Here is a 72089-nt window from a genome sequence, read left to right on the forward strand (position 1 = left end):
TAAAAATACCAAATAAAAGGCAAAAGGGACAGATGTGTCAGAGACATGCACAAAGAGACAAAATGAAGGTGGATGTCAGTGTGGCAGCAAAATTGACATTAATGAGCAACTGTGGGAAAATGGAAGTATTTTTTAGAGAGCTATTTTAAGAAAAAGAAATGCTTAGAGCGGAGTGTCATCAATACGATTCTGAAAAGGAAAAGTCATGTGATTTAACTGCGGACATCACAGTTCATAAAGTGAACATAGTCCACTTGCTGACCTGAGGAGGAAACGCGTGAGAGCGTTGAATGACCTCAGAACTGCTTCCAGCAACACTTCTGAGCGCAGCCTGGGCGAAACTGGGTGATCTTTATTAGCCCGGGAAGAAAGGGAAGAGTGAGCGGTGCCGTGAAACAAGCCTTGCCAGCCCTGATGTGCTCAGAAGGAGAACGGGAGGAGGGCGGGCAGTGGGCGACACTGTCAATACCAGCCCCCACGCAAACTGCAGAAATCCTACTGTGTGGGCTGCAAGATGAGGGCGGAACACAGCCCACTGCACAGAGCCACAGAGACAGGAATTAGCTAAGAGATGGAGGAGATGGAGGGAGGGTTGCTTATGATTAGATCAAGAATAAAAGCTTTCAATGGACAACAATTCTTTCCACAAAAATATTCCAGATGAACTTTGAGGACATCATATACCAAGGTGACCAGGAGAGAGAGAAAGAAATTAAAGTGAATGGGTGATTTAATGTGTGCTGCTATCCGTCAGAGAAAGTTCCTCTCCACTTTAATCGGTTCCGTACACAGATGAAAGCAGGCACCGTGACATGGAAGGAGAGGCAGCTTGAGACAAAGGAGATCCTGGTGGAAACTGTCCATGGGGCAAGGTGAGCTTTTCTGAAGTCATCTGCTTTTATCGTTTTTCAAACTGAGCCTTCTGATTCACATTCTTTGCCTTTTCCACCTTCTTTCCCATTCTTCTTTGTATGGTTATAACCTTATCAATTTATTACTAATTGCTAAGAATTACTTCCCAGCCATGGTAAATTACTTTTTAATTGATTGATGTCCCTATGAAGTGCCTCATCAGCTATTACGACAGCATCTTTGGAGTTTCTAAGTTTAGCAAGGACAACCAAGCTGTGTGTGTATACACTTGGGGGGACCAGGACCTTGCAGAATTCTTATTGGTTGAATTTTTCTTCACCTAATTGTCCCAGATGCAACTCAGGGACTCTCAGTCACGAGAATATAGGCCACAGTGGAGGATTCTGCAGTGAAGTAATAACGATAGCTAACTTACTATGGGCCGGGCTCTGTGTAAGAGCCAGATATATCATCTGATTATCTCTTCCTGCGGTTCAATGACATATAGCATAGTACTATCATACCGATTTTCTAACGAAAAGGAAAAAAGAACTAAGGATCAAAAAATTTAAATAATCTGCTGAGGGTTGCTGCATCAGTCTGCTGGAGCTGCCATAACAAGATATCACAGATTGGGTAGTTTAAACAACAGAAATTTATTTTCTCACAGGTCTGGAGGCTAGAACGCGAAGCTCAAGGGGCTGGCCAGGTTGGTTTAGGGTGAGATCTCTTCCTGGCTTATAGACAGCTGCCTTCTTGCTCTGTCCTCACACGGCCTTTCCTCTGTGTGCAGAGAGAGAGAGCTCTCTGGTATCTCTTCCTCCTCTTACAAGGACACGGATCCTATTGGATTAGGGCCCACCCTTATGACCCAATTTTACCTTAATTACTTCCTGAAAGGCCGTATCTCCATATACAGTCACACTGGGGGCTGGGGTTTATACATAGGAATTTTGAGGGGGACACAATTCTGCCCGTTACAGTCACAGAACTAATAAAGGAAGGAGTGAGGATTTGAACCCACAACTCCAACTCCAGATCCTGTCCTGTTACACTCTCCTGCCTCCATATGCTACACATAGTATGCACTTGTTTTTATTAATTCTAAGTAAAACATCTGGCCATCCATTTTACTGTCAATCACAGTTGAAACATCTAAAATCTGTCTCTCATGGAAAAAAGGGCTAAATATATGTGAAAATTCATGTTTTACAGTTTGTAGAAGCTTAACTCACATGAATGAAGGGTAACATGATTGTCATGTGCACAATGGAGAGATCTGCATTATAAAGTAAGCCAAGTGGCATTCAGTGAGGTCTAATGTACAGTGCATGGGGTAGGAAAGGACCAAGTAGTTGCCCGAATTGACTGGAGATAAATATGAGCCTATGTAAGCCCAGCCCAGTTGAGGATGAGAACATTTATCCATTTACTTAGTGAGTATGCATTTACTTTTATTATGTGCTAGCCACTGCGCCATTAGGCAGGTTGTTAGGATAGAAAAGCAAGTGAGAACGATGCTTACTCTTTGCAAATGAAAGCATCACAGATGTAGGATGTCCGCGTAGTATGCAATGGGGCCACAAAAAAGGATGTGCCAATTCAGGTATAACATGGATGGGTACCTCCAGAGGAGTAAATGCATGCCAGGGAACTTAGATAAAAGGCAAGAAAATAAAAAGTTAACCCAGAAGGAGAAACCAAGGAAAATTCAATTGTACTGATAGTTTAAAAATAGAAGAAGAAGTGGTCAGATGTCTTCAGGATCCTTTGATGGAGAAGAAGATGAAATTAGGATAATGAGAAGGTAAACTCTCTAAATTGTATCAAATGCATCAAGCTGGTGGTGTTTGCTACCACTGCATATCTCAGTGTTTTCTCATATATCTCCACGATAAGTGTATGGATCAGTGTGAAGTCCCCCATGCACACAAACACAGTCAAAACTACAAAAGAAGACTTACCAGTAGACCGTGCTTAAGTGGATGGCAGTGTAGGGGACAGCAGCTCAGAAAGAAATGCATGAAAGAAGGATAGAGGAGAAAGATTTTCTTTTTTAAATTTTTTAAGAGGGCATTGGAAATAGAAGAATCAGGGCAAAGCAGAGTCATTGTGTGCCGCTTTACGTAACAAAGGGCCGGCTAACAGCAAGCTAAACTTTTGGTTCCCAAATGATGGCACCTGCAGCAGAGAACAGGAGAGAGCCAAGGAGACAGGGGAGGAGACAGGGTGATGGGAGGTCTGTGAACAGCCCATGAGAAGGTAAAGTTACCCACAGTATATTCCCTGGGGTTTCAGGGAAAGGCTCTGTGGAAGAGGATATGGCTGAGCACATCGGGCTCTATCATTTTCTGAGCTAATTACAGACAGAGAACTTCAATTTCACTGCATATGTATTTTGTACAAATTCTTCTGGCTGATGTCCAGTCAGAGAAAAGAGGTCTGACACTGTCCAGAGTGTTTCCCCAGCTTTCCATAACCTGCAATCTAGAGAGGGAGAGAAAAATCCACACCATATACAAGACAAGAAAACTATATATATAGGGCTTTATGATGTAAGTGCCAAGTACACAACAATTACTAAGTGGTGGGTGGAACTGCAGGGAATTCCTGAAGGAGGTAAGTACCCTTGGAAAGCATCAAATATGTAAGAAGCTAAGGAATTCCTGAAGCTTCTTTGAATTTCCACGTTTCATTTGAATAAAACTCTGGGGCAGTCCCGTAGGCTATGTGGTCATAGAAGCCAGGTTCATTATGAATCGATTGAAGTGGTTAAACTACTATCTAATTTTGGTTCCATTCAATTGCCACAATGCCTGGAAAACTTAAATAAACCAAGATGTCTTGGTGACAATTTATCATTAGAGATACATAGCATTTAATGAAATTAGGATAAATGATCAAAGTTAAAAATTGTCCCTAGCTTTCTCCATCATGTTTTCTAAAGATTTTCCCATCATTCCTTATCAAAAAACTACCTGGGTTGAACATAGGACTGGCTGTCCTCTAATCTTGACAGTTGAGCAAGATTACCTATAAGAGAGGATGTCTGTAGAATTCATTTTTACCTTAGGCTGGCCTAGTTGCCATGGTGGATCTATTTCTAGTTTCTTACCTAATTTTAAATGAACATACACAATGTGCAAGACATTTTAGAAGCAGAATTTGGCTGTTGCTTCAAGATTGAGAGTTTGGCGTCCTTCCAGATAATTCTCTCGTTTTTGACATTTAAGGTGCACTCCCTCTGTTGCCTGAGGTGCTTCCCTTGCAGTTTTGTATTTTCATACTTTGTAGTCAGAAGTCCCTATTCTTTTCCTTGTTCTTCTTCTCCCCTTCGTTATCCTTTCCTTCCTTTTATGTCTGGGCTGAGTTCTCAATTGCAGTCGGCTGAGTGTTCTCCATTCATTGGCTCTAAAAAAACACCTGTCCAGCATCATTGTCACTATCTCTCCCTTAGACTCCACACTACAGCCCTACTGAATGCATTCACACATCCTTAAATTTCCTCCTGCCCCCACTCCTCACTGCACAGGCTTCTTCTCTGCTTCGCCCCTCCCCCCACTGCTACATGTACCTCAAGACCAAGCCGAGCAGTCTTCCCTCTTCGTCCCATCTCCACCCCAAGCCTTGATTGGGCACCACCCTCTTTGTGCTCCCCTAGACCCCTGTGTGTCTTTCAGTCATGGCATTGACCATGACACTGTGCTTTTCTGTTAACTAATCCGAGCGTCCCTCTGCTACCGGCATCAGCGTGGCACCTGGCCCAGAGTAAAGGCTTAATAAATTGTGTTGGATGAATGAGGACGGAGAGGGCATGCAGATAACATTTACAGAAGACACAAGGCTGGATTTGAGAGCACTCACGCTGGATGATAAAAGCACTTTCTGAAAGAACATCAAACTACATCTGACAGGAAGGAATTTCATAAAGGAAAAATGTCAAGTTTTGCTCTTAGCTTCTAAACAATCAAAATCAACTGCAGGTGTGTAGGGCTGGGGACTATTAGTTTAGGTAAATATGACTTCAGGGTTTATTTGACTCTGGCTCAGCTTATAGAATCCAAAAGTTTAAAAGCACTTTACAGCTCCCCTTGTTTAACTCTCTCTGTGCATCACGAGTCCCGCAACAGTGTGACAGGTAAGGAACATTCTGTCTTCTGTGTGCACTTCCATGACTTGTCAGCCAGGTGCTAGCTGACAAGAAAAATTTTTAAATAAAATAAAGTAATCTTCACTTGTCTCAGTGAAAATAGACAGGGGGATCCTCGTGTGATTGTCCTATTATGACATTTGCCACATTGCATTTTTGACCAGCATTGTATCCTTATCTAACTTCTCTACTGCACTGTGAGTTCTTTGAGCAGAATCTCTGCCCTGTCAACCTTTGTATTCCTGGGATCTAGTGCAACATACTCAGTGAACAAATATTGAATGAGAGAACCAGTGACGGCACACGTCTAGGGCAAGTGAGGTTTTCATATTGGGTAGAGAGAACTTGTCAGGCTTGAGTTAGAACATCGGCCCCACCACATGCAAGCTGTGTGACCTCTGGCATCTCTTCTAACCTCTCTAAGCATGGGTTTCTTTGTCTGAGATAATAATAGATGTTTTGAGGATTAAATGATAAATGTAAATACTCAGCACTGTTATCCTTCTGGAAATCAGATGAACAAAAATACTGACAAACCAGAGTCAAGAATGGTGAAGAAACATAAACGCCTATCAGAAGGGAATAGTTAAGGAGGCTTGGCACGTTTGCCCTAAAGAAGGGAAGACTTAGAGGAAAACGTGATAGGTCAAGAACTATTAATGCAAATAATAATAGTCTATTTGCTTGGCATTTTATAGTTCAGAATGGGCTTCCGTATGCTATTTTATTTGATTTTCACAAGAGCTATATAACTTAGGAAGGAGAGCAGGCCATGCATCATCATTCTTAGTCGATAGATAAGGAAACTGAGGCACAGAGCTGCCGCTTGCCTAATGTCCCACGGCTGAAAGTGGTGAAGTTGGGGCTGACTCCACGTGTGCTCGTTTGTGGCCCATTTCTCCTCCCACCAGAGCACAACGCCTCTAGAGAGGCATGGAGCATGAATCTTGTTTGTGTGACATTAGAAGTCAAAGTTAAGATTAACGCATAAAAAATCACAAAGAGGTAGAGAATGTCTTAGTAGAGAGGACCTTTGGGAGTAATTACAGTTACCCCAAATCACAACTGAATGAACAGCCTTCTGAAGAAGGGAGTTCCCTGTCACTCTTAACATTTAAGCACAGAACGAATGCCCACCCATCGGAGAGGTTGAGGGGAATACTGGGCATGATAATGTCTAAGCTTCTTTCAAACACTGGCTCTGATGCTTAGTCACTTATCCATAAAGTATTGAATTCTGCACATTTAAAATTTCCCTACCTACTTCTCACAGGAATATTATTGAAACAACAATGGCGAGTCTTTTGAGTTCTTGAAAAGGAAATGTCATGTTAACTCAAAGCGGTTTTACAGTTATCAGCGAAAAAAGAAAAACATCTTCCACATCAATACATCTAAGAGGTCATTCTTTGCTAACAACCCAGGAAAATTTCTTAACTCTCACATTGTTTACTGATACTCTATTTCCTCTCTAAATAAGACTAGTTAGTAAACACTGTCTATGTAACAAAAGCTATTATAGCCGAAAATTTTTGAAATTATGGATATTACTTTAAATATGTGTTGCTCTATCCCAATTGAGATCATCTCAACAGTGTTTATAGGCAACATACAAATTAGGCATAATTAAAGATGATGCTTTCACATGTTTTAATTACTGCTCTCTTATGCAGTAGTTTGACTAAATGTGAAAATTATTTCAGGGCACAATTTTCTAAGACATGCACAGCAATAAAACAAGTTCTGCAATTTTAATTTGCTCCACTACTCAACTATTTGAATGTCATTTATTTCTTTCTTTCTGGATTATTTTAAATATGATTAATTGTATTTTTTTCCAAAATCCTTTTCATACAAAGTTATCAGAAGGAAAATTCATAAGGTAGATAGATAAATAGGTAGAATTAGATTCCTGGTAGCATGAAACGTTAACTTCCAATGAAAGTTTATTATTAAATCTTTCTAAGAAATTTTAAAAATCATCCATTAATCTTCTTTAAGTTTTTAAACTAAGAAAAAAGACACTAAGTAAGAAAATATTATATTAACTTTAACATAATAGCATAAGTACATAAAAGAGTAATAGATTTTCTAATATTTTATATATGTATTTGAACACAAAGATTGCAGAACTAATAAGAGATTCTCTAAATTACTTGCTAAAATCATTCCAAAAGTATTAAGAAAATCAATGTAAGTTCCACATCACTTAATTCTTAAAAAGATGTACGCCTAAATGTTTAGATGGAAAATCCTGGTTACTGGTGGAAATTGATCATTAAATATTTAAATGTTTAAATAGTCAAAGCTAAGTCATTTGTATTGAAGATAAGTTAATGTTCTCCAACTTTTATTTAACTTCTAATAAGCGAATGTTCTCGTAAAAGGGAATAGATGTCATTTTAAAGTACATTTCATTCAATTATGTGCTAAATGCAGAATGAAAAGCTGAAGTGATAAAACGTTCTGAGAAATGAAACAAAAAAGGCGGCAGTAATCCATGTCAGTTTTCACCGATTATCTGGCAAAACTCAATCACAGATTTTGTGCTTCCAAGATGGAACAGCTATTTAAAATGTAATTATTGTATTTATGGATTTCCATAACGATTTGAAAGCACAAAAGCAAATAATAAAGACTTTTCTCTTGAATTACATTAGCTCAGATATAAGACCAGGAGCTGATTTTTCTGATGTTTTATTGATTGTACAACTTAATGTATTCTCTAATTACCTTTTGTAAAGTTAAGATTTTTAAGCTCAGTGTTGGATAATCTGGAACATAATTTAGAGAACAAGTAATTTAACATGTTTTAAAAAATAATAATGACTTAAAAATTCTGCAATCAAATGAAATAAGGGATTTGTAGTGGTTATGGGAAATTTCAAGGGGGCAGGGAGGGAACATATTTAGCTAAGAAGAGCATCCTAGAGGCCAATAGGAGAAATCATTGTCCCGACAGCTGGGCGAAATGGACACATTTGGGGAAACAGTTTTGAGTTTTTAAAATCAGCTGAAGTATAGCCCTGAAAATCAGAATCTGTGCTACATTCAACCAGGCAGTATTGTGAGGCATTATCTCCAGGTGCTGGAAGCCGTTAAAAATTTTGTTCAGCTTGTGCCATAGTGACAGCTGTAGCATATCTAGCTCTACCCCACACCAACGTTTAGGGGGCCAGGCTTGCGAGGAGAGCTCCAGAGACCATGGGAGAGTGGCTGGTTAAGAAATGTGAAAATACTGAATTGACTTGGAATTTTCATTCTTTCCTGATGTTTAAAAGCAAAAACAAGTTTGGGAATACATTGAAGTCAACCTGGTGGGGAAGTCGTAGCACTTTGTAAAATCTCATTAGGAACACATTGTGCAGAGAAGCAATGTGAAAATTCAAGATAAAGGTTATCTGCGAGAGGGGCCAGAGGGCAGGGAACGGGGAGCAGCACGTTGGTGGATGCAAATTATCAGAACGTGCTGGGGCTTTCGTGTGTGTGATGTGTCTACAGGTATTCGTTTCATGATTGCACTTTCCAATTCATGTGTGTGTGTGTAGACACAAAAATTCTTTTGAATGTAACAATTATTACATTTCAAAAAGACAATAATGTGAAAAATGAATTGAAAAGAAAGAAACAAGTGCAGTTATTCCTTGGAAAGGATATCATACATGTTCCAGAAAGATCCAAGAACTTTACTTCTTTCTGGGGAAATAAAAGATCAAACTTTCTACACTTGTTAATATTTTTGATTGCTCCTGTTAATAACAAAGTTTTGTGTTTTGGTTCCTTTTTGCCTTTTTCATTTTTCATTCAATGCTTATTTGTCCTCCCTTCTTACTAGGCTTTGAACAGCTATCTGCATCTGGCCTGCTCTCTAACCGCTCCTCTCCCCTGCCCTCGAAGACATTTGCCCTCTTGTCCTTGCCTGCCGGACTGGATCTTCCCTGCTGCATAAGCACTGCTGAGTGACTGTCCTTCTTGGTAAACAGGAACAGAACTTACATCCTGTGCCTCTCCCTCCCACTCAGTGTACCTGTCTTGTGGTACTCTAAGTCCCGGCCTCTAACGTGCCTCCCCTTCACCTCTCCTTTCAAGTGGCTATTAGAGCACATTGTGACCCTGTTGATGTTTTTCTTCCGCACAGATAAGTTGATTTGCTGTCTGCCTTGGGCCTTAAGAGAACAAAAGCTTATGGCTTGTCTCCATACCGGGAGTCACCTACTTGCAACTTGTTATCATCTTTTCTTTCTTTTCTGTCTACATATTGTTGATGGTCAACGGTTTCTCTTCAATTTGTTGTATATTCTTTTTTGCCTCTGCAACCTGTCTTCCCCCAGGACCGTGTCTTAAATTGTGCAGAACTTCGTGTATGTCTTTCTGTTAAAAATCAATCTGTCCCCTCTCTCTCATGCACGTATATTTTTCAATAGTGGCCAAAAGATAGGGAAGTCTTTTTAGGTCTTCTTCATTACACTTGCTTGTCTCTCCTTTGAAGATTGTGTCTGTCTGGCAGTTGGAATGGTCAGATCACCCATGGAGGTTTCTGGGACGTGGTTTTATAGTCTACAAAGGTGGACTGTAGAGTTTTGTGTCTTCATAAGAAAATAGAATAGAATGTGTCTGTCTTAAATGCACACACAGATCTTTGTCTACTGCTTTTGAGTGAGCTAAACAATGAGGAGGTCTCAGAAGGTGACTTGCAACCACTTACTCTTAAACTAAAATTAATACTTAGCACCATGGCTTGGTGAAAAATGTCTTTATCACAGGCTGAAAAGCTCTTGATCTGAATGACCTGTGTATCATATCTGAGAGGGATTTCTGTTAAAATGAACCTCAGGAGATGATATTGTCCTGTCTTCTGTGTTTCTTGCCTGAATCAGTCAGCTATTGTCACAATAATGCTGTTATAAATCACTCTCAAAACACAGTGGCAGACAACAATAAGCAAATATAATCACACTTGCTGGTCTGCTGGTTGCTGGGGCACTTTGGCGTCACATTCTCTCGCTGCTCTGGGACCCATGGACTGTCTGTGCCTGTCCTTTTCACGGCAATGGCAGAAGTGCCAGAGGGGGGAACAGAACATCAAGCTGCTTCACAAGGCCTTGTCCAGGACAGGCACACTGGCACTCCCACCCACAGTGTACTGGTCACAGCAATCACGACTTCAATGAGATGGGAAGTATTCTCCACTCCCAGTGGGAGAACCTCAAAGTCATAGGGTAAAGGGTGAGATGTTGGGAAAGCATGAAGGATTGGGAACAAATATGCCATGTAGTTCACTGTCATTCTCTCCAATCCAAGGGTGGCTTGACACTAAGTATTTGAGACATGAAGCTCTACATCCTTTCTTAAATGTTTCCAGTGAAGATATTGATAGATCTTTTCCTTATTTTGAGAAATACTTAAGAAAGTTGCTTAAGTAAAGTTTGTTGTTTTCTTTTTGTATTTAGAGGAAACACAACGTTTAGCAGGAAACGTCAGTTAATCAAATGTTTAGTAGCTGCCTGTGGTGTCCAAGCCACTGGGTGAGGACCCGTGAGAAAAGCAGAGGGTACGATGAGGTCTCTGCCCTTATAAAACAGCCGACCTGTCACAAGACACACAGACAGGAGGAGACAAAGTTTCTCATGAATGGAATATGGGACCCCTCGTCATAACCAAAGCATCAGAGCAGGCCCCCAAATACCACAGAATGTACTTCTGTCAGAGAAAGAGGCTCCCATCAAAAGTCCTTAAAAGATTTGGAGGTCAGCTCTGAAAAATTAATCCTCTCCAGGAATTGAGAACTCTAGTCCTCTCATTTTATCTCACAATTGCCTTCACTAAGAATAAGAGGGCTGTCCCACAACCTGCAGGCAGTTATAATTGAGGTCCTAATGATCAGAATAAAGACTCCTGACCCACAGAGGAACTTCTCCCTTAGACCAGCCTGAGATGTAGGATGGTGATGTCTGTTTGTTGGCTTGTGTGAGAATTGGCTTCTGGAGCCCGACAGACCTGGACGATCAGGTCTGGTGCCCTCTAGTGCAAGCAGCACTGAGAAAACCAAAGTGTGACTGAATCTCTAGGGTTTGCCGAGCACAATAGCGGCAGCACTGAAATCTAGAATTTTTCAGTCCCTCGGTGCCACAGCAGGATACTCTTGGAATCAAGCAAATTTCCTTTAGAAAGTAAATAAAGTTCTTCTAAGTCGTCATAACCTGTGTCTGAATTATGACTTTAAATAAGACTTAGTGTGTGGCCTATAAATCATCCAAATCCCTAGAGATATTTGCTATTATGTTCTTTTCTCTTTTCTCCAAGAGCTACATCCTCCACGAGCTCCAAACTCATTGATGAACAGAGACCTCACTAGAGGAAAGAAAAACTCAGCATATAGAGAAGTTATATTAATCAGAGGTTTCTTTAAGTTCATTCAGAAAGAGTAGACACCTTTCACATGTCTCGTTAGGAGGAAACCAGATGTAATAAAGTCAATTTCCTAACCAATAATAAAGCATATGGGGTTGTACAGTTCCAAGGTAGACATTCAATAAGTACTTGTTGAATTAATAACTAAATATAAGAAAAGCTTGGCTATTATTAGAGTGGAAGAGGGAACGATAATAAGAAATATGTAATGAAATACTTTGGTTAATCTGATGTAACTTGATCTTATTCACTAACAGCCCTGCACTCTTCATTTTTAGGGAATGTAGCAATTCTGCACAATGGTTTAGAAACCATTGTGTTAAAACTGGAAGGTCTTGGAGATTATAGCTCACACATTACAAGGAATGGAAGACTTAGTCAAAGTTTTTCATGCAGGCTGCAAATGACTATATCCTCCAAATTTTAGAACTGCAAAAAAGTGAAAATAGTATCATCTAACCTTCTCCTTTTATAGATGATGAAAGTAAAACCTCCAAAGTCTGGAGTCTCACAAGCTGGTTGCACACTCAGGCTTAGAACATAGGTCTCTGGACTTCTAGGGCAACATTCTTCCCTTGAGAAAATAGCAAAACCTGCATTTGATCACTCTGGGGTTCCCTTCTTTTGCTCCATATGACATCTGTGAAATTCGCCCGTGTTGATGCGTGTATCAATGGTTTATTCCTTTTAATTGCAGAGTAATATTTCATTGTATGAATACACCATGACTTGTTCATCCATTCTCCCGCTTATATGCATCTGGGTTGTCATGAGTCTTCGGCTTTGTGAATATAGCTCATATGAACACTCATATCCAAGTTTCTTTGTGGGCATATGCTTTCATTTCTCTTGGGTGAATACCTAGAAGTGGAATTTCTGGGTCAATTGCCTGATAAGTGTATCCCGAAATTTATAAGAAGCTACTAACAGTTCCCTAAAGGCAGCAGAGCAGTGCTATAAAAGTCCTCAAAGAAAAAGAGCAAACTGGGATTTATGTACCCAGACAAAATGTAGATTAGGTATAAAGGCAGAAGACAAACTTTTTAAAACATGCAATGAATACACACTCCCTGAGCTGCTTCTAAAAAAAGTGAAAGAGAACGAGCTTTAACTTTCCGCGGTAAAAGGCATGGCTGTGATCACTACAGCCATAGACTCCCAGGACTTAAAAAGTACACAGTAAATTTTTTACTGCAGACCAGAATGTAAATGTCTTCATCTCTGACAACATAGAAACAATAAAAATCACAATGGCTGGTAAGAGAAGGGAGAGGTTGGGGCAGTTAGCGTAAGTCAGCTCATCTTCCATAGCCAAGGAGTCAAGATATTAAAGAGGATAAAGTAAGAAATAAAAGTAGAAATATGTTTAAAATATAAAAGTAAACTAAGAAAACATATAACCAACTTAAATTCAGGTAGTAGAGGAGAGGGAGAGAGGAGGGCTAGAACGGACAGGTCTCAAATTCGTTCTTGATCATAAAAAGCAATCACTAGACGCGTCTAAAAAGCAGAGGATTCCATACATTGAACAAAGTTAATCATTCGAAAAAAAAAATAAAGTGAAAAATTTTATACATCATGAACACAGAAAGCATAACATAAAATGTGGTGATAGAACGAAGAACAAACGTTTCTGTCATGTCAATAAAGGTCTGAATTTTCCTGTGAAAAGAAAAAGACATTTTTGAACCACAAAGCCAAACATAACTACACACTGTCTACAAGAGACACACAGAACAAACGGCCAATGTCCCGACAGAAGCAGACTAAATAATGCGACTCAGAGCGGAAGTTCAGTCTTACTTCCATAACCTGCCAATCTGACTGAAGGAAGGATTTCTGATGGGTTACCAGCACACCCCTGAGTGGGGCGGGGTGAGCCTTTAACAGGCTTCTTCTGTAAATAAATCTGTCAAAGCTTGGGTCCTATGTGTCTTCTCCACCTCCTCCATGGAAGGTTTCTTTAGACATTTAGACTTCCTTTTCCCCAACAATGAGCAGCAGTGAGGACCAGCAAAGAGACCCTGTGTGTGCCTTCCTTTTCACCAGCGCTCCAAGATGTTTCTAGATCCAAGAGACACACGCTTGTGGCTGACTTAGGAAAATAAGAAGACTAACAGTGACCTGACCTGAGGACAGTTGCTCTCCCCTCTGCAGGGCAGCAGCAGCGTTGCATTCATCTTAGGCCCTCTGTGGGTGGGCTGCCTGTGCTCTTGTTCATGAGAAGAGGGATGGACAGGTGGGCCAGGGGGCAGCAGGGGTGCAACTTGGCTTCTCATGGAAGGGTATGACTAAAGAAGAATTGCACTGATATGAATAAAAATATGGAGCTTAATTGGTCTGATGGTATCATTAAACACACGATAAGCTCCAGCAGAGTCTAGCTCCAGGGCAGCATTACTAATATGCTTCTGCATTTGTCTTACTCTTACCTTGGGGAGTACTTACGTTTTATAGCCTCACGGTTGTTAGATTCTTCTCAGCCACAGGTATTAGAGAGCTGATGAGACATTCAGTGGTGTTCAAGGAGACCTCAAGAAGCAAGGGGTGCTTTACTGCAAATGCATTTGACATACTTGGATCATCCTTGAAATGCAGAGCATAAGGACACTCATACCTCCTTGGGGCCCATTTTAAATGTCCCATGGCTAGGAAAAGAGTCATGTAAGATTCAGTGTGGAGTTTCTTCCTCCCCAAGGTGAACATTTTGTCTAAGGAGACTTATGGGCTCTGAAAAGAATGAACCATCTGAAATAAAAATACCCTGCAGAAACGACGAAGAATGGATGTCAAAATAAAAATGTCTTAGTTCCTTCCTTCCTCGGTATAGAGACAGAATTCTATAAGTCTTACTGTCTACATGTTGTAAATTATTACACAAAGACACAGCACAATCACACACAAATTAGAGTTAGTATTTTCAGATGCCTGGTCTGTCTCGTCTCCTCTTGCAGATGCATCTCTGAAATCAAGTGACCATTTAATTTTAAAAATTAGCATTGACTTTTGTGAATGGCAATAATTAGATAAATCTTTGTAGAGCCCTAACAGTCAACTTGTGAGAGTGTCACCTTTATCACCCCCCATTCAATCAGCACAGTATGTTTTTAATAGTTAACATGTGTGGAATAACATGAGGGAAAAATAAAATGAAGATTCATCAGTCCCTTCCAACCCTTTGGAGGGAGCCAGCCGGGACTCCTTTTTGGGACAAGAACTCAGGCAAATGTGCTTCAGTCTGCTACAATGCAAAGTTTTGGTGTGGGTGACTCATTTCCCAGGATCTCACCTTTCAGAAGATGTCACAGGGAAAATGTCAGTTCCATAGTCAGCCTCCCTGCTGGGGGCCAACCCCTATATAAGGCTAATCCTGCAGCCCTGAGGCCCACCCCAGAGCAAGATTCACTTCAGGTCCTGAATTAAGGGTGATTCAGTGCCCTTCTCTGATAGCGTCCACAGCAGGCCCCTAAACTGGGGCCACTTGCCTTGACTCTGCATTCTACTGCCTGCAAGGGCTCTAGGAGCCCACAGATCCTGAGTAGTCTCAACTCCTGTACTTCTCGGGCCTTACTGTCACCTCTTCTCCTGGTCTCACTCTTAATGTCTGTATGGTGTCAACCCCTGGCTCTCAGTCTGAGCCATGGGAACCAAATCTCCTGACCTCACTGTCACTCCAGCTTGCTACCTCACCAAACTCTGCAAGTCCCAACCTCAGCACCACCTCTGCTCCCAGAAGCGGAGATCCAGACGTCAATCCAGTGCAACACAGAAGCTGCCAGGACTCCTCTGTTCCAGAAGCAATGCCCCCAAAGGGCCTTGCCTGCTCAGGAAGAAAGAACACAGCCCACGAAGATTTGCACCTGAGGCACAATGCTGAGCGCACACGTCACAAGCAGAACTAAGTTGCTCTTCTCCACATCCACAAAATGGCAGCCTTTTGTGACAGAGCAATGGAGAACCACAAACTAAGGGACAAAGGAGACAAAAAGGAAGAAATAATTCAATTAGAGAAAGAAGGAAGAAAGTATCAACTAGAGACCAGAGAGCCAGACAGGTGATGAAAGGAGCTGTGGAAGTGATAATTAAAACTGAGATGGGAAAAAAAAGTCTTCCTCTGGTAAAAGCCAACTGATAGAAGCCTGGCGAGGCAATGATGAACTAAGGAGAAAATGGATACCCCTTTACCACTGGATAGGGCTGGTCATAGGAAAGTGTTAGTAGATAATCAATATTCTTCCACATAGTATATAAAATAGCAGGGAGCAGGACAGCTGATATTTAAAGGCTGAATAGATGTTCGATCTTTCAGAGGATGAAGGGACTAGTGCCCCACGATGCACTTACATAAATAAATTAGGGAAACTGTACGGTGTTCTGAGTGAGTGGTTCTCAGTGAAAAGACAGAAAGATGCCCTTGTCTCCAACCCACTGCTCTTTGAAAAGGCAAAGAGCTTGATGAGCAAATGCAAATGACTGATTCATGTGTATTTTTGGAAGAGTATCTTAGGCATTTTAAAAAGATCCGTGGGATTAAGAAGGCCAGCTATAACGAGAAATAGTCACCAAATGACCGTGCTGCGGTAGAATGTTGTGACATTTTCAGAGAGCTCATTTCTTAGAACAATCTCTCCTCTGTGCACTTGTGTGGAGCTGCTGGTCCTACTGAAATCAAGGCCCTCTGGGATTCAACAGAAAAAGGATTATTTTTACACGTGCAAATCACACAGGCTCTCTGAAATAAAACTGCTGGGCTAGAAACTCCATTATCCTACAACTTCCAAAACCAAAAAGCATCTTCGCTCGCTCCTCACAGATTGCCAGCTATTGTGGAGATGAACAAATGCGTTTGTTTTGTTTTGATATTCAGAGCAGTTCAGACATACATTTATAGTTCCAGGAAGAAAAACATTTCTGAGCGGCTGGTTGCCCAGAATTGTGAAGTTATTCTACCCACTCTGAGGCAGCAGGATCAGTTTGGGGAATATTTTTCCAACATTCCTCCTCAAAATGTACTTCATTGATTTGACTCATTGTTTTGGGAATCATTCAGAATATCAAATAATTCTAATCACAGCTAACGTTTACTTAGTGTCAGGCAGTTTTAAGCATTTCACAAGTGTTTACTCATTTAATCCTCAGTAGGGCAATTCTACCTGGTGCCATCCATGTGAGTTTTTTACCTCTGACAACTAATTGGAGTTTTGACAGTCACAGCTTCCTGCTATGATGATCAGAAATGAGGCAACAGTGAGAAACGAAGCTCATCAAGTCAGGAGGTCAGAACACAGCCAGCCTTACGGCTTGAAGAACTGAACGGAGGGGGCTAAGTAATTAAGATGCTTGAAGCTGACAAATGACTCCTATTGAACTTGGTCTTCTGGGGAAAAGTGGTGTTTACCCGAAAGGCTGTAATATTTGTCTCCACGCAGGGATCTTATACAACATGGTCCATGCATAAGAAATTGAAACTGTAGGTATTTTAGTAAATAAATGTTTATCCACATTTTATTCCAACGTGTTATTTCTTAAGAATCTCTTACAAAAATGTGCTCTTGGCTTTTATAAATAGTTCTGCCCAGAGTTAATCATTTATGAAGGCAGTCGTTGGTCTCACCCTGCTAAGTATTCTTTGCATGGATACAGTGAGTATTGCAATAAAAGAATTAGTTCCTATTGCACTGGAGTTGTAATAAAGCAATGAATTTGTAACTAGTTTGCCTTTTAGAGGGAGTGGGTGACATCTAAAACATTTTTTAAGATTCTCCATGCCTTAAGTATATTCTAGGAAACCACAGATGTAATCACCAAGAGAGTGTTCTTTCCTTTAATAACAAAAATCTAAAAACCGCAGTTAATTCAGTACAGTTATCCAAGGATAGAGGAAACTTGCTCATTGCTGCCTCAGTATCAGGGGAACCATGAGCCCCACTCCTTTCCTCATGGTATTTTATGCCATATAAATTCTTAGCCCCAGAGGGGTTACATGCATCACAGCTTAAAGAATGTCTTCCCATATGGCAGAAGTGATTGCCTTTAATTGAAAGTTTGTCTTAAAAGTGTTATCCTTCCAGATTGGATTGAGGTCATCAATGACTTCTCTCCTGTTTACATAACAAAGGATACACTGCCAAATGTTTCCTGTTCCCATTCTTCTTAAAAATACCTTCTGAAGGGCAGAGGAAAGGCTAAAATATATCTAGCTGACCCACAGGATAAGGAAAGGTGGTTAGAATTAGCTTCAAGTTGAATGGTGAGTCAACTATTTCCTTCCAAAATCTCCCACATCATCCACTCAGAGGCCAGATTTATGGGGAGAAGGACTCATTTATAACTAGCCCTCCAGACTGCTGGCAGTGGCACTTCATTTACAACTTTCACAGTGGCCACTGAGAGGACAGTGGTAAGACAGCAATAGCCTGCCGCCACCCCAGGACCGTGCTGTTGTGAGGGCTAGAGGGTTGGGTCTACAGCATGCGGAGCAGGCAGTGTCCATCCTCCTGGGGTTTCTGGCAGACCTCACACAGCACAGCCAGCCAGTGTGATGGTCAGATAGAATGCATTTTTTAAACGCTCTAATATACAAGAATGTAGTTGGATTGAAGATCTTTTAAAATCATCCAATGAGAAATTGTTTTGTTCTTGTTGAGATCAACCATAATTAAATGTTATAAAATCACCTCAAACTAATTTACTTTTGTAAGCCCTTTAAATGACCTTTACAAGCAAATAGCTTTCTCTCTTTCAAGTAAATCATGTAACGTTTTTGCTTTATCACGGACTATAAGAGATAGAAACAAATTTTACTTGTGTAACATATTGGAAAATCACAACTAAAATAGGAGAGGAAAAATGTTTTCTTCTCTCTTTCCAGCACTATAAATCATAGAGTAAGCCAAGTGGAGGACAAATATATAAAAATACAAGTTACCTAAGGCAGTGAATTTAACTTAGTAGATATCTTTCTACAGTGCTACAGAGCATTAACTTTCAGAAAAGTCATTTTTCATGGTTATTGTTCTCAGTGCTTAGTGTAACAGTATAGCACTTAATTGTAAAATGTATGGTCTTCATATTAATCAGACAAAGCTTAATATGGACATAACTAACCAAGGCATACCTGGGATGAAACTGAAGTCAGAGATTCAAACAGAAACAGGTGTACAGAAAACTGTGGTTTGATTTCTCTGCACATAGCCGATTGTCTCCTGAAGTGAAATTCCCTATCCTTGATGCTCTGAATGTCTCTAAACCAGATTTGAGCAAAATTGTTCACTTTGCTCAATTTGAGGAAAATTGTAGTACTCAAAAATATGAAAAGGAAACAACCCACCTGTAAGGGATACGTTAGAGTTTATTCACACCTTGGAATACTATATGGTAGCTAAAATATGTCTGAATGGATAAACTTCAAAAACATAATGTCAAGTGAAAAATCAAGAACACTGCAAAAGAGATACATATAGAATATGAGATACATATATCTCACAGCAATAGTATATGTTGTTTATGGATACAGACACAGATAGAAAAAAAACATTAAAATACATATGGGAATGACACACTCCACCTCCTGGATAGTGATTATCTTTGGGGAGAAAGAAAATGGATGAAAGAATTAGGATTTAGGTGTATCTATAAAATTTCATCTCAAAAAAGAGAAGGAGAGAGCAGATGCAAATACGACAAAATGCTAAAATTGGTTAAATCTGGGAAACAAATATATGGGTAGATATTGTATTTTGCTAGTCTGAAATATTTTATTAAAACATTAAATAGAAAAAGAAATCAATTGCCTCCACATATATTTTCTTATGATCATCTGAGCATCTGGGTCGATTATGACTAGAACGGAGCTGTATCTTGCTGTTGGCACGTTAACCACTTCGTTATAATGTTATAGAGCTCACATGTTCTCTCGTTTCTCCCTTTCTAACCAAAGGAATGCAGTTCTCAGCTTTCACTTATCGTTGTCCCTGAAAAAGACCACTGTCAAACATTACTACCTTAGCTAAGGCCATCTGTGACATCCTCAATCCCATCTAAAAAAGCAAGGGGAAAAATGACAACAAACAAACACAGAGAGACAGAGACTGGATTGGTGGTTACCAGCAGGGAAGCAGGGAGGGAGGGGGACGAAAGGCATGAGTGGGCACATGTGTGTAGGGGTGGATGATGATCAGTGTTTGGGTGGTGAACGCGACGTAATCTACACAGAAATCGAAATATAATGATGTTCACCAGAAATTTGTATAGTGTTACAAACCAATGTTACGGCAATTTAAAAAAAAAAGAAAGTAAGGAGCAAATTCCTGGTGAACAGTAGATTTTCCCAGTGTCTAAATTTTATTAAAGCTCAACTTGGTAACTGTCAGCACAAATGTCATTAATTGTACCCACATGATCTAAAATAAATTTTAAAAGATGCTTAACATTCAACCAGAAGGAAACTTAAACACCACAAAAATATGAGATACAGATATATATATATAAATATAGCAAATTAATTTAGGAAAATTTATAATTAAATTTGTCTTAACAAAAGAGTTTTAAATGAATTAGCCACATACCACCGTAAACATTTATATTGGTGAGGTTGCAGCTTAACCAACAGAATGAGCAACTATAATAATTTTTTGAAAATTAGATTATTATGTAAAAGTGGCAAAATGGCCATTACTATAAGAAAAACGTATCTTTTGCGACAAGATGAAACATATTACATCCATGTGACACTAAAGGATACAATGTTAAAACTCACACATTTAAAATGGGAACAGATATTGTCATTGTTTCATAGAGTTTAGCAAAACCTGCAGAGGAAATTATTCTGGGAATGATATTAGATCATGATTTGCTTATCATGGTAATTCTAAAAGACGAATCTATGTTGCCAACCAAATGGAGTAGGAGTAAGAGTTGCAACTTCTAAAGAAAGATTTTGTGACGTTTATGATTCAAACTCTCCTGGACAATCTGCAGGGAACAAAAAAATTAGAGGGAAAAAAATCGAGTGGATCATCATTTCAATTCTTAGTTCTGGGTAAGAAAGATGTCCAAAAATATGAAATGAACCCATAAACACCTGATTATATTACTCAAACTCACAGAATATACTGAATGTTTGAAAGCTACAGACGTATTATCTGCGTTCCATTTATTTGTACCATTTTCCAAAACGTCAGTGGAATAAAGAAAGCTTAGAAACAAATGGAACAAACTATGTTTAAAAGATTCAGCCTTGTGGAAGTGTTAGATAGTGAAATTCCTCGGGAAACTCAACCATGTGTTTTGTGTCTTATCAGTTCTGCATAAATAATGCAGCCTGTCTGCCAAATTCAGAATCCTATAATAGGCTGTTCAGATGGTATTATTAGCGAGAGGCTGGGGTTGGCTTGGCCCTCCTGAAGGAAATGGGCAGATGACATTGGTGGATAAGGAAACTGCACACAAAATTAAAAACGACAGGATAAGTGTGAGATAGGAAAGCAGGCGGTGAAAGGACTTTAGAGACAAAGGATTCTCTTAATTAAATGTGATTAGGCATCTGTTATTTTAAAAAAAGGAAATCAGAGTAGTATCAAGGCACATTTTTCTGACTTTTATGATAAAGCAGCAGGCTTCTGCCATCCCCTTCCATTTTTTGTAAATTTTCATTTTTGGTGGATGAATACTAAAGTAGGTCTCAGACATGAGTAATTTTAGCCTAGAAGCTAGAAGAAATAGCGAATTTTGGAATGAAGGTTGTGAAGTCAGTCATTGGACCTTCTCCAAGTAATAACAGCATGTAGTTTCACTAAACGTTGATAGATTCTCCTCCTGGATTTTTTAAAAACATCATAGTTAACCCTTACAGAGAGAGGGTCCTTGCAGAATAAAATATTCTAAATAGGTTTAATTAATGCCAAAAGCATAGAATAGTATTTTAATCCCCAGAGGACTTTTAGAGATTTTTTTAAATTAAAGCACCTCTAAAAAGATGCATTGTTATTTTTATAGTAGCGGCTGCATTTAGACGCTGTTATTTTTTTTAAAAAAGATTGGCCCTGAGCTAACATCTGTTGCCAATCTTTTTCTTCCTCTTCTTCTTCTCCCCAAAGCCCCCAGTACACAGCTGTATATTCTAGTTGCAGGTCCTTCTGGTTCTACGATGCGGGACGCTGCCACAGCATGGCTTGATGAGCGGTACTAGGTCTGCACCCAGGATCTGAACCAGTGAAACCCTGGGCCACCAAAGTGGAGCAAGTGAACTTAACCACTGAGCCACAGGGCTGGCTCCTAGACATTATTAATGTTATAATTCATTTGATTCCTTTTCAACGAGTTGCTTTAAATTGATCACTCGGGTTTCCTATATCATTGTCACTATCGAATAATCAATTCAAAGAATGATTATTGAACAATTAATGTATATAAGATAATGTGATAGATGTGGGGATGGGAATGAAAGGAAGTTTATAGCTCAGCCCTTGTTTTTAAGAAGCTTAATATCTAATAAGCTTCAGGAAATGTGTGATCAGGGAAGACTTTATGGAGAAGACAGAGTCTGAACTGGGCTTCGAAGGATTCTTTACATTTTGAAGGCCATGTCTGCAGGGTGGGGGGCGGGGGACAAAGCGTCTAAGTAAGAAGAATCAGCTATTTCAGGGCCCGCAGAACAATGGTTCCTGCCCACCTACGTAAGAAAATGAGACTTAATGCTAGAAATGAATTTCTAGCTAGGAGACATGTGTGAATTAATTAAGCCAAGATACTTGAAATAAGAACATACAGAAAGTTCTAAAATAAATTAATGGTTCACAGCCTGAGAACTTCAGCCCTCTAGAGGGACCACTGAATTATTGCAAGGAGCCCTTGAATGGAATCCAAGCCCAGGTAACAGAATTAATAAATCACCTCACCTGCAAATATGAACCACCATCTTTCTAAAGCCACTGCAAGTGATAAAGAACATATTCACTTAACAGCGCTACTGCATTTTTCAATCAGTTATACTGAAAGAATAACTACTGAAATTTCCTATCATTTCATTGTCTTATTCAGACCAAATCAAGTCAAATTTATATGCATTATACTATATGGCTATTTTGTCTGCATTTATAGTTAATACATTATAAAAATAATATAAAAAAATAAATATATGAAAAAATAAAAATACATTTTTATGTGAACAAATGTCCAGTTTATAAATCATTGCAAAATATTTACTAGTATTTTGTTCTATTCTGTACTCTATCTAAACATTCCCCTGTTACTGAAGATTTACGTTGTTCTAGTATTTCACTATTCTAAATGATGCTGTTGCAAACATTCTTGCCATAGCTAAATATTACATACATCCTTAAAGTTTTTTAGGATAAATTCCTACATGTGAAGTTGCTAAGTCAAAAAGCATATATTTTTAAGGCTTTCAAAATATATTGCTAAACTGACTTCTCAAACTTTTTATCATTCTATGCTCTTTACAACAGGCTGTAAGACCACTAGTTTCCCTGCTAATATGAAACAACACTGCATGTTGAAAAGGGGACATTCATAGTCAAAAAGATGAGAAATTTCCAAGCTCCAGCTAAATGACATGGGAAGTACACAGAGAATCAAGACATTTCAGTGTCTCAGGTCAGCAGGCAAATGTCCTATAGCTGTAGAGAACTATTCATACGATGTATGCTTGTATACATGTGTAGTTGGGTGCCGAACGGCACACAATGTTTCCTACCATCAATAACTCACACACTTGCCTAAGAGATATTCACTCTGTTGAAAGCCCTTTTCTTCTTTGTAGGCTCAAAAAATTACAACCCAAGGTTCACTCAAAAAGAAATCAATGGAGTATAAAGTATCCTGGTCTCCCCATATGCACAAACATGTGAGAAAGGCTACTTTCTCCTGAAGAGGATCTTATTTCTTCAACAGGAGCTGTATCTACAGAGAAGGGGGTGAGCACACTGAAAACATGGTCTCTGAGAAGGCAGTAGCATTCTCTCCACTCATCCAGAAAGAAGACAGCAATGGAACTGGAATTTTTGTCAGTTTGGGAAACTTAGAAAATGTACGTTCTAAACACACGTTCGCTGTTGTCTGTGCATGACAGAGAAAAAAATACATTTGTTGGATCTGATTATAGTGATTAAAAAATCAAAAACCTTTACCTCTATTTGATGTAAGTGAAGTCTATTCTATTTATAGAAGATTGGGAACTATCTTTTAAAAGAAAATGTAAGGCTCAGAAGCCTAGAGGAGTAATTTCTATTAATTATACTTGCGATCTCTGTCTACCCACACATTTCAATGACATCCACTTATGCCTGTAAAATGGAAATAAGAAATGTTCCTCTGAGACAGAGAAAATGATGAGGTAAACTGGCAAAGGAGAAATGAGATTTTTAAAACTTGAAGTCCTTCAGAATACTTAGATTCTGTGTTTACCTCTCTACCTAGGGCCTCTTCTTTGATTTGGTACTTGACTCTGTTTTCCCGCAGATTATCACGTCATTCTATCTTGATGTTGCCTTGTTTATTGCGCTCCAAATTCACAATGTCTGTCTCCTTCAGCATCTGTTGTTTTCTTGGACGCTAGAGAGAGGAAGCTAAGAATTCCAGGCAAGAATCCAAAGTCACTTTGTTCAAATAAATTTCCAAATACACTGGCCGCAGACAAAGGTTTGTCTCTCTGGACCATCATTTCAATCCTATCAGGGGTATAAGCAAATCAGGAGAGCAAGAGGAACGAGGCTGAGGCCCAGGGAAGAAGAGGCAAACCAGTTAGAATTCGTCATTGTTACCTGGGCTTGAAAGTAAGAGAGCAGCTAAAGGGATTTATGGGAATTCAAAACAGAGGGAGACATAGCAAAGAGAAATATCAATAAAGCTTCTTAAAATGAAATAATCTAGACAGATAAGAGAAGTCGCTGCCCTAAAATGCTGGTTACTAATAAACATGACCTAAAACGTAAACATGGATTGGTCAAAAGTTTTCCTGCAGAATGAAGCTGGTGCCAAACTCTTGCATTACAGAGATGTTGACAACTGAGCTTTATTGGGAAATTGGAGGGGAAACCAGACTGTTTTTTTTTTCCTACAGAATTTACAGAAAGATTTCAAAGACATACAGAGAATTTCCATACGTCCCTTAACCAGTTTACCCTATTGTTAATATCTTCCATTCCCAAAGTACATTTTTTGAATCTAAGAAACTATGTTGATATGTTGCAATTAACTAAATTTGATAATTTATTCAGATTTTACCAGTTTTCCCCCAATAACCTTTTTATTTTCCAGGATCACATCCAGGGTACCACATTGCAGCTACTCATCATGTCACCTTAGGCTCCTCTCAGCTGTGACAGTTTCTCAGAATTTCCTTGTCCTTGCTGACCTTGAGAGTTTTAAGGACAGCTCGTCAGGTTTTTCTCTTTTTCTGAATGTCCCTAATTTGGGTTTGTCTGATGTTTTTCTAATGGTTAGACCAGGGTCAGGGTTTTTGGTGAACAAAACCCACAGAGCTGAAGTGCCATTCTCAGAACATCCACTTAGTTTTTGAAGATAAAATTGATAATTGCCCTAAGTCTTTTGAAATGACTCCACCTCCAAATTAATTCAAAGTCTACTCTAATAAAATGACATCAGCAAGGCTACCATGACCTTTTCCATCAAGAATTTCTAGAATCTTGCAGTTGTGACTTCCTCAGCAGTGATATTATCTCCCTCTTTCTGAAGGACAAATATGTTGATATCAAGCAGTGTATGAGTCCTAACTCAGCTATGAAAGTATAACTGAAAGAAATGCAGATTTATAATGATTTGGATGATACAACAGACACCACCCTGGTTGTCCTCCCAGCATCCATCATCAAGCCTCTTTCATCTTGCCCACCTCCTGTTTTAAGGTTGAAAAGACCAACTTTTCACTTTCCCAGCCTCTCTTGCATTTGATCCAGTGCTGGTCTATGAGACGAGAGCTAAGTGAGGTGAGGTGTTATGGGGAAAAAACCCTTCCTCCTTGATCAAGGGAGAGGGGCATGGTGAGAAAGCTCTTTTCTCACCTCTCCTGATGTGGATGTGTGAAGAAGAGATGTCAGGGGATGTGTCAGCCATGAAACAACAAGCCTCAGGATAAAAAGCTAAATGCTGAGAATGGGAGAACAGAGGATGGAAAGAGCCTGACCTCTAGAAGATGTCATTGAGGCACTGCATCAACCCCGGGACAGCCAAGTGAACTATTGATATCCTTGCATTCATTGGGTTTGCAGCTCAAAGCATCCTTACTGATACCCACAGCGATATTTGACATTTCTCGTGATAACTCAGAGGGGATAAGTTGATGGCCCATAGACATTTTTGTTTCGTCTACACAGTGTTAAATGTACTTACCCTGTCTTTAAAATCAGTTGTTTTCACAGGAACAAAAAATTTTCATTTCTTTGAAAAAATCAGCAAATCTGGAAACACTTGGCCTGCAGGTCCACCTGCCAACTGTCACCTGGAATGCGGTAACCGCTGCCACTTTCAGATGGGACCTGTGCTCTGCTCTTCAGTTCACTGCAGTCCTCACCTGGTCAACTTCGTGCATTTACATTATCTGTCTGGATCTTGCAGACATCTGTGAAAAACCTTTCACACCCGAGTTTCATTTAAGGCAAGCATTCCCCGGCATGTCCTTTTCGGAGTTTTTCTTTTTTCAGTTTTACATAAGAGGAGTGGCTTCTAATTTTAGAAGAATATGTCCAATGAAAATTAGAGAAATATGGCTCTGATAAACTTTGCAGCCCCTTTGTGATAACATATTTCTTTCTCTTCTCTCCCTCTCCTCTCTACCCTCTGGCCACCCAGAGAGCTGCTGAAGAAAAATGAGTTGATTAAGAATAGCTTTCCAACTAACATAGCCCAGATGTTTTATTGAGCCTGGAAGTGCCTGTAGTCAGTCAGGAAAAGATTCCAACGTTTCATGTGTCCATTTATGCTCTGTAGAAAGCCACCTAGCTGATCTGGACTTCTCTCTTTGGATGGAGCCTAGCAAGTTTTCTCAGTGGCATGTTTTGAGTTTGCAGTTCAGGGAAGTGCAATGTATACCCCATAAAACATGCCAAATGCATACACATGACCCATGGATTGCGGCTTTCCGCTGGGGCACTTCTCATAGATACAGAAAGAATGGAAGAGGAAGTCTCTTTCCAGCAAAATGTATGAGGCCATCAGTGACATTCTTATTATTAGAAGCGTAAATGTGATGTCACTATAGATAAGGCAACTTGACAGAAGGAAAGTAAAGTTTATTATTGCTCCCATAGAGGATAAACATAAGACTGTTCTGGTGAGAAAGTTTTGAGACTTGCCTCGAGATTTCAGAGCTACCGCCTTCGGGGTCATCCCCTCCCCTTAGCAGTAGCCTCATTGCAGCATATTCAGTCGGAATATGCCCCTCCGTGCATCGCCCACAGAGGTCACAAACACAATGCCACAGGAAAGGTAGACAAGTGGGGCAGGCCAGGAGTCAGTGCCTCAGCAACTGTTCTGACAGTGGTGGAACCTGAGGTACGTGACCCCAAGCCCTGTTCAAAGGGACACCGCCCGTCAGCTGTAGCCCCTGAGTGCCAGGCAGGATTGTGAGCTCAGCCATGGTTTGGGGTACCTATGACAGGTCTCTAGGCTCACCTGCTTTTCTGATGAGAAATGTTTGTCATTTTCAACCGTCTAACCTAATGTTCAGCGCCTTATAAGAAAGAGCGATGGAGAGAGGTAGGCCTTTCTCACGCAAGAGTCTCCGTGTAACTTTTCTCTGCTACTGCAACAATGACTCTCGTGGAACAAGCTGGCTAATTATTTTGTCTCCAATGTCAGCGTTCGATGTTTTCAAAAACCATTTCTTATTTAATTTTAATCTTTTCTTAACTACTAATATTTCAAGAAAATCATTTCCTACTTTCATTACAAACACTTTTCAGGAGGGTCCCACATTTTCATTACATTTTTTGCCTGGAAATCACAACGCAAGGCAGGTTGCCCTGAAGGAGGTTACGTGTTTCCAAAAGAATAACGCCGCAATGGGAGGAGATGTCATTTAATAAATCATAGTGATAACAAAAAATTCATAATGATGAAAATAACAAAAATACTACTATATGCTCATTTTCGTGGTAAAATTTGACTTCCAGTCATATAAAACGGACATAAAAGTAATATACAATGGATATATATATATGACAATTATACAAAGGGCCTCAATATATCTGTATCTGTATCTCTCAGTATATATTTAACTAAACAAATAAATCATATCATAAAATTGACCTAAAACTAATGTAATGTCTACGGTAAATATTAATGAATAATTCTATAATTTTTTTTTACTTCTTAGCATTTAGTAGAGATTTGGGAGAAATATAATTTGGATAATTTATAAATTGTCTCAAGTAATATCTGTCACAAAGGTTTGAATTGATACATTGCTTTTCCTTCAAAACTTTTCCATTTAGTAAGCAGAAACAATCTCCACTCTTTTTGACCTTATGGCTTTCCTATAGGATCTTATAGGTGTCTACTTCCCAAGTATTTTCCTTATTGTTGTGTTTCTTGTTATTGATGACAATGACAATAAAAATAATTTGTTTTTGTTCTATCTCCTTGGTTCAGGTTTTCAGAAGACTTTCAGGAAAAAACCTTTTAACACCTACAAGTAATCCCAACGTTTAAAAATACATCCAAAAATTAATTAGTATAGATGTATTTTAATAAGCTCAAGTTAAAAAATGTTACTTATTACAGATTCAATCAGTGAGAATGCTAGGTGTATTCAGTTGAACACAAAAATGTGAAAATAGGAGCAGTTAATAACAGCTGCACCTTTATATCAACTTCAGCATCTAATTTATTTCTGTGATGTTTTCCTGGCTGCATAGTATTGAGAAAATACTAATACACAGGAATGCAAATGCCAATAGTTAAAGTAATAGATTGTAATTTCAAGATTTTTAAATTGAACTTATCCAAAAGCTTGAAGGAAGACTAGTAAAACATTTTTGTTAAAAAAAAAATGATTAATGAATCAAATTTAAGCTATAATAACCACTTACACTATATTAATCTACACATTGCATATAATGCTACAAACACACATACCCCTCTGTACGATAAAGGATTATCACCATACCACATGCGAGCTTGTGGGCTGTGAACTTCAGTCAAGCAGAGCTGGTGTTTTGTCCGTCACTGAATAGCACATGATGCTGTGGCGGTGTATTTTCTTTTGGAATTTTACAGAAATTGCAGAGCTGGAAAATGCCTTTATTTATTAGTTATAACTAACACCTAGCACAGAGCTAGAGCATAATAGGTATGTTTATTGAATGAATGAATAAAATTGTTTAAGGCTTTGGTGAGAACTCTCAGAGCATTTCATAAATTTTTGATAATGCACAACACGAATTACCAAGTCATTATAAAGAACCAATGTAAAGACTAATAAAATATTATGTATAGTGAAACTGCACAATGTAGACATGTTTGTGTATATTTCATTGTCTGTGTTACACCCGTGCAAAAACCACACTCATTAACCACAATGTTAATACTCTCGCAGAAGTGGGTGCAAGTGGTGAAACTGGCCGTTAACTCAGCTGCATCAAGAGATTTAAGCTGCAATGTGTGAAGGAGCAAATGGAAGGAATTTCTTGCCTTTCACTTACATTGTGGGTTAAATAGGATTTTGCATTCTAACCTGAAACACCAACACAAAAACATATATTCAATACGTGTTTGATGATGGTTCCGTGGATTAGTAACATTGTTTATGTGTGACAATGTGATTATAAGATCCAAATAATGGCTTTACATATACATGTTTAGAATAAAGGCTATTTGTAACTTGAGAAATCCCTTTGCCGTCCTGGATGTTGTATCCACTTTAAAACACTGCTCCATAAGATTAAATTATTTGAAAACTGTTGAAAGTTTTTGAATTTTACTATTAATAATTTTAGCTATGGTATAACTTCAAAAGGTAACGAATGTTAATGAATATTCATGGATTTAAAACATTTGTTAAATGCCAGGAAGGAACTGTATCAGCACATTAAATGTTGCCTCATGTAAACCTACAAATTACCTCATTATTACTGTCATTTTACAAATTAGAAAGCTGGGGTCCAGGAACATGTAGTCATTTTTCCAAAGTTGCAATGCCACTAAGTGGGTAAGCCATGATTTGGACCTAGGAGTGATTACTCCAAGGTCCGTGTTCTTCTCTTCCGCTTTGCATCTTACCCATGAGTAAAATACTTCTGCAAAAACAGATCATGGAATGAGAACATTGTGATGCTTGGGACTTATAATTCCTTCTAGGTAATGTCTCTAGAGGGTCTTGAGAAACAGCTTGGAACTGGTAGACACTGCAGTAAGTTAGACTCTGCAGCAAGGGGTCTCCCATGTTCTTGAGTCCTCCAGACTGGACATGATCCCCTCTTGGTGTTCCCCAAATTCTCTGAATTTTACTTTTCATATGTTACACTACAATCGTCCATCTTCTTTGTTCTCCATTAGACCGTGAATAATTTGAGGGCAGAAATGTTTTCTCTTTTATCTTTGTGTCACCAATGCTTTGCCCAATGCCTGTCAACACGTAGTTCAATACCTGGTTGGCACTTAATAACTTTGAAACGAAAGAATAAATGAGTGAATGAATAAAAAGTCAAGAAGTATTATCTTAATTCTAGACCAGTCGTTCCATAAACAAACAGGATAAAGTGCAGAAAACCTACTTCACTTACTGTTTAAAAGCCTTTAAGAAGACACCAAATTTGACCTGCTATTTCTACTTTTCCCCTGTAGATTACTGATTCTCTTTGCCTAAAGATGTCATGAAGACCAGTGCAGTTAAGTTCCTTGGGAAAAAAATCTATAAAACAAAGGTAAGTTATTATGGTTCTTACTTCATGTGAAGAGGTATAGGGTACATTTCCTAACTTTTTATTTTTAAAAAAATATGGATGGTTTATTAATTCTGGATAAAAAAGCAAAAATAACTAAAACAATTATTCTCAGGACTGCACAAATATATTTTCCTTTCGTTTCTTGCAATTTAAAACCATCACCATGTAATGCAATTAAGCAGAAAGAAATGTTTGTAGTAATGCAAGGAGACATTCCTTCTTTTAATTTCTCTTACAAAATTGAAACTTTCTTTTGCTGATATGTTACTAATTAGTTTCTGATATGTTACTAATTAGTTTCTCATTATATGTGCCCATTAAATTAAAAACACAAAAATAAAACCACTTTTGAACAATAAAGCTATAAAAACACACTGCTATTTTAGATTGCTAGTTTTCTGGATCCTTCTACCCCTACACAGTTCATCCACCTCTCACCTACAAAATTTTACTAATGGTTTCTTTTAGATTTTCTTAATCGTAAGCTAAACAAATCCTCAATAGAAAGTGACCCCATTCATTCTAAACTGTGTCTTAAGAAGGTGCTATTTAACTGCAAGAAAGGTGGATACTCAACCTAAACTTTTTCCATGGTGGACCCCAAGAACGGGGGAACGTTAAGATATAGACATCTACCTATGCAGCTTTTTACTTGTAGGTCTGTGAAAAACAATTTTAAGAACAAACTCAAGTATAAATAGTAAGGGAGGAATATTCAGTTAAAATAAAATATCTTAAGTATTCATTTATGATTTTCATCACTTATGGGATCCAGTATTGATCATTTTTATGCTAGTCTTTGTACCGCTTTGGAATTCATTTCCAGCACAGACGTGGGAGCATTCCCTAGGGGCATAACCCAACAGGTGTCCTCCAAGTTTGTATTATTCAGTCTCATTTTCTGAAGAGCAATGTGATGTGACTGGGGGAAAGTACTGATCCTAAAAGAAGTCAGCACATTTGCATTCAACTCTGGGGTCTCTTACTGACTACTTATATGTCCTTGAACAAGTCGCTTCAGCACTCTTCACCTCAGCGGCCTGATCTGAGAAATAGTGGCATCAGGCCTGATAAGTCCTAAGATCTCTTCCCAATGTAAAATGCAATTAAAATTTTTTTTTAAATCTTCCTTCAACTTTTAGAAAATATTGGTATCTATATGAGATGATGGATGTTAACTAAACTTATTGTGGTATTCATTTCACAATATAGGTAAGTCAAATCATTATGCTCTATACCTTAAATTTATGCAGTGCTATGTGTCAATTATATGTCAATAAAAATGGGGGAAAAGATTTGGAAAATAATAGTTACATGTACAATAAAGGGATTATCCTTATAAATATCAGTTCTCATTCTGCACAGGTAAGGAGTTGATTTAGAAGAAGGAGTTCTTTTAATAAGATCCAAGTTTTAAAGTCACAAAAGCTAATATTTGTAAAGACCACAGAAATGATAGTCTTTTTTATTATTTATTATTTATTTTACGTGTAGAACCATTCATCCATTTAGTAAACAGCAGTCTAGTGAATGGGCTTGGGAAAACTGAGACGACTCTACTCAGTGCTAGCACACGGCTCAGGTCTGCGATTTTTGCATAAATTCTCTCGACGTTAGAAAATGTTTTCAGAATTTTCTTTGAGTCACAGTAGCAATTGAGATGACATGGAAAACTACGTCTCCCATCTCAAGTACACATAAACGCTAGATCAATATAAGCATGACCCATATTTATACATATTTAAACAAGATATGAACTAATAAAGGTATCCACATGCAAAAGAATGAAGTTGGACTCCTACCTCACATCATATACAAAAATTAACTAAACATGGATCATACCTAAGTGTAAGAAATAAAACTATTAAACTTTAGAAGAAAACATAGGATTAAAATCTTTATGACCTTGGTTTAGGCAATGATTGCTTAGATATGACACAAATAGCACAAGTGACAAATGAAAAACCAGATACATCGGATTTCATGAATATTAAAAACTTTCGTGCTTCAAAGGATACCATCAAAAAAGTGAAAAGATAACCCACAGAACTGGAGAAAGATTTTCAAATCATAAATCTAATAAGGATTTTTTTTTATCCAGAATATATAAAGAACTCACAACTCAAAAGTAAGAAGATAAATTATACAATTAAAAACGAGCAAATGATTTGATTAGACACTGCTCCAAGGAACACATACAGATGGACAATTAGCACCTGAAATGATGCTCAATGTCTTTAATCACTGGGAAAATGAAATCGAAACCACAATGAGATACTACTTCACACACACTAGGATGGCTATAAGCAAACGACACTAGGAATAAGTACTGAGTGTTGAGAAATTGGAAACCTCACATGTTGCTGGTATGAATTTAAAATGGTGCAGCCACTGTGGAGAACAGTTGGGCAGTTTCTCAAAATACTGAACACAGATTTGCACCATAACCAAGCAGTTCCACTGCAAGGTACATACCCAAGAGAGATGCAAACATATATCCACACAAAAACTTGTACCCTAATGTTTATAGCAGCATTGTTCAAGATAGCTAAAAAGTGAAAGCAATCCATCAAGTGATGAATGGATAAAGAAAATGTGGTATACCCACACAGTGGAATATTATTTGGCAATAAAAAGGAATGTAGTACTGATACAGGCTACACCATGGATGAACCTTGAAAACATTATACTAAATGAAAGAAGCCAATCACAAAAGACCATATATCGCATGACTCCATTTATATGAAATGCCCAGCATAGGCAAATCCATAGAGATAAAAAGTGAATTAGTGGTTGCTGGAGGAGGGAGGAGGATATAGAGAGCGACTGGAATGGGCACCAGGTTTCTTTTCCATGTAATGAAATGCCCTAAAATTAGATAGTGATGATGGTTGTACGATTCTATGAGTACACTAAAAATCACTAAATCACGTACTTTAAAATTTATGGTATGTGAATTATATCTCAATGAAACTGTTTTAAAAAAGAATTTACCCAAACTGAAAAAAGAAAAAGGGATGGATAGTTTTGAAAATAAGTTAGATATGAGTGAAGAGAAAAATGGTCAAATGGAATCTAGATGCGAATAAATCACTGAGGATGAGCTACAGAAATAGAAAATATAAATAAGCAATCAGGAGAAATAGATGCTAAAATGAAAAGTTCAAGCATATATCTAAGAGGAATTCAAGAATGAAAGTAAAAAGAATGGGAGAAAGGCAATATTCAAAGAGGTAATGACTGCCAATTTTTAAGACTTGATAAAGGGTGAATTGAAGATGTACAAGTCCTGAGCAGGACAACAAAATGTTAATTTGAAAACATTTAAATAATAAACTATAGGGACACCAGAAATCATGAAAACTGAGGAGAAAGATTTTATAAACATCCAGAAATAAAATTATGAACAAAGGAATGAAAATCAACCTAGAATTCTGACTATGTAAACTACAGTGCAAAAGTTAGAGTGAAAAGAAGACATTCCTGGCCAAACGCTGAGTTTATTATTCACGACACCATCAGCTAGAACTGTTAAAGTAAGTACCACAGAAAGAAAACTGAACCAAGAAGGTAAACATAAGATGCAAGGAGAATGGTGTGCAAAAAAAGAGATAAATAGATAAAGAGCCCAGAATATGGAAGATTAATGTTAAAGCAACCCAAGGTCATCATCTTGTTCAAGAAACAAAGATGTAAATTATGTTTTGTTAATTTAAATATATATGTATTAAAATTTTGAGAGAAGCTGTCAACAAAATAGGAATATAATGTATAATTTTCAAACGCTGAGGAGGAAGAATACAATAGAGAACTCTCTATTCATTTAAAACGAATGAAGAAATGAAGAGGGTAAGAACAAGTCAAATAAGTAATATGATGGATAGAAAACACAAAATAAATTAGAATAAATAAGTCCAAGGGCTGGCTCTGTGGCCGAGTGGTTAAGTTCCCGTGCTCTGCTGTGGCAGCCCGGTGTTTCTCAGGTTCGAATCCTGGACACGGACATGGCACTGCTCATCAAGCCATGCTGAGGCAGTGTCCCACATGCCGCAACTAGAAGGACCCACAACTAAGAATATACAACTATGTACCCGGGGGCTTTGGGGAGAAAAACGAAAAAGTAAAATCTTTAAAAAAAAAAAAAAAGAGCAAATAAGTCCAAGTATTTTAGTAATTGCAATAATGTAAGTGCTTTAAGTTTATCTATTAAAAGACAGATAAGGGGCCAGCCCCATGGCCGAGTCCTTAAGTTCGCTCGCTTTGCTCCGGTGGCCCAGGGTTTTACCGGTTCAGATCCTGGGCGCGGACAAGGCACCGCTCATCAGGCCATGCTGAGGAGGCATCCCACAAGCCACAACTAGAAGGACCCACAACTAGAATATACGGTTATGTAGTGGGGTGCTTTAGGGAGAAGAAGAAAAAAAAAGATTGGCAACAGATGTTAGCTCAGAGCCAATCTTTAAAAAAAAGAGAGAATATTAGCATGAATTTTACAATTTAGCTATATACTCCGTAAAAGAGATATAATTAATTCAAACAAACAAAAGGTACAAAAATATTGAAAATAAAAGGATTAACAAATACAATGGAGAGTACTAACAAAAGTTGTAATAATATTAATACTAGATAAAATTGAATTTTAAAAATCCCTCACAAGGATAAAAAGTGACACCATGAAATTTTGTGATAAAAGAAACATCAAACATCAAGTGATATAAATACAACAAGCATGAACTTGCTAGCACAAAATAACTTGGCCTCAATATATGGAAAGTAAAACTAACAGAATTGAGAAAACTGATAAATCCACAATTAGAATGGGGTACTTTAATACATCTCTCTCCAAAACCGAGAGATGAAGCAGGTCAGAAAAGAAGCAAGGATGTAGAAGATTTGGATAGTCTTAATATGTAGCCCTCATTTCACAAACTCCTCACCTCTGACCTTGCAGCGCTAAAGCAGCCGTGGACATCACGTGATGAGTGAGCGTGGCTGTGTTCCAATCAAACTTTCTTCACGGACACTGACATTTGTCATCATCATGACATTTCATGTCATTATTACGTGTCATGAAATATTCTTCTTCTTTTGATTTTTTCAACCATTTAAAAGTGTAAATACTATTCTTAGCTTATAGGATGTCCCAAAACATCCATTGAGCACGATTTTGCCCACAGGCTGCAGTTTGCCAAGCCTTGCCAAGACCACGAAAGAAATCCTTACAAATTCCAAACGCAATCTAGCCACTTTTCATAAAAAAATGTATTATTTCTGTTAGCATATAATTAGTTTATTATTGTTACTTTTAAGAAAATTAAATTGCTAAATATATTTTTTAATTTATCAGTTTAATACAGTAAATATTAGCAGATATAACAAGACACAAATGAAAGCTCTTTGGGGCTCTGAATATTATTTGAATGGAAAGGGATCTTGAGACCACTAAGTTTGAGAACTGCTACATATACAGTATATTTCGGTAATAATGGAAAAAAGTAGAAAACCCCTAAATGTTCACTATGGTAATAAATAAATAAGTTAGGGTAGATTTATTTAATAAATAATAGACAGTTGCCAAAATGAGTAAACAAGATACATTAGAAATACGGGTACATCTCAATACATATTCTGCATTTAATAAAACATGTTGCTGTTGCTTTGGCTCTGATTTAATTTTTAAAAACATACATAAAATGCTATATATCTCAAAGATATATATGTATATATGCTATTTGTTTAAAATGTATATTTATTTTCACAATAGAAATATGAAAAGTGAGCCAGAAAAATACATACAAAATTCTTAATATTGGCTGCTGGTAGAGACAGAATAAGAAGGCTGGAAAGCAACAATAAAGTGGATGTCAACTCCTTACTGAAAATATACACACCTGTGGCAGATACGATGCAATGGTAACGCTTGTTCATCTGGTAATCCTCTGTTGTGAGCACACAGGCAAACACATCCCCTTCTCTAATGGAGACAAATTGTCAGTGCAAATCACACATTAAAGTCACAAAATGAACTACAAATACCATTTTAAATTTCAAATCTTGAACAAGTGAGAGTAAGGAGGACCTGGGGATCCATTGGTGTAGGACTGACTCTGAGGGGCGTAAATATTCATAGCTTCCTTCAAATGTTCAATGAGTAAAAACATAAGAAAATACAGCCCAACGATGGCAACCTCTCTTTGTTTTAGCACAGGGATCTATCGAACTGGATGGAGACGCAGATCTTTGAGGCACGTTAAATTCAACGAGGTGACGCCCTTCAATCTATGGAGGAATACGCCATTATTATTGTTATCATGTATCCAGCTGCTCCTGAATGTGGCTCTTTCATGTTGTCCACCCATTCTGAGATCCCAGGACAACGGGAAGTCATCCGCTTCTCAATTCGTGGGGCTGGGATTAGATCCAGACAGGGTGATGCCAGAGTCTGTGGCATCAGACAAAACACTTAATCACTATGCCTTACTCTCCTCATCTCTAAGATGGGGACAATAACAGTTAGGCAGAAAGCCTAAGTTGGAGCTGAGCTAGGAGACAATTTCGTAACACATATCAAAAGCTTAAAATTAAATTTGATTAAGTAATTCCACTTTCAGAGATCTGTCCTAAGAAGATATTCACAACTATGGCTCAAAATATATATACAACGCAGTGGTTCCAATTTTTCCCTATTATAAATACTCCCATTGTTTAACAATAGAATATGATTAAATGAAGGATGGTTTATACAAACAATGAAGCTTCATGCAGACATTTAAAACAATGCTTTCAAATCATTTAAATGCCATGGCAAAGTCTAACGTATAATTAAAATATTAAGAGGAACAAAGCAGTGTACTTAATTTGTTGGGTAGATATAGATACAGAGTAGAAAAATGCATCAAAATGTGAGAGTTCATCTATTTTTTATTTTTTATTTTTCTTTTTTTTGAGGAAGATCAGCCCTGAGCTAACCTCTGCTGCCAATTCTCCTCTTTTTGCTGAGGAAGACTGGCCCTGAGCTAACATCCGTGCCCATCTTCCTCTATATCGGGACACCTGCCACAGCATGGCTTGTCAAGCCATGTCATGTCTGCACCCGGGATCCAAACCAGTGAACCCCAGGCCGCCAAAGCGGAACGTGCAAACTTAACTGCTGTACCACCAGGCTGGCCCTTACCTATTTTTAAAAAATATTTTATTACACATCTAGTTCATATTTGTTTAATAATAATCAGAAAATACATATAAGCAAAAAAGAAAAGAAAATCACCTTTAATTCTATCAAACAGAGAAGAATAATATTAACAGGTGAGGTATATATACTTCTGGATGTTTTCCTATGTGTTTTTTAAATAAAAATTGTATCATATTGCAAATACTTTTGAACTAAATTTTTGCCTTTACTGTTAATAATTTCCTTAGAATAAATTTTACAAATAGATTTTGTGGTTCAAACTGCACACACTTTTAGCATATTTTATATATATATATATATATGCATATATATATATATATATAAAATATATATGGTCAATTTTACATGTCAACTTGACTGGGCCACAGGGTGCCCAGATCTTTGGTCATACATAACTATGGGTGTTTCCGTGAGGGTACTTTTGGATGAGCTTAACATTTAAATTGATAGACTGAGTAAAAGAGATTGCTCTCCTTAATGTGGGTGGGCCTCATCCCATCAGTGGAAGGCCTGAATAGAACAAAAAAGTTGATCCTGCCCAGAATAAGAGAAAATCCCTCCTGTCTAACTGCCTTTGAACTGGAACTGACACATCGAGCTGGACCTGGCTTTGTCCTGCCTTCAGACTGGAACTGAAACACCAGCTCTTCCTGGGTCTCCAGCTCGCCAGCCTTCGGACTAGACCCAGCCATCAGCTCTCCTGGGTCCCCAGCTTGCTGACTGCAGATCCTGGAACTTATCAGCCTCCGTAATCTCGTGAGCCAGTTCTTCATAATAAAGCTCTTTCTGCATATAGATAGATATTCATCCTATTAGTTCTGTTTCTCTAGAGAACCTGGACTCATACGTAGGCTTTAAGGAGGGCCTATGAGTTTATCCTGCCACCAGCAGCATATGACAGTTCCCATCTGCCTGCCCCGAAGCTGAAGCTCTGTTCATAATTCTCTGCATTCAGCAATTTGATTCAGTAACAGCACTGTCACATTGTTGCTTTAATTTACATTTTTATTAGTAAAAATAGATACTATATCCTTAATGTTATTTCCATTTTTTCTTTAATGAGTTCTCTTCATTTGTCTACTTTTTTATTTATGTATAAGTACTTTGTAAAGAAGATTTGTAACTCACAGGTATCAATTTTTTGTCATATACACATGTTCCCAGGTTTTTTTCCTGTAATTCTGTTTATTTTTATTATTTTATGAGGAAATTTTATTTAGGTGTGCAAATCCAGCATTTCTCTCCTTTATGATTTCTGGTTTAGTGTCATTCTAAAAAAGTCTTTCCTCAAAGCAAGACTATCCAAATATTGACCTAGATGACCTTCTAGAATTTTTATTATTTCATTTTTATAATGAGCTCTTTACTTCATCTGAATTTATTTTGGTGTAGAATGTGAGATAGAGATCTTTTTTCCCATTACATAATCTATTGTTATTCTGCTAAAATAAGATGCTTGCTGTGACCCACTGTTAGGCACCATTCATTTTTATAAGGATTAGCATTAGCAAAATCAGGCGACAGGAACAATGACCTCTTCCTTCAGTAGGTCTTTTATGGTGGGTCTTAATTTCTGCAGACCCCGTTTAAATCTATGGTGGACCATATTAACTGTTTAACCTGGAGGGCGGGGGAAGAGGACTCCAAGGAGCTCCGTTTTATTAAGCCAATTGTAGGTGCCAAAGGCTTAATTTTATTTCATGACTTGATGGGTCAGAATATCCACACCCACCATGGGATAGTTTAGGGCACTGGGCACTACGACCCTTAGGAATTTATGCAAGGCAATACTTCTTACAGTCGAGGTGAGGCATAACTCTTTCTCCTTATTTTGTGGTTGGTAACTCTAAAAGTTAGGGGGTACCTTCTTTAAATTTAGTAGGATCTCCGGGTGTAACTGTTACTCGAACTCCAGTATCAATTTAGACCATGAAGGTTTGCCAATTGGTGCATCTCAGCAGATCTTAAAGTTAACTTAGAACCCATATTGTAGTGACACAATAGCCACCAGGCACCCTTTTTATCTTTCTTTTGCATAAATTCTTTTAGTAAATTTTGAATTTCCAATTAGGTCAAGTCACAGACCCTTGCTACAGCTCCTGTTTCCTCCCACTCTGTGAAGAGGTCGTTTTGTTTTATTTTGTTTTGCTTTGGTTTTCGGTTACTGCGTACACTATGGGGGAGAGGGGGTCCTCTCCATCCTGATACTGTCTGTCAGTCTCATCTTCAGAGAGTACCACATCAGTACCATCAGGGTTAGGGGCCTCCCCCATGGTGAATGGTTTTTGGGGTTTAGGCACCTTGGGATTAAGTCGGGTTTGAATTGATCACGTGATACACTGATAAGGTTCGGTACTCAGTCAGCTCAGTCTTTTTCGGTTTGCTTCACAGTTATCCGGTAGCGTGGTGGTATCCTCTGGCCACGCCGTAGGTTGCCATGGGAGTTCGTCCTCTATGATCTTGAGAATCAGGATCTGTGTTGCAACAGAGGTGTGGGCAGCAGCAGCAGAGGCATTTTAAGGCATTGAAGAGTCCTGGTGAGCTCTGTGAATTTAGGAATGTAGATCTCGGCATGCAACATAGTGACCACTCTTCCTCACACAAGCAACCAACTAATGGGCCCGCATACGGCCCAGGGGGCCAATGCCAGGTTGAGACACACAGCCAGTGGTCACAGGGTGAGAGTTGTTCACCTGAGCCTAGAGTCAGCCATGGCTTAGGCTGGAAATGAGACACATAAAACCGTCTAGGTCAAAACCCATGACCCAGGGCCCCTTTGAGGAGGACCTCAAATCCCATACTCCTGTCCCTAAATGCTTATTATCAAAACTTCCAATTTGATTCGTTAAATCTATAACAGATGTTTAGTAGGACTCAGCAAACACATCACAACTGAGCACAACCCAAAATGTAGCAAAACGCAAGCTTACCAGCAGACAGCAAGACAACTCAAAACACACGCTAGCCAGGAGGCAGCAGCTCAGCGCATGCTTGCCAGCGGGCAGCAGAGGCAATCAGCAAGCCAAAAAGCAAGAGAAGGAAGACCCTCAGGTCTCACAATGCCCACTGTTTTGTAGTTGCCCTGCAAAGGGTGGGATCAACGCCAACCTAAAACTGGTTCAGATATCAAGAGACTGATGATGCCACATGTGCAATAAGAGCACGTGAAAAGATGTGTTACTCACATAGAGGGGCTTCCGGGGAGAGCAAGGCAGGCACCAAAGCTGGTCCAAAGTGAGTTGAATGAAAACACAGGTGGCTTTGGTTTTTACTGTGGTTAAGGGGAAAGACCTGCATCAGGGTTCTTGCACTGAAGCCAGGGTTTGCGTGGCTTCACTTCTCCAGCTCCAGGGGAGGGAGTGCCCAGGACTTCTTATCAGCTTGCGCAGATGTGAGGCAAGACGGGAAAGGAAGGGGCAGGGCCTGAGAGCTGTCAAATGTAAAAATGGGGTCGGAGTCTTTACCACAGTGTTTATTTTTCTTTCTGTTCCATCATTGTTAGGTACTGGAATCAGTGCTATATAAAGTGAGTAAGGATGATTTGGGAAACTTTCTACATTTTTCTATTCTACAGCATAATTTAATGAGTATGTGAATTATTTATTCCCTAAGGATTTGCTAGAACTTACAGAAAAGTGCTTATGAGTCATTTTTAGAGTTAATTCTCTGACAATTTAAGTTTTTCTATGGTTACTGATATTCTTGACTTCCATTTCCACTTAGGTCAATTTTTATTATGTTATATATTCCAGATTATTCTATTTAGGTCATTTATACTTTTGAAAAACAATGTAAATTTTCCTTTGTACTACTTTCCTATTTTCTAAGTTTCTTTTTGTGTTTGTGAGTAGAGGTACCTCAGGTTCAGAATATTGAGTCAATCATAATCCTCACTTCATGACGCATTACAATTATTGGCCTATTCCTCTAATTTGACTTATTGACTAACTTAATCCATTGCATTCACTTACCTCTTTCCCATCCCCCTCCCTCTCATAGGAAAATAATATATTTGGTGCATATCCTTTAAATGAAACTATTATTATGACTCTTGTATTGTTCTGTGCATGTATTTTAATTTAAATAGATAGCATCATTCTGTAGATACCATTCTGAGTACCACAGTTTAACTCAGCACTATGTTTTTAAAGATAGGTTCATATCTCTGGACATATATCTGTTGCTTCTGAATGCTGCAGAATAGCCTGAAATGTGTATCGATGTTACGCTACTTCTCTGCTCCCCAGTGATGAGTAACTAAATGGCCTCCGCCTCCTCATTACCACAAATAAGACTGTGACGAAGATTCCACCACATGTCCCCTCCTGGGCCCATGCAAGAATGTCCCTGTGATGTGTAACCAGGAGAGAGGCTGCTAGAGTCCAAGGGACACAGCTGTTCATTTGACTAAATATTCTCAGATGTTTTTCTGGAATGGCTATACCAGTCTACTCTCAGATCATCAAAATAAGAATATATTACTTTTTAGTTGAAAAAAAAATGTTTTTGACTTTTTAAAAATAACAAACATAGATAACTTCTTCAAACTAACAGAAGTAAAATACCAATGACAAGGGCACACTTTCCTATTCAATCATTCACTTATCACATATTTAATGAGCACTTATCATGTGTAAGATGGTATGTGCTGATGTCATAGAGATATCTAGAAACAGTTTCTGCTCTATTGGCACTTAGATTCAAGTGCAGAATACAGACATGAAACCTATTGTGACAGCTATTAGCATACATGTTTGTGGAAAATATGGGAGTTGGGACATCAAAAAAAAATGTTATCATTTCTACACATCATCACGGAGGAAGCCATGAAAAGTAGTGAAAGACATGGAGGCAATTTCCATGCACAAGGATTGGCACAAGACAGAGGATGAAATTGCCTGGTGCATTCAGGATCTGCAAGAAGTTGAATGCAGCTGGAGTAGAGGATACAGAAATGAGAGTCAAGACTGGAACATTAGGAAAGAACAGACAATGGATGGATGGCCTTGTAGGTGCTAAAGAATTTGAGCATGAGCAGACTTATGCTATAGGACGATCTCTCTGGTATCACCAGAATAAGAGTAAGAGACCCAAGGATGTGAGTCCTGTAAAGAGTTATATCTGTAAGACCAGGGCTCAGGAAAGAGATCTGGGATAGACAAAGGACTTAGGGAGTCATCTCCATATGCATAGCAGCTGTAGACAAGGGTTTGAATGAAATCATATAAAATGAAAGCAAATTATAAATAGTCATAGTAGGAATAATTCTTCAGAGGCAAGATGACTTAGAAAAGAAGGTAAAATTGTCATCTTTTTTTTTTTTTAATGTAATCCAAGCCTTACTGGCAGAAGCCATCACCTTGGGGTCTTTTTGAGGGTTTGTTTGTGGGGGGGATGAGGAAGATTGGCCCCGAGCTAACATCTGTTGCCAATCTTCCTCTTTTTTTTCCTCCCCAAAGCCCCAGTACATAGTTGTACATCCTAGTTGTAAGTCCTTCTAGTTCTTCTGTGTGGAATGCCACCACAGCACAGCTTGGTGAGCAGTATGTAGGTCTGCTCCCAGGATCTGAACCCATGAACCCCAGGCCACTGAAGCAGAACATGCAAACATAACCACTGCACCACCAAGCTTGCCCCTAAAATTGTCATCTTTTAACTTTTTATTTATTTATTTATTTTTTAAAGATTGGCACCTGAGCTAACATCTGTTGCCAATCTTCCTTTTTTTTGCTTCTTCTTTTTCCCAAAGCCCCCCAGTACATAGTTGTATATTCTAGTTGTAAGTGCCCCTGGTTGTGCTACATGGGACGCCACCTTATCATGGCCTGATGAGCAGTGCCATGTCTGCGCCCAGGATGCGAACTGACAAAATCCTGGGCCGCTGAAGCACGGTACGCAAACTTAACCACTCGGCCGCAGGGCCAGCCCCTCCTCTTTTAACTTTTATTTCTGCCTTATACTCCAGTCAATCAATCCTCATCAACTTAGTTTGTGCTATACTCTTGTATTTGTTCATATGTAGCTTTGAAAGTGTCTTTAAGTTTTGTTCAAATGTTTTACTACAATAATTAGGCTGTAACTTCTTGAAGAAGTTGATAATAATCATAAATTAAATCTTAAAATTAAAAGAGTAAATATTTGTATGAAGAAACCCTGACAACCCTAGTTCTTTCTTTTATGTCCATAAACATCTGGTTGGGAGTAACGGAATAGGATGCTAGTAAATAGTGACATTAATAATGCACTGAGATTTTTAAGAATTTCACCTGTCAGATCCATCCAGGATAATCTTTTTGTTGTTGTTGTTGTTGAGGAAGAGTATCCCTGAGCTAACATCTGTGCCAATCTTCCTCCATTTTATATGTGGGTCACCACCACAGCATGGCTGCCGGTGAGCAGTGTAGGTCTGAGCCCAGGATCTGAACCCACAAACCCAGACTGCCAAAGTGGAGCATACTGAACTTAACCACTCAGCCATGGGGCCAGCCCCTAATCTTGCTTTTAATTAACTTAAAGTTGACTGATTTGGGACCTTAACCAAATCTGAAAAATCCTTTCATCCATTTTCTACCAGCTAGAGGCAAATCAAAAGTTCTGTCTACACTCAAGGAGAGAAAATCACTTTAGGATATATTCACCACACATGTCCTTTGTCAAGAAATATTTATTGAGTGTCCATTCTGTTCCAGGTGATCAAGACAGAACAAATTCCTTGATCGCACAGGGTACATGTTCAGTTATGGGAGACAGATAAAGGAAAAAATAATTTCAGGAAGTAATAAGTGCTATAAAAGAAGTAGGGAAAGACAAAGATATAGAGAGAAAGGGAGGGTGGTTATTTTAAGCAGGGTAATGAGGAAAAGCTCCATAAATGTTCCTGAAGGAATATATACATAGGACATTATCCCACGGAGCAAGGCAATTAAACATCAAATGATCAATTGGAAGTTGGGCCTCATATTCTAATGAAAGATGCTCTGACTGAGTTCAGACCTAAAGAAAGACTCACTTTCTCCAATCATAGTTACACTTAAAGCATAACGAAGTTATGTGTTATGTGTCTTCCTCTTTCATTATTACCCCTAGTCAGCAGCTTATGATTCTAAACCAAGAAAAGACCCATTGAAAGCATGCCTTCTATTCCAACGACAAAGGACCGAGACATAAAAACTTGTCCCAGTTTCTAGAACACTGCTTGACTAAGGTCACCACCCAAGTCTCTCCTGGGGTAAGGATTACCCAAAAATAGGGATTACCCACTTCTCTTTGGGAGCAGAGGAAGAAAAGGAACTTAATCACAAATGTGCTGACATTTAATCAGGAGAAGGAATTCCACCCCCGGGAAATAGGGTCTAACCAGAGTATCTTGACACTTGTCTTCTTTTGAGAGCATCATAGAAACAAAGAAGAGGTTTGAGCTCTACTCGGAGCAAAAAACTAAAATAACATCAAAGAAAAATTCAACAGGAAAAAATTTAAATTACTGTAATAGTAGTCACTGTTAATCTTCTCATACTCAGCAGTAGTGGTGTGGAACTACAAAACCCAAAAGTTTTAAATAATGTCAGTCTTTATTAAAAGAGTTAATGCCAATCAAAATAAGTTAAGGTCCACTACCCTTAGGAGTTACGTAAATATGTACATGTTTTAAAATGCTGCCTTGATCCAACTGACTAATGAACATTTCATCGACCTTAGGGAGTAATTGGTAAAGTTACAGAACTTTACATTTGTAATCTTACCCGGGTTCAATCTTCATTATTGAAAGAAGGAAAATTAGCAAAAGGACGTTGCTGAGGAATAAAAGACTTCAGGATAGATTTTTTTACACAATTTTTTCACTTTCATCTGCAATGAATTGAGCATTAAAAATATTTCATAAAGTTTATGAGGAGAATTATGCAACCTAGTAATGAAATGCAAATATCTCTGTTCATTAAGGCCCAACTGTTCCCTCAGTTTTGCATACACAGCTCGGTGGGGACTGATGATTATACTGCACCGTGAAAAAATGTTTATTAAGTATCAGTATGAGGCAGCTAGGTGTATCCAATTATACTCATATGACGCGATTTCACAAAGTGATTTGATTTTTATTTATTCCTTCACTGTCTTAATTTTACTGGATGTGATGGAGTTTGGCATATTTTCAAAGTGAATTACAAGTGATAAAAACACTTAAATAAACATTCAGAGTCCTTACAATTAGAAGTCGGATTTTGATGGCACTGCGTGTATATATATATATATATATATATATATATATATATATATATGTAACATAATCCTCATTAAGATTTTATAGGGAAATGCTCTGAATTTGTAAGGGCATGGGTATGTATAGTATATTTGTTCATTTGATTAAATACTTTTGTAAATTTAAAACCACTTAGAGTTTTTATCTTAATATCAGAATTTTTCATTTGATAAATTAGTTACGCCAGATTCCTTTTTCAACTTCATTATACCAATTCCATAAAATAAAACATATTGGAAGGAAAAATTGCACTATCAAGATGGGTCTTCAAAGAAGTGGGATTTCTCCTATACAGTAATGATATCGTTTATAGGGATTTGTCATTTGATGTGCTGGTCGACCACATTCATAGTCATAGTTGTTGTACAAACACCAGCCAGTTATTCAGTGAGATTCTTTTGGGACTGTCCTGGAATTGCATCTTATTCTTTAACAGTCATCTCTAGTCAGTCTTTACTAACTTTCTCCTTAAGGTACAGAGATTTTCCTCCTCCCTTCAACCCCCAAATCAACTCTCCCAACACATGCAAACAAAAGTGGGCAGATGGCTTCACCACCATGCGTAGATCTGACCTTCTTCTGAGAAACTGCTGATCTGAATTCATCTTGCATTTCTTTCTGATTGTGGTGTCCATTTGGGTTTTAGAGGTAGACAACCTTCTTGCCTAGCGTATTTTGTTCCACATGTTCTCCATCTCTTATTAACACCTTCAATCTCCTCCTTTTTTTTTTTTTAGGAAGATTAGCCCTGAGCTAACATCCACTGCCAATCCTCCTCTTCTTGCTGAGGAAGACTGGCCCTGAGCTAACATCCGTGCCCATCTTCCTCTACTTTATATGTGGGATGCCTGCCACTGCATGGCTTGACGAGTGGTGCATAGGTCCACACCCAGGATCCAAACCGGCAAACCCCGAGCCACTGAAGTGGAACCTGCGCACTTAACTGCTGCGCCATCGGGCTGGCCCCAACACCTTCAATCTTTTATACCGGTTTATTTCTCCCTTTTTCTCAAGCATACACAACATTTCCCATTAAAAATAGCCGGAAATAAAACCTTCACTTTACTCTCTTATTTCCTTTAGTACATCTTACTTTTGTCTTTTCCTTTATGGCCCCTGTCCTTGAGTGTTTTAATAAACTACTCCATTTCCTTACCCCTTCCTTCCTCCGTAAAAACCTAGAATCTATTTTTCAACCATACCAGCCCACTAAAGCTACCATTTAGAAGTCACCTCTTACCTCCTGGCTAAATGTAAGCCCGTTTCTTCCTCCTCATCTTAACCTTGCTTCTTCCTTCTGCCCTGCTGATTAGTCCCTCCTATTCTAGCCTCTCTTGGCTTCTGTAATATTTCATTCTTCTGGTTCTTTACCTATTTCTCTGACTATGATTTTTTTGTCCTCTCTCTGGTTTTACTTCCTCTTTCATCCCCCTTAATGTTTACTGAAGCACAACATGAATAAACAAAAGTCAAAAAGCATAATTGTGCGGCTTCATACATTTTCACAAAGTATATACTCCAGTGTAACAAGCATCCAGAGTTAGAAACAGAATATTGACACCATCCCGGAGGCCGGTCACGACCCCATTCCATGCTATCCTAATAGTTAGTGCTTAATCTTCCTTTCTCCTTCCAACAAGTAACTTTTGCAAATTCCTTTATCATCTTCATGTTGATGAATCTCACACTGATATTTCAAAGACTGATGTATCATTTGATAGCTGTGTCTCCTTCTAATCTCTCTTATTTAAGCAGATATTAGAATATAATAATATTTTTCAATGTCTCAAATTTTTTCCTTCTTTTCATTTCCATGTCACCACTGCGGTTTAGGCCAGAAATCAGTCAACTACGGCCTGCAGGCCAAATGCAGCACTCTACCTGTATTTGTATATAAAGTTTTATTGGAACACAGCCATGCTCGTTAATTTTCATATTGTGTCAAGTAGTTGCCACAGAGACCCTATGGTCTAAAAAGTTTGAATATTTACTCTCTTATCCCTCACAGAAGAAGTTTACGAATCCCTGGCTTAGGGCTTCACTATTTTACACTAAATTGCTGAGGTAACAGTCTACTTGGTCACCCTAATTCTAGCTGCCCTCTCCTGCAACCTTCGGGCAGCTGCCTTGTTAAGGGTACTCAAAGACATTTTCATTTTCATCATGAATCCCCTTGCTCAGTGTGAGCTCAAACTCATTTCCCTGGCAATCAAAGCCTCTATTACAACAAAAAATAAGAAGTGCAGGTAGTAAAGAAGGGAGCGGTTGTACACAACTTTCAAGCAGCACCCCACTTCTTCTTCCTCCGTGCCTGTACTTGTTGCTTTGTCCTGTATGTCAATCGCCTCCACATGGGCCTTACTCAAAGCTTTATCCTGCTGTTCCTAAAGAGCGCCTCTCCTCCTTCTCTGAATGCATTTCCCTGTTCCATGACATCCTTCCCTTCAAAGCTTCCACACCCTTCACGGCTGGCCAAGTCCTACCTCCTCCTCAGACAACCCCAAAGCCTGCCCTCTTCCCCCTTTCTGGCATCTCATAACACTTGTAGGTTGTAGCACAGAACCCACCTCATGATTATGTATTGTCTTAAATTATTTCCTCATTGACTTGAAGCTCCCCCAAAAGCAGAGTATGTTACTTCTACTTTCTAGAACCCACTGGCTACACAGTGAAAACTTAATAAATACTGGTAGCTTTGATTTCTAGTCTTCATTAGTAAATTATTTTCAGCAGTCAGAATCCTCATTCAGAAAACGATGCTATATAGTCTCTGTTACCACAGCAGACTCAGAAAACTACATTTTTGGTTATGCCGCCAAAGCCTTAGCATGGATTGGAATCTAGAAAGTTGTGTGATTGAGCACAACTGGTGTAGAAGAATATTCTACAGAAGGCTGTAGCTCAAAATCCTTTGCTGTCATACCTTAAATAAGCTCCAATTTGTCATTCTAGGTACAGTAACTTAGAAATGGCATATTTCACAATCAGCAAGTTTTCAACATTGACAGAATATTCATTTTTCTTAATATTTATGCAATGTGTCTCAAAAATCACATCCACGGTTTTTTTAATATTCTTTTTTCTGGTCTCCAAATCTAAAAAAAAGAACTTTATGGCAAACAACCACAAAAGTAATTTAGAAGAACTTCTATTCAAACAAAACATAAAATCTCAAGGCAATACATATACACACACTTGGAAATATTCATCAAAAAAAGAACAGGTAAGAGTTAAGAGTCTGGGAGCTGCTAAAAATACTCAAGGATGAAAACTGCCATATGTACTGTCTTCCCCAAAAAGGCCACTGTGAACAACTTTACAAGTTTCTTTATCTCAATTGCAAGAAAAGATCTCACTTGCAGTGAGTCTAAATGCTTTGTTTGACGTTCTCAGGAGACTGAATTTCACAGTCACCCTACAGAGAGAAAGCAAATCCCCTATGTCAACCCAACAATGCAGTCAAGGCAGAAGGAACAGCAGGCCACAAGGATGCATCGGACTAAGCTATTTTCCTACAATTGTGCTACCCAAGAAAATATTTTGAAAGGTTCATTGTGACCTACAGATGTTCGTTGTAGTCCAAAAACATTACCAATTGTAAGTGCAAATAATTATAATAATGGAAGTAGTGGTAATAGTAACTAAGGATCCAAGAGAGTGGTCACAGAGCTTCCAGAATCCATATGAAGAGACACCGTTCTAGTGCATCCTTCTTGCAGCCATGGTAACACACACATACAAAAAAAAATGCCATTAAAACATCCTAAATTACAAATAACATTTATTTTCCAAAGCTGCGTTTCTTCTTTCTTGCCCTCTCATGTTTTCTTCTGGAGTTTTCTGGAATAGAAAACTATAAACCATAAAGAAGAAACTCACAAGTCTTTAGGGTGTAGTGATTAGGATGAGGCCAAGGTTTATGGAGATGTAAACGGCCCCTGGGACAGCCCACTTTGCTGTGCTTTTTTTTGTTGATGGCAAAGTATCGCAATTTGGTTTTTGCTCCGTGATTACTTGAGGGCACTCTGTCTAATCTCTTTCTTGCACTTTCAAGGGTCAAGAATGACCCTTTTTCAAGGGCTTTTGGGGCCTCTGTTCGCTGACTGGGGGAGGAAACATGACACCAAGGCGAAGGCCCCAGAGCAATTGTAAATTTTACCTGAGTTCTGCTCCAACAGACTTCTGGTCACTTAGCAGCGCTGTGAATTTTAATATGATTCTTATTGCAACTCAGTGGCTTACTTTTAATCTTCAATCTTTGGAAGGTATTGATCATATTCATTGGGTCATAGAGATGCCCTTGCTGCAGGCATCAAGCCTTTCATAGAGTAGCACATTCAGTTTCTACTTAAATTCTTCATTATCTCATTTTCTCTCTGAAAATTACTTCCGATTTTGATTTTCAACATTTTTTTTGTTTCATCCTGATTGTTACTAGCCTGAAATTCACTTCAAAAATATTGTCACCTATAAGAACTGATCAATTTAAACATTGATGTATCTGATATGTATCCAAATATTCTATTCAGAAGCATTCATTCAAATCACATGTAGTAAGTAACAGCTGCATACATAGGAACTGAGCTCAGAACTGGGAACATCATGATAAATAAAACCAAATATAGTGTTTGTCTTTATGGAGTTCAAGGCTTAGCGGAGAGATACTGGCAGTAATCAGGCACTAATCAAATAATTATAGAATAAATGTACAATTTCTATTACATCAGGTGTTATGCAAAAGAAGCATACTATGCCATGAGAACCCATAATCATATTTATTTTGTTTTTTGAGGAAGATTAGTCCTGAGGTAAAGTCCACTGCCAATCCTCCTCTTTTTTGCTGAGGAAGCCTGGCCCTAAGCTAACATCCGTGCCCATCTTCCTCTACTTTATATGTGGGATGCCTGCCACAGCATGGCTTGACAAACAGTGTGTAAGTCCGCACCAGGGATCCGAACCAGTGAGCCCCGGGCCTCCCAAGCAGAATGTGCAAACATAACTGCTGCACCACCAAGCTGGCCCCATAATAATATTTTTTGGAAGATTAGATAACCCTTTCCTTAGGAAATGATATTGGAACTTAGATCTGAAGGATGTTAAGAGTTAAACTAGGCAAAAAATGGAGAATCAAGTATACTAAATATAATGAATCGTATGCATGGAAGACTCTGGGGTAGAGGGTACCTGGTGAGCACAGGGATGGAAAGAAAGTAAGTGCAGCTGAAGCAGAGAGAGCAGCAGGGATTCTGGTAGAAGAAGAAGCTGAGTCCTGCTGATTCTACCCTCGAAACATCTCTCCATTTGTTCGTTTCTCCCTGTCCTCACTCCTCCCACCCTACCTGAGAGTAGCATGAAGTACAGGTCTCTCCTAGGACACTGGATCTGCCTATGATCTGCTCTTGTTATCCCACTCTAGCTACTACAATGGATTCTCTGCATCGTAGCCAGAGACCCAAATGCAACTTACATTATGTCACTTCTCTATTTAACACCAATCAATAGCATTCCACTTTTCATAGGGTAATGGAACTACCAGAACATGCCTGAATGCTCTGACCTTACCCACTTCTCCAGTCTCATCCCCCACCACTCTTCCCCATGCTTTCAATGCTTCTGACACTGACATTCTCTCTGTTCCTCCAGAGAACAGCTATGCAAGCTCTTACCTCTACACAGAAGCTTCTTCCCTCTTCACCTGGTAACCAGACATGGCTTCCTTAAAGAAAGTGTTGGTAATGAAAACCCCACCCGCAACCACATTAGGCCTCCACATTTATGTATTTTTATAGCATCCTATACTTTCCTTCCTGATTTATGTGGTAGATTGCATTATTGGCCCAAATTTTTCACTCTTTTGTAGATCCAAACACTGCCATGTGACTGTTTAGCTCCTGCTACAGAAGTTGTGTGTACTTCTCTACCTTTGCCTTTGGGCTTGGCCATGGAACTTGCTTTGGCCAATGAGATATTAACAGATGTCAAGTAAGCCGGGACTTGAAAACTTCTTTTGTGGTTAGATTGCCTCCACTGTAAGAAGGATGTATCATGGGTGGCCCACTGGTCCAGGAAGGAGGAGATGTGTGGCACAGATGCAACCGGCAGCCTAATGCTCTTCAGCTGAGTCCAGCAGAGAGCCACCCAACCATACCAAAGCTGTGTGAAAAATAAATGTCTTTTATTGTATATATGTCACTGAGACTTTTCATAATTATCTGTTACACATAAATAACTGACTGACACAACTTGTAACAAGTGTGAACTGTTTTAAAATAAGAAATATAAGCTATGTCACATTATTTGCCTAAACCAATACTGTCAATATTACAGGTAACTGCTGAGTAATTTTTACAGATGATGATTTTAGCTTCTTGGAGGAAGTTAGTGATAACCAGAAAAATAGCTTACTGTTATTAACTACCTGGATGATCATGAACAAGTCACTTAACTCCCCCCACTACTGTGTTTTCCTATCTTTAAAATGAGCAAAATGGACTCAGCAGGGGTAGTAACCAGGTTTACCTTGAGAACTGACTTTAATTGATTGTTGTGACTTTCTAGAACACTATGCTGACAATGATCCTAAGGCCAAATTTAGGCTCAGTTGACTGAGAGTCATGATCAATTAGTAGTGTCCTCCCAGGAAAGGAGGGTTTTGCGGCAGCAAGAGCCACATATTTGACAGCCCTGGATTAGAGGATCTCTAATATTCATTCCATATTTGATCCCCATAACTCAAGGAGTCAATAAATTGACAGAGACAATAGAATTGAGATCTACCTACATTACTGGACAGGCAAGAATTATCTATTTTCTTTGGTTTTCTCCATGTTTCTCAGCAAAGTGCTAGGTATACAGAATAGTTCAATAAAGAATTGCGATTGTTTTATTGCTTATTATTCTAGCTCAGGGGTTCACTCAATGGGCTTATAAACCAAAATCCTCTTGACTGCAAGTGACAAACGCTCACCTTAAACTAACTTAGGAAGGAGAAAAAAGGTGGAACTTATTGATGGACATGATTGAAAAGTCCAGGAGTTGTTGGCTTCTTGCACGGCTAGACTGCGGAGCTCAAAATCATGTCCCAGGACTCAGGCCTTTTCTCTCCATCACTCAGCTCAGCTCCCTTTGAGGACTCTAGATGGTAACCCTGGCAGTTCTAGGCTCCCTTAATAGTTTTAGAAAAACAACAAAGACTGAGTCTCATTGGACCTTATTCACACATCTTAAGTCATGTACTTACTCCTGAACCAACCAGTATTTCCAGGGGGAATGTGGTATTGCACTGACCGCACCGAGAACACAGTTGCGCTGTTGGAAGGGCTGTAGTTGACTTTTGCTTTCTCCTCTTTTCCCTATCTATGCCAAATTTTCTGCAATGACTATGTGATACTTTTGTCAGCATAAAAATGTAGATACTACTCATAAAAAGAGAACAAAAAGGATGAGGAAAAGGTCTGATCCGCTCTTCTTTTGGGCAATATATGACATCACCATCTTTGAATGTATCTGTTACACTCAGTTATGACAAAATGAGATCTTAGCTCTACCTTAGTTTTCTCAGCATTATGCTACAAATTAAGATTTTTTTTGATCTAGGCCATTCTTAATTCTGCTAAAAATAATTTTTGCATGAAAGCTACTAGACAGCCCAACGTGAGACAATTTGCTTTAAAATGTGCTTGACGTGGTAACAAAAGATCCTGGACATAGTGGTATATTTCTTTGTTCTGCAGAGAACACAGCTATTTCTTGTATTATACATGCCACTATTGTATGCAGGATTAAAAGATGCTTCTGTGTACAAACCTTCCACATTAACTTTGAGAGAAACAAAAGGATAAAGTTAATTATAAATTCAGGAAAAATCTGGTGTACCCAAAGCAAAGCTATGGTGTAATGAGTAGCCTTAACAATACTAACTTTGAGTATGTATTGTTGGTGCAATGCCAGGTACTGGGTGAGATTTCCTCCAAGACTGAAAGTGCATTGTTCAGCATCTGAAAGAAATTCTTAAGAAGATCTGTCACTATGTAAGAACTGTGGCATAAGACTCCAGTCAATGTGCAATAGTTGCAACAAATAGTATAATTAACAATGTTAATTACCTTTATTTTTAGGTCACGATGCACTAATTAAGCAGATCTACATTCCGCTTATCCTAGGATACTAGGATACCTCTTCCTTGACTCCTTTCCTTTGGTCAAATTCTAACCCTGCACCCCCAACCCCACCTCCTCTGCCTTCAGCCAGTTCAATTTCTTCAAATCCTGCTCCTGGAAAGTATCACATAAAATCAACTATGCTAAGAATAAAATGAATAATTCAAAAATCTTGTTCATTTTGCCTCAATATATTTTTATTTTTTGCAATAGTTTTTTTTTTTTGGAGGCGGGAGAGAGATTTCAATTCTCTAAGTCAACACCCTAACCAAAAGAAATGGATGAAAATTTTGTCACCTTAGAAGGCTAGTAAGCAAAATCACACATATATATGTGTGTATATATATACATATACATGTAAATCACATATAAATGTAATGTGATATAGAAATCACATATATATATATATGTAAAATGTGGATTTCAGGATGTTCAAATTACTTATAAAGACAACAGCTTAAGACATATACATATTATCAAAAACTGCTTCCTCTGTGCAAATTTGACTCAAATATCTACACAGATGTATATATCTAGATTTTACTCTAGGGAAACACAATGAAAATTGAACCAAAGGAATAACTGAATTTGAGACAAAGAAATTTTGTGTTTCAGAGATAGCTAAAAATTCGAAATTGAACATTAAAACTCACTTCCAATATCCTTTCTCTTTTTAACAATAAAAAAATTTTCCATGGAACACAGAAGTGGAAATAAATGGGGACCTGTCATATGGAGATTAATTCTGTCTAGCCATTTGTCCAGTGTTCTCTCTTATCTGTCTACATCCACTACTGAAGAGTATTACCTTTTGGTTGGACCATGGAAGTCATCTACTGTGTCACACTGAAATGATGGTACTGTGAGTTTTGCACTATTGTTCAAAATCAAGGGCTGCTGCATTTCTCCATTTCAGGTACGATGTTAAAATACTTAATTTAAAATAACACATAACTTGGAAATAAAATTCTCACAAAGCAAGATTACTTTAGTAAATTATAGCAAGCATCCTAATAGTATAATATATAATGATTTAACAGAACATTTAAAATACCATGTAGAAACAATAAAAATGTTTATGATATGATTTTATGTGTAAAAAAGCTGAACCATAACGTGTGTCACAACTATAAATAAAAATGATTAGAGACAAGGCTTAGAAAGCAGCACACAAAAGATGAAAAGTTGTGACTGAGTACTGAGATTACGGGTGACTTATTTTAATGTCTTCTTCAATGTTGGTAACAGTGATTTCAATTAAAAGGAACAAAGTTAATGTCCTCATATTTAGCTGTGATGTCTCCATTGTTAACAGATATCCATGGATGTGCTTTCAATCAAATTGTGGAGGGTCATAATATCAACTTTCATTCCTTAAACACCTACTTGTGGAACATTAATCCCCTGATAAAGCAGCCTGTGTCTAAGCTTTCTCATCTGATTTCCCTGGTTCTCCTTAGCTGGGGAGTGTTAATAGCTAATGAGTTTGATTCATTTTCCTTCATTTAAGAGCAAATATTTTCATTATTCAAATTATGTTCTGAACATCATGCTACTAATTACACACAAAGCATGGTTCGTTCACAATCTTTCACGACCCTATCCGTAGAAAGCAAACATACGCACATCTCCACAAAGAATTTCAAGTTCATGTAGCTGAAAAAACATCAGTCTAACTGGAAATATATGTATGTTGACTTTACTTTTATTTTATAATTACACGGGGAAGCGAAAGGACACCTGGAGAATGTTAATGCTTATGAAACATTTTAAAATATACATATATAGGTTCAATTTAGATTTGAATATTCATCTAGCAATTGGTGCCATTGAATAGGGGGAAAAAAATCTTCCTGCCATCATTAAAGACAATGTCTGATGTCTGCCATGGGTTAACACTCAAAGGCAGCTACAGGGATGCAGAACCGTGTGTGTCAGGGAACCACACAACCCTTCCCCAGATAACACCCAAAGGTCATTATCATGGTCTCAGGAAAGTTCCCTAGAGGTCCTTCTCTTCTTTCTCATGTTGCCCCCATCACCATCACCACAGCCCACCTTTCTTTCTTTTACCAAGCCACTACCATCTACCCAATATTGAAGGACACCTTGTCTCACCCTGAGTTCTTAAAATTGAAGGTCATAATGCAGAAGTGGATGAATTTGATTTTTTCACTACCTTAGGCTCACAGTGAAACCTCTGCATACCAGAGATTAAAATTAAATAGTAAATTTTAAAGCCCACAGCACCTCCCACCATACCGCCTAAATCTCTGATGTATATCAAAATAGCAAGGACCCTCGTCCATAATACGCAGAACCATGACTTTGTGCTCACCCACTCCTCTCTTGTGAGAGATCCCTGGGATTTTGTCTCAGGCTCACTCATCCTCCTGTCCGGACCCCATTATGGCCAACATGTGACTATTTATACTTCACTTTGATAGGGTTCTAAAGGATTTTTGTCTTAGTTCAGCACCAGAAGTAAACTAGAAATTTAATTTTAGAACCTGTCCTAAGCAAGAAGAGAGAAATAGTTTTAGTTTTCTGTATCATTATAATAAGAGGCATGATTTCCTGAGCACTTGGAGGTGGGGCATTATGCAAAATACTTTTAACCTCATTTAATCCACACAAAATCCCATTTGACAGATGAAAACATAGAGGAATATTTCAATTCAGGTCTGACTGACTCCAATGCACTAGCGCTATGCTCCACCATCATCCCATACCTATACCCAACGTATCTACCTAAACTCAGTTCCCATTACTGGACAGCACTATCCATCATCTCCATTCTCATGTCATAGGTCCTGAACTCATTTATGAGAGAACTTCAAACAAACCTCAATGTTGGCTGTAAAATGGGACAGTCTCTCTGTATTAATTGTCAGCGCCTGCATAACAAATTACTTTGAAATTTAGCAGTTTAAAACAAGAAACACTTATTATCTCACAGTTTCTGTAGGTCATGAATTTGAGCCTGGCTTACTTGGGTGCTTCTGGCTCCAAATCTCTCATGAGATTGTAGTCAAGCCATTGGCCAGGGCTACAGTTTCATGTGGAGGCTTGACTGGGGGTGATGGCATGTAACATGGCAGCTCACTTCCTCCAGAACGGGGATCTGAGAGAGAGCAAGAGAGAGAGCCCCAAAGACAGAAGCCACAGTCTTTTTATAATATAATCTTGGAAGTGACATCCCATCACTTATGTTGCATTCTCTTCATTAGAAGCAAGTCAGGAACCCAGCAGAAGGGATAACAGAAGGGTGTGAATACCAGGAAGCAAGATCACTGAGGGCCATCCTGGAGGCTCTGCACCCCCACCAGCATTCTCCCTGCCACCTGAGCCCCCATCCTTTGTCTCTTCATCCTCAAGTCATCACTGTGCATTTCTGTGGCAGGGCTATAAAGACGTGTTTATTGTTCTCTTCTCCGTTTTCCTGGGCTCAAGTTCTTGACTCCTGTCTGCAAATCGTACCTGAACTCTCCATTATGTAATTCTGGAAGTCTTTTTTAAATTCCGTGTTGTCCGTTCAAGCTTCTCAGATTGTCCCTGAAACTAGATTTGAATTGGAGGGACTCTCAACTTTACCTTCACCTGCTGCCCAATTTATCCCCTGGCTGCCCCCAAACGTTAGCCCTAAGGTTCTCTGCCCTTCTGCTATTTCTGTTTCCTAACTACTCTGAATAGATTCATCTGAGCTTCAGATAATTTTTTACTAGCCTTAAATCCACCCCTTCACCAGCACCCCTCTATGCCCCAATCCCTCATTCTTGCCTTTCCCAGGGTAAACCCTTCCCAGGATAAATCTTTCCCAAAGTCGACCTTTCCCTCTCTGGCCTCCAGAGATGTTCCCCTGGAGTCAGACCTCCCTGCATTGGCATGTCGTCATCTCTTTTCACCAGTGCTCCTAGGAACTTCCTTACCTTGGGACCCTGGAAATCCCTCAGCCCTGTTCAGGTTGCTGCCCCATAGTTCTCACCAAGTTGCCAAAGCTGGTTCTGCTCTTTGAGGAAGCTTGTTTCTTTCTAAGTTCCACCCTAACATGAGCACTTGACATCTCCACAGCAATGTTCTTAAAATTTACTTCCTTTGTTTTACCACAAACATTTTGCAGGTCGCGAAGATCCCATGACATACTTCCTCTATCACTTCCCAGTTTCTGGCAAGAGAAAAATACCATGAAATATCAATGAATTGTAAGGAGATTCTTGAGGGTTTATATTCACACATCTGCTTTCGTAAGAGGAATATGAGTGATTCACATTTGAATTGTCATCTGTTCATGTTTTAAAGTCAGATAGTGAGAGATTATGGCCCTAAAGTACACTTCACTATTCACTATAAGGCTAAACAAAGAATCTATAACAAAATGCATGGATAACAATGAAGACAAACCAATAGTGATATATTGTTAGAAGGAAGAGCAGCAATCAAAAATCACAACCAAGGCAAGACAACACCGATGATTTCCCGCTGCACCAAGTATTCTTTCCTAAAATATCAGAAACTCCATCTGTCTGCCTATATGCGCGTACAAGGGGACTTGTACGAATAGTAACAAGCATCAGCAGAACGCTTCACTAGATTGCTTTAATAATACGATAACATTAGTTTACACACTAATTATTAGCTGATCCTTTGTAATTCATTTACCTTACTAGTTAACAATGCTTAATTGTACCTAAAATGTCTATGGATTTGTATATCATTCATCTGTAAGAAACAGAAATTGTTTGAGTTTTCAACCAAATCCATAGCACAGCAGAAGAAAACTCTTGACTGATTCTTACAGGTCCGCATCCTCTGTCCGACACCCATCAGGCTAGAGATATTTCAGAATTTTTCAGATTTAAGAAAGAATCTAGTGCATATACTGTATATAATACACCACCTCAGCAGTGCCTACAGCAGGACCCTGTAACCAAACACATCAACATGTCTGCTGTAAAACATACATTCGGTGAGATAAAGCAAGACTGTAAATAGCTTCGAATCATTTCAGGTCAGGATTGGCTGCCAAACGAGTTTAGACCAAACTTAACAAAACTCTTTTGATTCTATTGATCTGGAGATTTTGTAATTTGTGGCTAAGAGATTGTGGATTTATCCAGTGTTCCAGGCTGCATTTCAGAGCTGAAATGTTTGAGCCACACTGAGATTAATAATTCACAGTGCCCACCTCCATGAGCTCTCCTTAAAAACTCACTCAAGCTCCCCCAGCCCCACTATTTTCCCATTTCTATTCAAGAAGTGATCTATTAAGAAATGTGCATGTCCTCTTTTCCTTATCATCTTTATTGAAAATTATTTTTCAATAAGTAATTTACATACAATAAACTAAATCCAATTAAAGTACCCAATTCTATGAGTTTTGGTAGTTGTACACCCCTGTGAAACCAGGCCACAATTGACATACAAAACACTTCCACCGTTCCCCAAAGATTCCTCACACTCTTTTGTAATCCATTTTCTCTTCACCCCTCCCCCTGAGTCAGCCACTAATTTGCCTTTTTTTCACCTAGATGAATTTGCATTTTATATTAACAAAGCACGCAGTGTACACTCTTTTGCGTCCGTCTTCTTCCACTTGGCATAATTTCTGAGGTTCCTTTTTGTTGCTGCACGCATCAGTAGTCCCTTCTTGTTATTGCTAAGTACTGTTCTAATGTAGGAACATACCACATTTTATTGATTACTCACCTTTTGATAGACATTTTGGTTGTTTCCAGTTTGAGACTATTGTCAATCAAGCAGCTGTCTTTGACTGGATATACATTTACATTTCTCTTTGATACAAACACCTAAGATCAAAATGGCAGGGTCAAACAGTGTATGTATATTTAACCTTTTTGAGAGACCTAGGTTTTTTCCAAAGTGATTTGCAATTTTATGTTTCCTTCAACAGGACATGAGATATACAAATTAGGTTGCTTTTTTCCTCAAACTTGAGTTGTAATTGTTCTTTTTGCTAGATACAAGTCTTTTGTCAAGTATACATATTGAAGTATTTTCTCCCATTCTATTTCTTGCCTTTTCATTTTCTTAAAGGATGCTTTTTTTTTTTTTTTTTCTGAGGAAGATTTGCCCTGAGTCAACATCTGTGCCAGTCCTACTCTATTTTGCATATGGGTCACCACCACAGCATGGCTACTGACAAGTGGTGTAGGTCAGCACCCAGGAACTGAACACAGGCCACTAAAGTGGAGCACACCAAACTTAACCACTAGGCCATGGGGCTGCCCCAGTGGCTATCTTTTGAAGAGCAAACGTTTTGAATTTTGATAAAGCCCAACTTGTAAAAATTTTTTTATTTTTCATGGAGACTTTCTCCCACTTTTTAAAGAATTTTATTTCTTTTAGAGTCAATTATTGCATATGGCCTAAAGTAAGGGGTAAGTCTCCTTTTTTAAAATACATCTCTCTAATTGTCCCAGCATCACTGGTTGAAAAGGCTTTCTTTCCCCTTTGAACTGTCTTGACATTTTTGTTGAAAGTCGGTTGACCACGTGTGTATGGACCATTCTGTGCTCTCTTCTGCTCCAGTGATATGTGTGTCTGTCCTCTTGGCAGGATGACACTGTCTTCATTGCTATAGCTTACAGTAGGTCTTTAAATCAAGAAACATAAGACCTCCAAATTTGTCATTTTAAAAAATAATTTCATGGGGCTGGCCCCATGGCAGAGCAGTTAAGTTCACGCGCTCCGCTGCAGGCAGCCCAGTGTTTCGTTGGTTCGAATCCTGGGCATGGACATGGCACTGCTCATCAAACCACACTGAGGCAGAGTCCCACATGCCACAACTAGAAAGACCCTCAACGAAGAATATACAACTATGTACCGGGGGGCTTTGGGGAGAAAAAGGAAAAAATAAAAAAAATCTTAAAAAAAAAAATAATAATTTCATTATTCTAGTTTATTTGAATTTTCATATAAATTTTAGAATCAGTTTATCAATTTCCAAAAATCTTGCTATATTCTATTGGAATTTCATGGAATTTATATATCAATTTTGAGAGAACTGATTTCTTAACAGTACGGAGTTTTCCAGTCCATGAGCATGGTATATTGTTCCATTTAGTTAGAGTTTCTATAATTTCTGTAAGTAATATTTTGTGGGTTTTAGTGTAAAGGTCATATATGGATTTTGTTAAATTTCTTTATTAGCGTTATCATAAATTGAATAATTACATTCAATTTCTATAATCTCATTTCCAATTGTTTGCCATCAGTATATAAAAATACAGTAGACTTTCATTTATTAACCTTTTATCTTACAAACTTGATAACTTCATTTATTAGTTTTAGTGTTATATGAATTTCTGAGGATTTTCTCCATTAATGGTCATGTCATCTGCACATAGAAATAGTTTTACTTCTTCCGTTCCTAAGTTTGTGTCTTTTTTTTAAGCTTTATTGTAATGCCTAGAACCTCCAATACAAGGTTGAAATAAGTAGTAAGAGTAGACATACTCCCTTTGCTCCTGATTTTAAGGGGAAAGCATTTAATAGTTAACCATTAAATGCAATGTTAGCTGCAGCTTTCCGCACAGATGCCTTTTTTAAGATTGAAGTAGTTCCCTGCTGTTCCAGCTGTGTTTAGAGTTATCTTATTTTAAAATCCTGTGTAGGGGCTGAATTTGTACCATGCTTATTCTTCATCTCTTGAAATAATCATATGGATTTTCCCCTCTGATGGATCCAAGAGAAGTAGCTTTTGGCATTGTTAATTTTCTCTATTGTTTGTTATCTATTTTATTGACTTCTTGCTCTTATCTTTATCATTTCCCTCCTTTTGCTTATTTTTGGGCTTACTCTTACTCTGATGTTTTCACATGAAACATTAGATCACTAATTTTAGGACTCTAGTCTTTTCTAATATAAGCATTTGAAATAAATAATAATAAATGCTTATATATTTAGGAATGAAGAACTTTATAAATATAATACAGTATTTTTCCTTTCATTTATTTAAAATACACACAACTATTTAAAACAAAATTATAATATTGTCTTGTGTGGTTTATGGTGTACGTATATAATACATATGACAGCATCATTCACTTACTGAGCCTCAGCTGTAACAGAAAAAAAAACAATACTAAACTTGATTATTTGGGTGAGCCATGCAAAATCTTCAAGGATTCTTTAAATAATGCTAACTCATGAATTTTCAGTGACTTCAGAAAAAATACTTATGTCAATAAAATAATTTCTATGTTGAATATTAAGCCAAATTGATAACTTTACATAACTTTGGGGTTGGATGAGAACCTCAAGACTGTCTAGTATTTTAGATGGTAACTTTAGGGCCCAGCTAGTGTAAGCAGTGTACCCCAGGTCACAGCTGAGACCAGATCTGGGTTCCCAGCTCTTCCTTGAGCACTCGGTTTGCACCCCTTTGGTTTCTCTCATCCTTACTTGCTATTGGAGCATGGCCCATGTTATCTTCAGTTCCCCCTATTCATAATTTTTTTTATACCTGTTTTCTTGGAGTTTCCTAATGACAGGACCTCTTTCTTCTACTCATCATATATTCCTTCCCATGCCTCAATGTAATAGGGCTCTACAAATAACAGGGGCCTCAAAAATTCTCACTGAGTAAATGAACTCTTGTAAATTAGGTTAGGCCTTTTGAACATTCAGAGGGACTCAAGGCAGTGTACGTCACAGGAAGAGGCAGCTACACTGCTTAGAGAATAAGCAGAAAAAGTGAACTCTGAGATGACTCAGCCTCTCTCCTTCCTAAGCCATCCTGGACCAGGTTTGCTGGTACACAGATCGCTTTTCATCCTCTCTAGGGTCAGCATGTGTTCTAGTTGAGCTTATTATTTTCCTTTGAGCTTCCCTATAATTTGGTCTCTGTTTACATTTAATAAATTAAACATGTTTCTCTAGGCTGGTATTTAAACCGGAATTTGAACCACGGCATTTTGCACCAGAAACAATGCAAATGCTGGCAGTTCAAGTAATACCAGCACAATTTTCAAAAAATCATCATTTAAGCCAGAAAATGCAATCGTTTTATTTTTAAGTGATCACTTAGAGCTTGGTCCTTTTTATCATCATAAAAACCCTCTATGTTGTGGAAGACATGAGTCCTCCAGATAAATTTATCTCTCTCAAAGGTTTATTGATTGAGAACACAGAACACAAAACACAGAACAAAAAGCTTGGCCAATTTGCAATCCATCCAAGTGGCAATCATGTTGAATTGTGTGATTTGCAGAGTGCCTAGAAATTTTTTAGCACATTGCAGCTTACAAAAACTCAATAATCATTTTTGTTAAAGAAAGTAACAATTTGAAGTTTACTTAGCAATTCAAAGGTGCTATTTCTAGCCACAAATTATTTAAATCCCTCATATTTTTAATTTAAGGTAGTAATTACATAATACTGGTAGAATTCCCAAGCTAGGTAAGTGATTCGTAACATCTCTTCTACCTATCCCTTCCTTTTCATTTCCTCTGCCAGCATCTTATTCCATTCTTTCTCCTTTTTGCTCATGGATGGATATAATAAATTGGTGGTTTGTTTCTTTGTCTTAAGTCCCTCGGACCACTTCAACCTGACTGCCAATTACTCTTCCAAATGCATTTCCTTCATCAGTTACTTTCATGCTTAAATTATGTGAGTGACTCTGGTTATCTACTCTATGTATCCCACATTCCCTAGCTTCTCATTCAAGAGTCCCATGATCTAACTCCCCTACTTTAGCACCTACCCCGACTCACACACCTGTCCCTTCCGTCCCATGGACACATTTATTCCCTCATATATTCCTCCTCTCGTCTTGGATCCCAGCGCACCCCTGTGGGAAGCAGACATCGTGCGCCCTCTTCTCTGCCCACTCAAACACTACAATACTCCATGGCCCACATCATGTCTCAGGCTCCATATTACTTGACATTTGATTTGTAACTCTTGCTTAGTTTTCCTTTTCAGTGTTTACTTTGTAGTATTCAGTGACCTCAAAGGAAAGTTGCTCTCTTAACCACATCCCTAACCTTCCTTAGAAGTGACAAGGGATCAATGGCCACCCACCCCATCCTTTCTTCTTCCTCTCCCACCCATAAAGTTGTGAGCCAGAGGCCCAGATATGGTTCCAACAAGGCCTAATCATTTCTCCAAGCTGTAGTTTTCTTATGTGTGAAATGGAGATAGCACCTACCTCATATAGTTATATGCTAATAATAGCATCCACCTCATATAATTATTGTGAGGGTCAAATGAGAATCTATAAAACGTATTTAAAATATCTGCTGCTGCAGAATAAGCACTCAGTAATAGTGAGTATTATTACTTTCTGTATTTCTATTATTACCACTCCTCCTCCTCCTCCTTTTTTTTTTTTTTTTTTTTAATTCTATGCAACTTTAAAGGCCTGGAGACAGTTTCCAAGAAGATGTGAGCATGGCCGAGGTGTGCTTGGCTGTGGACAATGGGCCTAACTCACTTTCCCTTGCTCTCCATGTTTCTCTGTCAGTTTCTTTGCGCCCTGCGAAGTGAGGTCATGCACACCGCGGGAGTGAACGATATGACACTCGGAGTTGGACTTCCTTCGGCAATAGAAAAAGCAGGCCTTCATCCTGCTTTCATCTGGGCTATAGAACCAAGCAAGTAGTGCCACGAAAGTCACTGGATGGGGCATTTGCAATAATTAGGTCCTAGCCCTACCGTTAGGATCTTGTTACCGGAGACATTAGCGTACTGAAAGCCACCTGCAGAAAAGGTCAAAACTGAGACTGGGCTGCGCAGGCGCTGAGGACGCAGCAACGCCACCTGCTCGCGGAGATCAGAGAGCCACCTTCTGCTCCATCCGCTGCACTAAAAGCCGATCCACTGCTGTATGACGTCAGTCTGCTACGGCATTCGTGTTTTGCGGAAACTGGTCAGTTTTCGACTGAGCTAACTTCAGAAAAAATAGTTCTTTCCCAGAGACTCTCTATGGACATTTTCTTTTCTTTTACTTTTCTTGGCTTGTGGTCTGGATCTGTTGCTTGAGGTAAAGTCGATGCCATAAAAGTCAATGCCTTCCTCCACTCCAATTTTCTGCCTTATAAACCCATGGCTATAACCATCTCCTGGGTGTTTGGGGGACTGCGCATAACTCAAAGATGCTTACCAAAAGCCTCCCAGCTGTTTCAATGTGGGTAGGACGCTCTGCTCTGAAAACTTCCGAGGGTTCTTCAGGGCCTAGAAAAAGGTCATACTCCCCTGGCTTGTGTTCAGAACATTCCACAATTTTATTTCAGCCTCTCACTCGAGTCTTATTTCCCAGAACTCCCTATGCGTATCCCTTGTTTCAGCCTAGTTCATTCATTCATCTAAGACATAGTTATTGAACACCTACTGGGAGCCAGGTCCCATACCAGGTCCTGAGGATTCAGAGATGACCAGGACACGGTGCCTGAGCCAGAGGAACTTAGAATCTAGCAAAAGAGACAGACAATAAGAAAATAGATTACTCAAAATTTTAAATACAGTTGTGATAAGTACAACTGAAATAAAGAGTGAGCAATGACAGTGTACAACAACAGTGCACCTAACCAAGTCTCTCGACGTTAAACTTTGTGAAAGTTATGTGTAAGCTGGACCGTAAGAGTCAGTATGGGTTAGTCAGGTGAAAGTAGAATGGACAAAAGGAATGTTCCACGCTGAGGGAATGGCGTGCCCGAAGGCCCTGTGGTAGGAAAGTGCCTGGTGTAGTTGAGCAGAGTATCAGCAGTTAAGTCTGGAGAATGAGTCAAGGGCCAATTCATCCAGGACTTATGAAATAATTTCAGGATTTGACCGCTTTTCTTTTACATCATGTGATTTCCTGTTTTGGGCTTTTGTGCATCCTATTTTCTCCTTCCTCTCCAGATAGCTAAATATGATTTATACTGAAAAGCCAAGAACGTGTGCTGTGTCCTCCATCCAGGCATCGCTGTTCTTTGAAGCTGGGCTCACAAAGGTAGGAAGGGGCTTCTCTGGTCCTCAGTCCCAGTGGTATCTGTTTAAATGCCTTAAACACCTGGTTCCTGTTAAGACAGCTCACTTCTGTGCCTCAGAAATCCAGAAACTCATCGAAGCCCGGTCTCCCTACGCATACCACGCTGACATTTTCTACAGGGGTTACCAATATCCTTAGGTACTTCCACCAGAGAGTTTGGAGGTCCCTTCTCTTGAACCCTCTGTCCCCTCCAGATTTTTTTTTCTCTTGGCTAAATCATTCCCTGTTTGTTTGCATTGTCCTCAAAGATCCTTGGCATGATCTTGAGAAACCCGGGCTTGAAGAAAGCACAGCTGGGAAGAAACATGTTTCATAAGTATCTTTTGCTTTTGACCCCCTAAAACGGACACAGAAAGATCTGAGAAATAAGAGAAAGCAAAACATGAATCATCCTGCTGTATTCTCACTCCCCCTTGGTTGGGATCCTATCTATGTTGCGAGCAGGACTTTCACATCTGTAGTCCCCACACCCAAAGTCATGATGGCTGTGTGGGTATTTTCCCCAGTTTTACCAGAGGACCAGTTGATAAGCCTGTGAAATGGACAATTTTCTTGTCTCTCTGTGGAGAGTCTCCTTTCTCCACACTGGCTGTCCCCCAAGTCCAGATAAGTCTTAATGGGTCTTACACCACCATGGGGTTAGCCAAAAGCAGCTGCGTGAAGATTCCATTCTGGAAAATCATGAGGGCTGCCCTTCTACCCAGACTCCAGCCACAGCTTTACCTTTCTCTGGGTTATTACTTGGTAGGATGTCCACATTAATTTATCATTCAAACTCAGACACTTTGGAGACTGAAAGTGAGGGCAATAAAGAATTATGCTCAGCAACAGGCATAGACTGAGACTGTCCTGAATAAACTGGACTTAGGTCACAATTAGTCATTCCCCAGGCTCTAGGCCGCAGCTTTCAGGCCTCTACATTAGAGGATAGAGCAGGAGGGTACCTGCTCTGTAAGTACTCAAGCCTCACCCTACCCCTAGGGTCCTTGGGCAGCCTGATGTGTGCACCATCCTCTTTCTTCCCCCCTCTTCTTGCACTTGGTGTTTGGTTCCTTCTCTGGTCTTCAGACATCCCAAACATACCTTAACTCCTAGGTTACTAGTAATAGATTCTCAAACATGGTCTAGCATGAAATATCCATCTTCCCTCCAAGAGAAAAAAAAAAGAGACAGAGGCTTTTCACTTTCCTAAACTCTTGGAGGCCATCTTAAAATATTCTCCCTTCAAGACTGGGGATCCATCTTCCAAGTTTCCTTTTGGAAACTTATCTCCAATTTCAAGTCCCATCTCTCAGAATTCTCTCAGTCTTGAGGCACCATATTAGTAGCTGATCAAAAGGAATATAAGTTTTATGATGTTCCCTGGTCCTTTCTCCTGACTATCTGGTTCTCTGAAGACTATGAATAGGATTCTGACCTAATTTCCCAAAACCACTACAAAGTGGCTGTTGAGACATTTAATATGTTAGTAAGTTTTTATCAGTCTCAGCTGGCAAGGCATGGGCGAGGTCACTGAAATCAACAGGTTTGTGTCTGGCTCTTCCAAACCACTAAGATGAGCTAATTCTTCCAGGCTCTCCTTTAGCAGCTCTCATAGAAGAAATTAAGAAAGAACTTAATATCCAGTAATGTTAATTTTGGAATGGAATATGTCCTTAGGTTTTTACCTGCCCAGTTCTACTTTAAACAGACTACATACACACATCTGAGTCTTGAAGTTTCTGGAGCTGGAACTCTCTCTAACCAAGTCTCTAATTTTAACTAGAAGGGTATTTAGAACATTTGCCTGACACATCCTCAAACAAACTCAAACCCTGTTTCAAAACACACAAATATTCAAACACAATCTCTGAAGTATTATATCCTTTGAGGGTCTGATGGTCTCTACATCTGGGTCATGGACTCAGATATCCCTCTGATGTGGCCCATCTGGACCTCAGCCCACCTGCCATTGCTGCTGTACCTCCCCAGTGTGCTCCAGGATCCAAAGTGTCTTCTAAGTGACACCTTCATGTCTGGAAACTCAAATTCTGGAAGGTCATAATTGCCTTCTTCAGCAAAACAGTCTTCCCCACCACCTGTCCCATTGCATTGGTCTATGGCTCAGGTGCCACATGTAAGTGTGATGCTGTGTAAGCATTCTTCTACCATGGGAGCCTGTAGCTGTGGCTGCCAGGTACCCTTCCCCTCCTTAAAAAGCCAAAGACAACATAGGGACTTTAAAGTCCATCTTTTATAATTCTCCCTTTCAAATTATTGTTTTTTGAATACAAGAGGCTCCAATCCTATCATCAAGGCATTCAAAGGTGTGTTGCCCCTTTTTCCTTCCTTTTACCAAGAGCTTAAAACTCTCCAAAGGTTTCAAAGTCATTCTCATCATAATACACTAGTTTATCTCAAATCAGTGACTCCTGAGAGCCCAAAGTCTTCCCTGAATAATAATCAAGTTTTCAGCAATTGTCTCAAAATACGTTGGTCTTCATTCTAAGGAACTAGCATCAGTCCATGGAGCAGATCTGGTCTGTGCAGACATTAACAGTAAAGCCTAGTAAGTCTCTGTGTAGCAGATATAAAATTCAGTCCTCAAGCTCACGTGAACAAGAAACAATATATTATTTCATTTCCTTTAAATAAAATCAGATCAGACCCTGAGCCCCCATTCCTCTCAAATATTACTGGACCTCCCCTGCCTAGGTTGTTTCAAGGATATGAGATCAGGAAGACCATTCCATTTATGTCATTGGTTCACACTGGTTTACACGGCAATGCCCACTGCCCACCCTCCACAGTTCTCTTGGGTCAGATTGTTGTGCTTCTGTGCCTACGTAAAATCCAGGAATCTTCACCAAAGTCAGAACATCAGGCCCTGCGTTCCTGTCTCCTTAAATAAACTACACACACAAACGTCCCTTCTGAGGGTCTACCATCCCCTGGGTGGGCTCATACTAAGTATGGCCCAGCTCCCCAGATTCTCTTCTACTCTAACCTCCAGTTGCTTTTTTTGGTTACAAAGAAATTAGTCATTCTTTTCTCATTGACACAGACATTTAGCATCATTTCTTCAATGGGCTCACACTTTAGGACAAAACAAACCAGGAAGGCAAGTACCCAATAGCCAGCCCCACAGATAGGCCTTCACCAAGGCAGAGAATCACTAAGAGATCTGATTGTCCTAAGGAACTGAAGGACTAATATTAATATGAGGTAATATTTTAATGCCAGCCTCTGTGGTCTAGTGGTTGAGATTCGGTGCTCTCACCACTGAGTCATGGGTTCATTTCCTGGTCAGAGAACCACACCATCTGTCTGTTGGCTGTCATACTGTGGCAGCTGAGTGTGGCTGTGATGGTGAAAGCTATGCCACCGGGATTTTAAATACCAGCAGGATCACCCACGGTGGACAGGTTTCAGCAGAGCTTTCAGGCTAGGACAGACTAAGAAGAAGGAGCTGGCCACCCACTTCCAAAATAATTGGCCATGAAAACCCTATGAATAGCAGTAGGCCTTATCTGATAGAGTGCTGGACGGTGAGAAGATGGCACAGAAAGACCAGGCAGGTTTCTGCTCTGATGTCCACAGGGTCACTAGGAGTCAGAACCCACTTGATGGCGCTAACAACAAAATATTTGGTCTGTCATAGCTCTCAATGATTTGTCACAGCTGTAAGTGACTAATTCTTCCTTTTTATAATCATAGCACATTGTATCTTATTACTTTTGGCCTCATGTGTATTTATGTATGTATGTATACACATATATATCTTTATTTCTCTATCTTTTAATAAGATTTGGAGAGGACATAATGTAACTTATTCTCCTATAATGACTCATAATTACTAGTATGAAGTAGTCTCTGAATAACTATTTGAAAAATGAATAAATGTTTATAAAACAATAATAATGCTATTTCAACTTTTAAATATAAGTTATGCTTTCCAAGTAGAAAAAAATAAGGTGAAAAAAGCTGGTGCAAGCAATTTATTTTCATCTCAGAGTCATTCAACTACCATCAAACATCATTCAAACTGTACCTGCTCAAAAGGCTAAGTGTGGTTTAGGGTATTAGATTTCTGACTAAACCAAAGATTAGGCCAGGAACCATCGTTATTTAGGATTCGTAGCTCACTCCTTGGGAAGATGTTCCTGTCTCAAGGCTACCAAAGAAACCAAAGTTTACATTCTCATCCCCAAACCTAAAGATCTTGATCTTGAATTATTGTCTCAGCTAAGCATGCAAACTCAAGGTCTAGACCGGGAGTTATTCTCATCATTTTTTACTTGATAAAGTAGACTAGGCAAAGGTCATAATACAAGTTTGTTCTCAGACAAACATCAGGTCTTCCCACCAAGGAATAATTAGATGATAATAATGTGTGGCTATCTTATTGATGCATTGCACAGATCTTCACAAAATTGCAAATTGTTTTGCTTGTGGCTTTTCTTAATAATTTTTATATGCTCAATCTACCCTAGTGAGGCCAGCAAACGCCTTGGTTTAGAGAACTGAAATTAGTTTCACATTCACATCAAGAGATGAGTAACATAAGAAAATATTTCACAGAAACATTAAATTCCTAGAGGGTTTAGAGTTCAAATTTGCTTCCTTAGTTTATACTCTTAAACATTAATTATTACAGGGCACTCATATAGAAATACAAACGAGAACAAGATGAATTGTTTAGTTGTCTTAGAAATACATTTGCTTCCATTAAAGGACCATATTCTTTTTCTATCCTAAACTCAATTTATCTTGTCACGTTGTTAGATTAAGGCATTTCCTAAATATTTTAGTGTCAAATAAAACCATCACCCTCATTAGCTTGAGGAAATTGGAAAGATCAAATTGATGAGAGGTGTCAGGAGTTCTAAGTTTTCAATTTTGATTGTGGCAAATAGCCCAGCCCCATGCTAGTCATTAGTTAAGAACAATCAACCTGGAATGCACATGTTCACACACATACCACACACACACTCACTTTTCCCTCAGGCACTTTGGTATTCAAGCTTTCTGAGTTATTCTCATCATTTTTTACTTGATAAAAAATCATTTTTGGAAAGCATTAAAAACACAGCAAATGTCAGTGTAATATAAACACTATTCTTAACCCTTAGCAATGTGTTTGACCGTGGACACCTGCTCTCCAAGAAATAAACTGAGATTGCATTCTCCTGTGAATCCACTAAAACACAATTTTATGTCATTTACTTGGTCAAGGTCTAAATATGCAAATCCCTGAGGTATTCAGCTTCCCACTCCAACACCACCAACGACAAAATCCCTTGATTCAGGCAAGACCTATTAATAAACTAGTCACAAATAGTAATTATTACTGACTACAAAATACCACTCCTAATAACATTCCAGTAACCAGAAAGTGTTACTGGGGCTCTGAAAGAGGCTAAATTCTAGTGAGTAATTCATGCAAGAAGGAGATAAGATTGAATACAGACAAAAAGAGAGTTTGAAGAAGAATATATGGGGCTTACATTTTAAGGAAAGACCAGGACAAAACATGAAGACATAAATAATGAATCATTTGAATTTTACAACTCAGAATTTGGCCTACAAACTGTATGCTGGAATTGCATTTCCCCTCTTCTTTGATGAGAACAAATCTCTTTTTAACTGCAGTGAACATTCAGCAGCTCAATGTATGGCGTGATCATTAAATCAATGAGCCAGCTTTTAGAAGCCGCCTATGATAATGAGCCACTCACAGGCATCTCCCTTAGTACTCAGCCATCATTTTATTTAACTTTGCTCTTCTGGCCTCAGCATCAGTGCTTTATTTTACTACTACAAAGATGATATTTTGAGAGCAGATTCAACCTTTAGCGGCACATTCTCCACTCTGATTTTGCCCTGTAATGTCAAAGAATGTTCTCAAAGAAGAAAGCCAAAGGAATAAAAACTCTTGTTCAGTGTTCAACATTTTCCACTGACAGTAACTCCTTCGTTTCCATACGTTGTTAGATAACTAAAACAACCAATTGACAAATGTTTATTACGCATCTGCTTTATTCAGGGCACTGTGCTAGCTACAGAGAGTACAAAGATGAACCAATCACATCCTCACCCTCTAAAATCTTGTACTCCAAATCCAAAACGGCAAATTTGGGGCAGACATGCTATTATTCCCTTCTCATG

General features: G+C 38.7%; 2 long non-coding RNA genes across 2 annotated transcripts; one reads left to right on the top strand and one right to left on the bottom strand.

The window, feature by feature from the left end:
- The first annotated feature begins 23326 nt into the window (after positions 1–23326).
- On the top strand, positions 23327–37172 carry LOC139084785 (uncharacterized). The gene is made up of 3 exons (XR_011542508.1): positions 23327–26048; positions 30236–30315; positions 36540–37172. It is a non-coding gene; the product is annotated as an uncharacterized lncRNA (long non-coding RNA).
- On the bottom strand, positions 27454–40893 carry LOC139084784 (uncharacterized). Its single transcript, XR_011542505.1, has 5 exons — positions 40714–40893; positions 39829–40072; positions 38133–38314; positions 36228–36310; positions 27454–30056 (listed from the first exon to the last, which is right to left on the bottom strand). It is a non-coding gene; the product is annotated as an uncharacterized lncRNA (long non-coding RNA).
- Between the last annotated feature and the right edge of the window lie 31196 nt (positions 40894–72089).

The sequence above is a fragment of the Equus przewalskii genome, chromosome 1, assembly GCF_037783145.1.
Source record: "Equus przewalskii isolate Varuska chromosome 1, EquPr2, whole genome shotgun sequence".
Lineage (NCBI taxonomy): Eukaryota > Metazoa > Chordata > Mammalia > Perissodactyla > Equidae > Equus > Equus przewalskii.